This window comes from Dermochelys coriacea, chromosome 7 (assembly GCF_009764565.3).
Source record: "Dermochelys coriacea isolate rDerCor1 chromosome 7, rDerCor1.pri.v4, whole genome shotgun sequence".
Taxonomy (NCBI): Eukaryota; Metazoa; Chordata; order Testudines; family Dermochelyidae; genus Dermochelys; species Dermochelys coriacea.
In genome coordinates this window covers 35,449,518-35,521,606 of record NC_050074.1, presented here as the reverse complement: position 1 = coordinate 35,521,606, position 72,089 = coordinate 35,449,518, and the positions used below count along the sequence as shown (strand labels likewise).

Genomic DNA, 72,089 nt, shown 5'->3' with positions numbered 1-72,089 from the left:
TGGAGACACAGAGCCAGATCATGCCCTACATGGGCAAAACTCATACAAGTGCCAGGAAACATTGGGAGTTGAAATTCAAAGCATTTCCTTGGAATTGTCCTTGTCAGAGGACTGGCATTGCTTCTCTCCCCCGGGCTCTCCTAATAGGCAAGTACCTCAAATTCTGTATGGAGAAAACACAGCTATGAGGGTATTGGGTGAGCGATGTGGGATTTATGCAGAACTTTAGACCCTGATTCTCTACGCTATTATATCACTTTTATGTTAGTGTAACTCCATTGAAATCTCTTCCTTCACACTTTTCCTCAGCCCCTCACTTTCCCATGGCAGCACAGTTGGTGGCCAGTGACAGCTAGTTCCAAACACCCTCTCTCCAAAGGGCATCTAGTTGGAATGATTACTGCTCTTGGGAACAAATCCAGTCCCTAGTGCCTGGCTGGGTTACGATCCCTATCATATACCTTGTAGATTGTATACTACTAATATGATAGTAACATTCTGCAATGTAAAACATGTTTTGGGGATCCAATTAACACATGAAGTGACAACATATAAAATGCAACCCTGTTAATTATAGGCTATGAATGCCATACATTTTTATGCTTCATAAACTAGATTCAAATTGACACATGAAACATACAGTGTACAAATATTGTTTGAGTTTTCAGTTTGAGGAAAGTAGCATACAAATTGTTTGTAAACTAAATTGGAATGTAAAATACATGGGACAAGTCAACAGGGATTGTTGCTAGTGGATAACACCCCCATCTCACTCCAAAACCACCAAAGTCTTGCATGTACTTGGCTTGTGGTGTGGGGGTTGTGGCTGGGTAGAGAGCAGATGGAGCTGGAAATGGTTGTTCTCCATGGCCTACTCCAAAACAGCTACCATTTAATGCTGGCCCTGGATTAGTATGTGACTACAAGGAATATCATAAGAATGGGGTTTCATATAGATATGGAGTCTGGAGTAGCCTTTGTGGAATGCTCTTCTGCTACTAACAGAGGATGGTCCAGCCAGTTCATACAGCTAGAATAGCCCTTTGTATTTTCGAGCAGCTTCAAGATTACTCTAAGTAAAGCAGGGATTAGACCAGCCTCTGTTGGCCCTAGGATCAGAAGATTATTAAGGGCCACCCTTGTTCTTCCTCCCACAGCCATTCTAAAGATATTTCTACCTCAGCTGAGGATCTAGCCCTTTGAGTATTATTGTTCTTAAATAATTTTTATTGATTTTGCAAAAAAAAAAATTAAAATTATTTTATTTTGGTTTCTGTGCCATGCATTGCTTCAGAAAATAATTTTTTAAAAATCAGATATTGATTTATATGTTTAGCTTCTCTTTGTTCTATAGAAGAGCAATAATTTCACTTAGTTATTATGATGGATAAAGCTTCAGAGATAATTAAATACACTAAATCCCTAAGGGAAAGTTTACTTCAGGTCTAAAGTATTCAGACTTTAAAGCCTTTGGAAAGTGTTAAAACCACTATCATTTCAATACTGGAACTTTTAAATATGTATATAATTTAGTGAACAGATGTAGTACATACAACTTTTAAATAAAAAGGGAAAAAAATCACTAGTCCAAGACTATTTTTGACTAATTGTACACATTATGTAAATCTTTTAGTAGAATCATCCTGGTTAAAAAAGATATCTGATTTAAGACACTATATGAAATTACATGTGGCAGTGGCCAGAGGCTAAGAATATTCTTCCTTCATACCGTTTGTGTTGCCAGATCAACACTGTTGCTCTAAGACTAGTTAAGAGATGCTACTTATATAGCACACCTTCTCTCCATTGCCAAAAACATTCTTTCCCTCTTCAAATAGGTGTTTTGTTGCTGTAGGGTTAGTATGGAGAGTTATTTGGACTTATCTCTTATTGGATAGTGAGTAGCTTGTGCTTTCAATATTTGCTGTATATTCACCATTATTCCTATTGATGCAGCAGATTTGAAACATAGGATTAGGAGTAAGGATAAAATTTCCCTCTCTAATCTGCATGGCAGATCCCTCTTGCATATTTTGCATTCATTCCAGGTATGGAACTTAATACTAGTTAATGAAATTATCATCTTTATTTTTCTTTTAAACATCCAATTGTGTTTTAATCATGAGATATTGAACCAAATTCTTCTCACTGATGAAATCCCATTGACTTGAGTACGCTAGTGAAATGAAAGTGGAATTTGGCCCATTGATTGTTGATTAGTGGCTTGTGAGGCATTCTCAATGCAAGGCAAATATGTTCATTGCTTAATTGCTTTTAAAGCAAAAATAGCCATTCCTTCAAATTTTGCTCAAAGCCCACCCAAAAATCCATATACAAAACTTTTCATTAAAAATTCACTTTTGTCCAGATCTACCATAGATACATAGAACTGAAATAAATGTGAGGCAAGATCATGTCCTGGTGTTCTATGTGCAGTGGAAGCCTTCTGTGCATGAATCTCACCTGCCTGGGAAGATCAGCCAGCTCAGTGGCGCCATTCCATACTTCCTGAGGCCAAGTGCTCCCTGTGGGATCAGAATCCAGTGCACACAGGCTAAGGGGGCTGATCAGGCAGTGGTTGGACCCATAGATGCTGTAACTACAGGTGCTGGGGATGCTGCTGCACCCCCTGGCTTGAAGGGGTTTCTATTATATACTGAGCTTACGGTCTGGTTCAGTGGCTCTCAGCACCCCTACTATAAAACTTGTTCCAGCACTCCTGGTTGGACCCAAACTTAGTGGTAGCTAACTAAGGGCTGTAGGTTGGCCACTGGGAAAGCAGGGGTTCAAAGGTAATATACAGCCAAGTCTGTTTATCTTTTCCATAGCCTCCCTCCACAGTGGGGGAACCCCTCTGTCAGGCATACCAGGAACCTCCATGGCCACTGGAAATAGTCAGGGTGGTTCCAGTGGAGCTGCACAACTAGGGAGTGGGTGGAGGGGGACTCAGAATTTAAGGGATCCATGATGCCTGTCTCATGCCTGATTGTGTAGACAGGAACTGCTCCAATGGAATGGATTTAAGACGAATTTTCTGATAGAAAGCTTTAGCTCTCTCCTGTGAGTTTTATTGCATAATAAAAAGGTATAATGAAGGAGTGTTTAGGCTCTGGTTAACACTAAGCCACAAGCACTGGGCTGGTATACTTCATAGCAGATGGCTAGTGGTGCTTGTTGGAAAAAGATTATATTTTATCCCTAGAAATCTAATGAAACACTCAGTCTGAGTCTATCAAGTCTTGATATTCTACTTGTACTTCAGAATGAGTGCAATGATGATTTATATTGCAGTAATACCAGAGACCCCAGTGTGATTGCTGCTGTCCAACCAAATACTAAAGGGAGTTTATAATCCAACTTAAGACACAATGCAACAGGTTGGTGTATCAAAAAATGAGAAGAACCTGTGACAGAAATCGGAATGTGTGGCTATACAGATTGGCATTGTGCACAGAGTCATTTTAAGTTGACTATTTAGTGATATGGCATAAGTAAACAAATATACATATTGGTATCAGCAGTGGACTTAGGAGAATTATTAGGGGGCATTGACAATCACAAACATTCTTATTGCCAGCTGACTCAATGGGGCAGTACATTAGAGTAAACATGCACATCGTTTGCAGACTCAGTCTTCAATGTTTGTAAACAGAGCACCATGTTGCATGTAAGTCAGTGACTGTGCCATTGGGGAGTAAAGGCACCAAAAAAAATATCTATCAGGATGGCCAAATTCTGCCTTCAGATAGAATTGTTCAGCTCCTAGTGCAGTCAGTACAAGTTGCATGTGTATGCGAGGGTAGACATTGGCCTAGAGCCAGGAGACATTGATTACACCAGAGGTAATCATCCTCTATTGTGCCAAGAAATTAGATCATCCTAGTCCAAAACCTAGTTGCATGCAGCAGTCTGGTGATGACACGCAGACTGGTAAGATGAAACAAAGCCGCTGGAGAAAGGTGTATATTAGGTCCCTTCCAGCCCTGGATTTCTATGATTATTGTAGTGCTTCAAAAACAATAGGTAGCAGTGAGAGAGACCATTCTGATTAGGAGAATTTCTTAAAGGAAAGCTGGAACATCCCTATTCCTCTTTTAATATCCAGTCTTTGGATTGGAGTGAATTGCTCATGCCAGTGTATTTGTTTACAGTTGAATATGGAAATAATTCTAAAGTAAGAATCAGGATTCCCCGCTTCCAAAAGCAATTCAAGTCTATATTTATCTTACTCCGTTATTTAAATCCTTTATCTTCTCCACAGTTGCACACTATGCTACATTGCGTACACACTGCAGTATGTACTTGTCTTTCAGTTTCAAGTTGCTTCTATACACCCCTCATACCTGAAATTTACTTTGACTAGAAAAGGGCCAGTCCACGAAGTCCATATTGAAATTTGAGTACAAATGTGAACTTTTCCTAAGTTTAGGGAGCTGTGAAATCCAGGGTTCCAGGTCCCTCTTGCATTTTGTGTTAAAACTAATGGGGGAACTGAGCTTCCAGCATCAAATTTTATCTGATGCAGTGGGAAGAACAAGAGACTGAGAGGATGAAGGGCAGAAGAGCAAAACTGTGCAGAGTTATCATAATAACCTAGCAATATAATAATCATAAAATCTGAAAGTAGAAATCCAAACTCCTCAGCCAGATTCAACAAGGTTTATGAAACTTTTGCCAAACTTGGGTCAAGCTTTAAATAAGCCTAAGGCCACATTTTAAGCAAGCTTGCGTTGACTTAGCATTTCAGATGGTAACCATGCTAAACATAGAGAGCCAAATTCATCCCTGATGTATGTCTGTTGTATTTATTATTGTTTCCATCTGTAAATAGCTCACTGCCTCCTTAGCACCCCCTTGTGATCTGGGGTGGCTCTGTGGAAACCAGTCTCTGTTTTCCCCTTGTCAGGGCTTGTCAATGATACCACAGATAGGCTTCTCTCTGTTCAAACACCCCTTCTTAGGGTTTTGGTTTACTAACATAAAAGTTCAGAACAAAACTAAAAATCTATCTGCAATGTTCAAATCAATTGCCTGCTTTAGCAGACCATTCCTAGCCCTTCCTGCCTGGAAATTCCTCTGGTGTCTCAGGGTCTATCCTGATCTAGCAAGCCACTCCCAGCTCTTCCTAGTTGGAGCAACTCCCTTGGTTTTTCAGACCCTTTGCTTGAGGAGCCTTGTCACTTTCAGCAGTCTTTCCCTGGAACTGCTCCCTCAGGTGACTTCCCAGGCTTCTATTGTGCCTGGCACTCACAGCACTACCTCCCTAATATGCCTAGTCCTGGTCAGGGTTAGTCTTATGACCTCCCCTGTCATGTGACCAAGATCATTTTCCCAGCTGGAATGGTGAGTTGATCTTGTCACATTTAAGGCTGAGGCTCATCACCCTTAAGGGGCCGGTCAACCCATGACACCATCCAAAACCATGAGTCAGCCTGGCCAAGTAAATATCACTCCCGCGCCAACTAATGTTTTATTACAATTGTCAGTGAAAGCACGTTAAAGGACCCTGAGAAAACCATGCATCCTATGAACCTATTGCAGTCCCTAGATGTATAAACATAAATTGTGTGGTATTATTAAATAATATTTGTGTGACATTAATTAGTGTTTCCCTTGTAGAAAAAGGCTGTCTTCTGCCTTTAAGTCAGAACCTGTATTAGGGTGATTGCAGATGGCAAACCCTGAAGACACACCAGAGCAGAAGCTTCAAAACCTTTTGAAAGCACATGCTCTCCCATTCTCCAGCGTTGCTTTGCTAGCCAGTGCAGAAGGAAGGGAAATGTAGGTGGCTTCCCACCACACCAGTTTGCTCCCAGTGAGATGCCACTGGAAAGTCAGTGCTAGAAAACCCCAATCCTCACACTCCAGGAGCTCAAGTGTATGGTTGCTATTTGTGCAGCTGCACAACCAAGGGTTTCTTTCAACCTCTCCCAAATATTTTGCCAAGACATAATAATGAAAGAACACATTCTAAAATAAGAATCTAACTTTGTGCAGTTTTCACATGCAGAGAGCAAATTTACATACTGAACAAATTGATTCAGGAGGGGCAATCCACTTTTGTTTGACAGATAATGTGTCTTTGACAGGAACTGGTCTCAGGCAGCCATTAACCATTTCAAAATGAACCTTCAAATCACTGCTTGCATAGTTTTAGTTATGGTACAGTATGTCATATTATGCCAGCAGCCAAGGCAGTCTTTACAGAGAGGATATCAGCAACCTAAGCCATAAGGGTAAGACATTTATGATTCTGTAAAAGGATCATGAATCAGAAGATTTATTAGCTAAAGACCTAATTCAACCAATGTTAGTGTGGGAGACTTGGCATCTCTGTTTTATCTGCTTCTTGAATAAAATTCTGTATTTGTAAGTATAATGAAAAAAGAAACAATTTTTAAGATAAAAAGGGTTAATTTCTTTGCTCATTTCTCTTTCACAGACATGAAATATTTTCTGTAAGTCATAAATAACACATTTTAATAAACCAAGACTTTGATTACTGTATGTGGTCTGACTTGCATTGTAATTTTGCAGAGACTGTTTGACATTGTTCCAACATTCAGTTTCTGTTGTGCATATTAAAAGATCTACATATTTTAGGCATGTACAGGTCTTCATGGTCTACTAGTGAACAATGTTGTTGCTGAAAATCTATTTGACCTTGTAACAAAATAATTGACTTTTAACGGAAAGTGATTTTTTTAAACTAACTTCATTGTTTACATGATTTACCTTTAATTTATGTTCCCGTACCATACAACCATTTTTCTCAAACTGCACTAGTTTTGTAGTTCAAACAAGGCTTCCATTTTACCCCTGAGCCAGGATCCCTGATTTTCTTTCAGTTAGTGTACAAGCCAAAAGTTTGGAATCAGTTCAAGGTCAAATTCAGTTCCTTGGTGTTTAGTCTTGAATTTGAACTTCTGGAGAGAAACTTTTTATTATAACTCGAATTGACTAAAAACACTATCTGATATGACAGTGGTGATGGCATAAAGAGAGGAAGTTGGCTATCATGCTAATGTTGGCATTTATACCATTATTAGTGCTGGGCAGGGTTTGTTTCATTTTAGCCAGTTTGAACCATTACCATAGAGGCAGACACCAAAGTGTCCCTCTTTGATTTACTTTCTTTGATGCTAATTATTAGACCAGAAAGCTTACAACAAACTTTTTTTAAAGGATGTCACACAATTTGAATTGTATTCATTATTTGTGATTCCCCTTAAAATAATGGGCCAGATCTTCAGCTGCTGAAAATTGGTATGATTCCAGTGACCTCAGCAAATCTATGCCAAATTACACCAGCTGACAGTCTGGCCCAATGTATTTTGAATTGGAAAAATGTGGTTAACTTGAAAGTGAAAAACTAGCTACCTTCTTCTAGCTAGGAGTCCTGGCCAGTGGCCACTACCTATAGATATGTAAACTATTCTACATTGTTAAAAATGTTAGCAATCTAGTAGAGGACATGACTAAGGGAATTGATAAGAGGCTACAGTCTTTCCCCTCTATGCCTGATTGGTAGTGATCAAAAATCATCTGACAGTTGCTTGCTGAAATGAATTAGTGGTTTCAGTCCACTTCCTTACTAACAGGTGTCTACATAACACAAGTCACTATCACAAATGGCGCTAATTGATACCTTTGTCAGCAAAAATCAAAGAGCAGAAAGGTACACTGGACAATAAATTTTCTTTAAGATGTTTTCAGAGAAATTATTTTCTACCCCGTGCTATGAGATGACATGAACAGTTTCATTCACGTTACAGACAATCTTTCTTTAGCTGGCTTGCAAATGCCCTCATAAAAAATTGGAGACTGTTTTGTTTCTATAGTAAGCTGTCCTTTGCACCACAGAATGTGATTGATGTGATCTTGCTTTCTTCCATATTTTCTCAAGTCAGGATAGAGGATTCTAAGGAGCACTACATTTTCCCAGAAAACTTCATATATTTGTTACACCCCCCAAAATTGTGTGATGTTACCTTGGGAGATTGTGGATTCTCCAACACTGGATGTTTTTAAGAACAGGTTAGACCAGGGATCTCGAACTCAAATGACCACGAGGGCCACATGAGAACTAGTACATTGGCCTGAGGGCTGCATCACTGACACCCCACCATCGCTTCTCCTAGCCCCACGCCCACTCCACCCCTTCCATGAGGCCCCGCCCCTGCCCTGCCTCTTCCTACCCCTTCCATGCCCCCATTCCAACCCCTTCCGCAAAGTCCCCACTCCAACTCCACCCCCTCCCTGGCCTTATTTCAACCGCTTCCCCAAATCCCCACCTCTTCTCCGCCTCCTCCCCTGAGTGCATGGCTCCATGCTCCTCCCCGTCCCTCCTGGAAAGCACTAAGCATTGCCAAACAGCTGTTTGGTGGTGGGAAGCGCCTGGAGGTAGGCAGAGAAGTGAGGACATGGTGCGCTGGGGGGAGGGGAGTGGCAGGTGAGGGGAGCTTGGTGGCCACAGGAAATAACTTGGGGGGGTGGGGTGGGGAGGGGAGGGGCACAGGGAGCTTGGTGGGCCACAGCAAATAACTCCGTGGGCCATGTGTTTGAGACCCCTGGGTTAGACAAACACTTGTTAGGAATCGTATAGGTAATACTTAGTCCTGCCTCAGTTCAAGGGATTGGACTACATGCCCTTTTGAGGGCCTTTCCAGTCCTACATTTTATGATTCTGTGTTTCATTTTCAGGACCCCAGACTGGCACTTAGAAAGTCCACATGAGTGCCGTTGACAGTTCCATGCTGAACTGGATAAAGCTCTAACCAGTGACCTGATGTAACCCCATAAAACTTGCATTGCTTTGTTAGGAATGCATATGTGATGGTGCCTCCCATAAGGCTTTATGGAAATATGCTTATGAATGTATATATGACATAACTGGAATATGTTTTCTGCTATTTATGCCATGTAACACACCTCTGTAAAGGATATGATCTACTGAATCTATTCATCCTATTTGTATGTATGCGTCATTATTCTATTCAAAGTTGTGAATATTGGCTGTATACTACTTTGATTTTAAATAACCTTAGTAAGCCATTTGGTCAGCTTCTTTAGAAAGGAATTTGAAAGTTAAGTGCCCAATCAAGAAGCACTTAACGCACAATGGATCTTGGAAGGCTCCAATCCACATAAGGATGAGGATGTTCAAGCTAGCATGTGGACAATTGCTGCTGCCTGTAAAAACTGAGTCATGCGTGCACATGTGTCTTGCCCAGGTGACTCCAGAACTCCATCTTGGAGCTGGACTTTACATAGGAGAGAGGAGGGGGTCTCCACCCACAAGAGAGAGTCTATTTAAGCCCGTGGGAGACCCCTCCATTTTGTCTTCAGCTGGCTAAAGAGAGAGCCTCTCCACCCCCAAGGATACCTGAAAGAAACTGGAACAAAGAACAGTATCTTCAGGGGGCGTGAGTGATTGCTGGACCCAGACTAGAAGGAATCTGGTCTGTAAAAGGAAGCTTACTGGAATTCCTCTGAGGGTGAGGTTTTTATCTGTGTTCAGTTTTCTTACTGTGTTAGACATAGACTTCTGTGTTCTATTTTATTTTGCTTGGTAATTCACTTTGTTCTGTCTGTTACTACTTGGAACCACTTAAATCCTACTCTGTATTTAATAAAATCACTTTTTTCTTATTAATTAACCCAGAGTATGTATTAATGCCTGGGAGGGAGGGGCAAACAGCTGTGCATACCTGTCTATCAGTGTTATAGAGGGTGAACAATTTATGAGTTTACCCGGTATAAGCTTTATACAGGGTAAAACAGATTTATTTGGGGTTTGGATCCCATTGGGAGTTGGGCATCTGAGCGTTAGACAGGAACACTTCTTAAGCTGCTTGCAGTTTAAGCCTACAGCTGCTAGGGGATGTGGTTCAGACCTGGGTCTGGGTTTGCAGCAGGCTAGCGGGTCTGGCTCAAGCCAGGCAGGGCACTGAAGTCCCAAGCTGGGAGGGCAGGGAAAGCAGGAGGAGAAGTAGTCTTGGCACATCAGTTGGCAGCTCCAAGGGGGTTTCTGTGATCCAACCTATCACAGCATTCATAACCACTTTGGAATATATTACACATCTAGTGTTTGCTCCACCAGGAGCTAAGCAGCTGAGCAGGGCAGATGTCTTTATATGGATACCCTAGTAATTTGTATCACACAGTCCTCAGATCCTGTTATAGCTATGACTAAGGCATATGTTATTGTTGAGATTGGAACCATACTTTCCTGTCAGTGGAGTTGCATTGCTTAGATCTGACAGTTCATCTTTAAACTTTAATATTTATGGTTTACTTGATTTTTGGCTGAGCCACTTTTAGGACTGAGTAATTTTCCAAGGACTTTGTACATGGTGAACAATTAACAAAATTTGCTACCCGTTCATTTGATTGATGTTTCACATGAAACAAATTCTTCAAGACAAAGCAACCTCCTGTTTTAGTTTTTACCTTTCTTTGAACTGCTGGTCTATTGGATAGTATATATTTTTATAATAAATAATAGTATTATTGCTCCTTAATAGATGGTTTGCAGTGATGTGGGGCTTTTCTTTTTACTTGATGTATTTCTCTTATTTACTGAGACTAGCAGTGAGCCAAGTGGTGTATAAATGTATAAGGAAAAACAGTGCTTGCTCTGAAGAGATTATTTTCAAAATTGGATAGACAGTTGAGATCAGCTATGCACAATATAGTGGATGAAGGAACATATTTGATCAGGTGCAGCTATTTGGAGTAGATTGTTTTCTGTGCTTCATGGAAGAAGTGTGTTTTATGGATCAATTTGAATGAAGAATCAGAAATAATTTGGAGCATATTCCAAGCATAAATAGTGGCAGGGAAGAAGAGATGAAGACAAGTAGGAAAAGGATACAAAAGGAATATAAAAGTGGATGTCTTGGGAAGATTATGAGTAGTAGGAAGGGAGAGAAGTAGGCAAAGCCACAGTCATGAAAGTGGAGGGCCAAATTCTCAACTGATGTAAAATGGCAATTTACAACATCAGAGAATTTGTCTTGGGAAGCTTGAACTTCATGCAGAAGGCAAGAGGAAGTCAAAGGGATTCAAGGAGAGGAAAAATATGATCAGAGAAGAGAAGGTGATTTTAGCAGCAGCTAAACAGATTGGAGGGGGAAGAGTATTCAGCAGTCTATACCTTCCCTATACTATTCATTATGTTATATACTTTTAGCACGTGCCCTCTTATTCATTCCTTTCTAAGGTAAACTGTCCCAGTCTTCTCAAACTCTCCTCATATGAGAGTTCTATGCCCTTAATCATTTGCATTGCCCTTCACTGAACCCCTTTAATTCTGCAATATCCTTTTTGAGATGGAGTGGCCAATACTGTACACCTCCTTTCAGATAAGGCATCACCATTGATTTTTATAAAGTCATTATGATATGCATTATATTCTCCATCCCATTCCTTGTGCATCCTAACAACTTCTTAGCTTGTTTGAGTGTGGATATAGATTGAGCAGAGGATTTCACTGAGCTGTCTACAGTGTTGCCCAAGTTTCTTACATGATCTTGGACATATTGGGCTGCATTAGTAGGAGCATTGCCAGCAGACTGAGGGAAGTGATTATATTCCCCTCTATTCAGCACTGGTGAAGCCACATCTGGAGTATTGTGTCCAGTTTTGGGCCCCCCACTACAGAAAGGATGTGGACAAATTGGAGAGAGTCCAGCAGAGGGCAATGAAAATGATCAGGGGTCTGAGGCACATGACTTACAAGCAGAAGCGGAGGGAACTGGGCTTGTTTAGTCTGCAGAAGAGAAGAGTGAGGGGGGATTTGATAGCAGCCTTCAACTACCTGAAGGGGGGTTCCAAAGAGGATGGAGCTTGGCTATTCTCAGTGGTGGCAGATGACGGAACAAGAAGCAATGGTCTCAAATTGCAGTTTAGTTGGATATTAGGAAACACTATTTCATTAGTAGGGTTGTGAAGCACTGGAATAGGTTATCTAGGGAGGTGGTGGAATCTCCATCCTTAGAGGTTTTTAAGGCCTGGCTTAACAAAACCCTGGCTGGGATGAATTAGTTGGTGTTGGCCCTGCTTTGAGCAGGGGGTTGGACTAGATGACCCCTTGCGGTCTCTTCCAATCCTAATCTTCTGTGATTCTATGATTTGATACAGTTAATTTAGAACCCTGTAAAATGTATGAGAGGTTTAAATTTTTCCCTACAATGTGCAATGCTTTGCATGTATCAATGTTGAACTTAATTTGCTATTGTGTTTCCCATTCACCTGGCTTGTTTAGGTGTCTCTGAACTGCTTCAGAGCCGTCTGGCCTACCCAAATAATTCTGGACCAAGTACAAAAACTTGAGGCATCTCACTGTTATCCTTTTTCCATGATAAATCATACTACTTGTTTCCTGATTTTTGGTTGCTAGATTTTGATCCATGATAATACTTTTTCTCTCATCCCACGACTTAACTTTTTCATACTTTCTTTTGCAGAACCTTGTCACATCCTTTCAAAAGTCTAAATATTATCAACCACTTCTCCTTTAACCACTATTTTATTGGCACATTCAATGAATTCTAGGAGAGTAGTAAGACATGATTTCCCTTTGTGGATATCATGCTAGTTAGACCCTGTCATATTGCGTTCTTTCAGGTGTTTTGTTCTAGTTTTAATTATTGTTTCAAACAATTTGCTAGATACAGATATAAGGCTTACCAGTCTATAACATTTGCTGCTTTCCAATCCTCTGGAACAGTATCAATTTTTAATGAGAGAGAGAATATTTTTGTCACCAGCCCAGCCATTTCATATTTAAGCTCCTTCAGAACTTTTGGATGTATGTTATCTGGGCTTGGTGATTTTATTTCTATTTAAATTATCCGGTCACTCCAGTATCTCTTTTTGACAACTCAGTCTGTGAAAATACCACATTCTTATTATCAGAAAAGAGCAAGCCCAAGGTGGGTATCAACCTAACATCTTGGTGGTGAAGACTGATCCAAAAAAAATAATCATATAGCTTCTTTATCTTCCTTAATTGCTCCCTTTATCTCCTGGTGATCCAGTGGACTCACTGATTCTTTCACTGGCTTCCTGCTTCTGATATACTTAAATAATCCATTGTTGTTTAATAACTTTACCTATTTCCTATTCAAAATCCATCTTGGTCTTTCCATTTTCCCTTATACATATTGCCTGCTGTAATTTATGCTCCTTGTTTATTGGTTTCACCAGTATCAGATTTGTAAATTTTGAAGGATTTTGAGAGGCTCAAATAGCCTGTCTGGCAGGCACTGTAGCTCTTGATCCCAGGAAGGACCTTACCCTCTGCACCACAAAGCCAGGCAGAGAAACTGCATCTAAAACCTATCAACAGGGCTACACCTGCTGACTTAGTGGGATCAGCTGACTAGCAGCAGTCTGCTGATTGGTCACTCCTTAGCATAAAACTTCCTGTTCCTGCCCCATCCTTGGTCTGAGCAACTAATTGTTAGTCATATTGCTGACCAGTCCTCTGAGAACAGGCTCCTGCCTCTTTGACTGGTTACTCCTCCTTGTTCCTCTTATCTTGCCTCATTCCTACTCCTTCTCCCTAACTCCATTTAATGACTCTGGATGTGACTTTGGTGTGGCTTCTGATTCTGGATGTGACCCTTGGTATGACTTCTGACAATGACCCTGATGCTACTCTGGGCTCTGACCATTAGATCAAACTGCCTACATTTTGGCACTGACACTCTAACCTTGCCATTTAGAATTTTATTAATTTAATCATTGTTTATTTTATTTAAAACAAAGTAAAATTATATAATTACAGTTTTGATTTTATAATTACTTTAAAGTCTACAATGTTTTTAAAAGAACTAATGTCAATATACTAAAACTGCAAAAGAATCTCAATTTTACCACAAGAGTTTGGTGTAATTAATAAAGGCTTTTTAGTCCACTGTCCAACAGAGTTCATTTTAAGATGCTTTCTCTTTATTGGCACAAATTTCAAAACCTGATTTCCATTTGTGTGCATATAGCATAGTGTATGCAAACACATGTGCGTGCGCTTCTCAAAGTAATACAATTTAGAGGCACAAAACTCAGCTGGGCTGGTAATAGTTCTCAAAAAAGTGCATGTGTTTGCACATGCATAGTTGTTTACAAGCAAATAGGGGCAGGTTTCTGGCTCCTTTGAAAATTTGACCCAATATCTCTCTTGGTTTTATAAGCCTATATGAAATAAAAGTAACTAAATTTCTCAGAAAACTGATATTGGAATATAAAACCTTCCACTGGGACATGGTTCAGATGCAAAACAAGGTCCAGAGAAGTTGAAAATGATTTAATCTAATATCTCTTCAATTCACCTGGTTCTCCTGTCCATGCTGAACTAAGCTCTTGCTATAAAGCTGACTGGGAATAGCATGCAGAGGGCACCATTAAAAATTTTTCCTCCAGGACTGGGGCCAAGAATTGTATGAGAACTCATTGATTCATGGGTTTGGCAAACAAGACTGACATAGGCATTCAACCATGGAGTTTATGTACACTCCTTGAAACATGCCAAATGGCCACATACCATGCAACTCAAACTGTACCTGAGCTATTCTTATCAATTTTAATATGCTTTTTTCTAGGAATGTAAAGAAACCCATAACAAATTGCTGTCAGGCAACAAATTTCTACTATTATTGTAGGCAAGTATGAAAGACTAGTGCTCCCAATTTTACTTCATCACAGTGATGAAGAAATACAGATATTTCCTCCCTATATGAACCTATGGTATTACTGTCTTTGCTGTGGACACAAGAACCTTATAGTAGTTTAAAGGTTAACTTTTGATTTCAGTGGTTTTACTCCTGATTTTATTTTGGTGTAAGTGAGAACAGGAACAGGGCCATTGTGTTGATTTATTTATGGTGTCTTCTTTATACAAATGTATCCCTCCAGCAGGGATATTCTAAGAGTTAAGCCTCCAATGTCATTGAACTATGACATCATTAACTGTGAGAGCCAAATATAGACATTGTACAAACTGACCTGAAATGTAAATCTCTGTAATATTCCTCCTCCGTGTGATCTTTTATTTAGAATAAAACTGGCCTAATAAATGTTCACCTCCCCCATTGCAGTCAGTTTTGTGTAATTTGAAAGCAATGATGCACAACTAATTGCTGCTGCATTGTGTTCAGTTATAGCAACAGTGAATGATTTCCAGAAGTTGATTATTCTAGGATGAATGATTTTCTAACATATAATACACACAGGATTGCTGAACTGAACTGTAATTTACTTTTGCTACTACAACAGACAACTAGCCAAATGTTTTATATCTCAATGATGTATTTGACTTTGGTGGTGGATTTCATTTCACACATTCCAGCGGCTACATTCTCTGATGTTCTTGACATTGCAGTCTTCATGCCCTCATGGTACGCACATTCACTAGGCTGCATGATTCCTAAGAACAAAGGCTAAAAATAATTTGTTTAATACCTTTCCTTTAAAATTTGATCTATAATCCTCAAAGGGTCACTGAAAAAGAATTCACACACAATAGCAAGAGAGACAGGTTGGGCTTCTGTAGATGTAAAGTTTGTAGTCCTCTCCGCTGTAGAATTTAAAAGAAATATAAACACCAAATTCATCCCTGGTATAACTCCATGGCAGTAAGGTAAGGTCAGCTGTTTTACACAAGGAATGAAATTGGCTCCCACTGTTCAAACAAATTTAGGCATTACCATGCCAGCACATCCTATTTCAGGTATGTCAATAGGGTTCTCAAGCAGCAAGAGTCTAGAAGATGTTGATTTGTTTAACTGCTTCAAACACTTTTTAAAAAGTTCATAGATTATTTAATGCAAGCTACGGTAATACAAATTATAATATAGCAGGACTGATTTTTTTTTTACAGGTTTCTTTCTACCTGGTTTCCATTTTGTGTGTACAACCAGGTACTTGGACATCTATCTGGTATTATTTGTGATGACAGTTAATTATGGGTCCAAAGCTATGCTCACAAAAATAAAGACTACTTTTCAAGGCCCAGCCCTATATGCTGAAATAAAGAGGAAATTTTTCAAAAGCACTAAAACCTATTTTCAAAACAGATTTAGGGCCAGTTTTCCAAAGGTATTTAGGCACCTATAAATGCAGTTAGGCACCTAGTGGAATTTAATATGTATCTAGGTGAGTTAGGTGCTTAACCCCCATTTCAATGGGAGTTAGGCACCTAACTCACCTAAATGTTTTTGTAAACCCCACTCGGCACTTATCTGCATCTTTAGGTGCCTGCATCTTTGTAAATCTGGCCCTTACACATGAAAGAGTCTTGGTCTCATTGAAAGTCAATGGTACTTAGGCTCCTAAGTGACTTAGATGCTTTTCAAAACTTCACCCAACGCCTATTGTTAACCAGTAGTCCGGTAACCTGCAGGGCCAACTCCCAAAGTCTTTCACGGGAAAACCCACATTGAAGTCATTGGAGTTTTGCCCAAGTAAGGACTGCGGAGTCCAGTTTTATTTCATCAGCAGCCATAATGAGGTTATTTGTTAGTGTTCTGTGCTAAATGGTCTCTTTTTTATAACAAATCTTCACAATCTTTTACAGAAGAAAAAATGTTCTCATGTTAGATCTGTTCTTCAAAATTGTACACAGTGTTTACACCTAGGAAATTGCTTCATCTTTGGCAATTTCCTTTTCTTATTCCATTTCCAATTCCCATTATGAAACTCCCAGGCATGCAGAATGGCCCAGTAAATAGGTGGAGTAGGGCTAGAAAGGAGGAAATACCTGCCCTTTTGTACTTTTTACTCCCATTTAAAGAAAAGAAAAAGAAACATAGAAATAAAAAATGTGGGCAGTTAAAATAATTAGTGTTAAGAATAGTACTTGAGATGCTTTTTATTCATTACTTCCACTTCACAGTTCTTAAGCAGATGTGAGTGGAACCAAGATAATACTGTAATGTACATATACATATCACTTTCAGTGCAAGAACGTCAATACACTTTACAGATACTAGGCCCTGTAACTGCACTGTGAGTGGAGATGAGTAATATTACTCCAATTTTAGAGATAGGAAAACTAAGGTATGGTCTACACTACAGACATAAGTACTGCCTCTTAGGTAGGTGGGTAAACTACGCAGAAGGGAGAGCTTTCTCCTGTTGGCGTGCAGCGTCTTCATTAAAGAGCTACCGTTGTGCATCTGCATTGGTGAAGCTGTGCCAATGTGGTATTTTAAGTGTAGATGTACCCTGCAACACGGAGATTAGTTCCTTCCTTTAGAGCACACACAAAGTTATTCACAGTGCTGTGAATAGAACCCAGGCATCCTGATTCCCAGTCCTTGGTTGTATTCACACACTTCCTGTCTTGGATGTCAGATTAGCTGAGCAGTTTCACAAACTGTGGTAACCAGCCTCAGTAAAACCATGGTGAACAGTATATTGGGCAAAATGTTGATATGTTTCTTAGTCCTAACTTAGGGAAACTTTACTGAAGCCAGTTCTAATACCCATCCTCCTCATTCCAAAAGGTGCTTTCCATCCAGTATTTATGAAATGCTGTTACCATTGTGAATGTGATTTAAGTCAGTGGTAGTTTACCTAAGTAAAAGGAGGATAGTGGATGTCAGGATTTGGCCCTTCATTTACTTAGACACAATGTTGTTAATGTGACTGCCTGCAGCAACTGAGAAGGTGGCAACAAAGAGCATTGCTGCACAGGGAGGAGCAACCCTTTTACCACAGGAGACAGGTAGTGGCATAGCAGTGCAGGAGCCAGAACAAACAATTGGGGGGTGGGGTGGGGGAGGAGAAAGCTGATAGACACTTTTCTTTGATAACAAAACTGACTTAATAGAGGAGAGAATCAGTATGCTATGAATTACATTCATGCAGAAAGCAAGGAGTAGTTGCACTAATTTAATGCCATCACCACCACCTTTCTCATTCTCCCCAGCCTCTAGAAAAATTCACATACCATTCCTATTCCACTAGCTTACTTGTGTAAAAGATTGTTCATTTGCCACTGTCCTTCGGGAATCCTGTTTCTATTGACGTATCTTTTGATACAGTGTTGCTGCAGAGTTTAACACCCATACAGGGCATACAGCTCTTTGGCTTGGTACAAGTAGAATGAGATACGATTGCAAATCCAAATGACCTAAAGAGAATCAGAACCCTTTTCCAATCCATATCATCTTCAATGTGTTTCCTTTTCACTCTGCCCAGCAGCTTCATCTCCCCTCTTCCTGCAATCAGGAGGGTGTTTTCCCTTTGAGATCATTCATCAAATGTTATTAGTATTATGTACATTTTTGGCCAGATCCTTCTCTGTGAAGCTGGTGGAAAGCTGGAGTAATTCTGTTTTGGGCCAATAAATTTGGCTCTATACCTGTGACAAAGAGATTGCTAATGATGTATTTGAAAAAAAATTCAGAGGGCACATTATCTGTGTGAAAGTCCCATAAGAGGAGGATCTGGGACATGGATGAATGGGGGAATACTGCCAGACAGGCAGTGAACACCCCCACCACCAAGTGACCACAGAGAGATCCTTGCTTGAAGAGTTTCATTCATGGTCATAGCATGACTGGGAAACATATGGATGGAGGAATGGCAAATGAAAAAAATCAGGCAACTGAGAGAGCTAACTGAGAAGAGCATAATGGAACCCTAAAGTGGCACTTATGGACAGAATGGAGACTGTTTCAGAAGACACTCCTAGACACAGTTTAAAAGTACAATTATGACAACAGTCATCTCTAATAACCCCCTTGATCAAATATATAATAACTCAGTGGCCAAAAACATATTTAAGATCTTTTGTGATCTCCCACCAGACTCCTCCTAATCACGTATGGTTATGACCTGAATCTGCAAACATTTCCAACCGGGTGTAGTGCTTACTACTATGAGTGATCCCATTGAAGTTGTTATGGACTTCACTCTGGGTGCAGGGGGACCGCTCATGGCAGTAAGCGCTACTGTGAGTAGTAAAAAGAAAAAGGAGTACTTGTGGCACCTTAGAGACTAACAAATTTATTAGAGCATAAGCTTTCGTGAGCTACAGCTCACCGATGAAGTGAGCTGTAGCTCACGAAAGCTTATGCTCTAATAAATTTGTTAGTCTCTAAGGTGCCACAAGTACTCCTTTTTCTTTTTGCGAATACAGACTAACACGGCTGCTACTCTGAAACCTGTGAGTAGTAAGTATTTGCAGGATTGGGATCTTAATCTAATAGTTGAATTGACTTGGGGAAGTGACAGGTCCCATATTTTTCCCCATTGCATAGCCAAGGAGCAGTGGGACTCCTTTAGAATGTCTGATTAAGGAATACATGTTCAGTGAAGTAATGGAGCATTTAACAGGGTTTTTTGAACTATAGATAATATACTAGACATTTTAATGTAAACATTTCCCATGCCTTGGGGGTACAGTTAGATGCCAGAACAATAGCATGATGTTATGGCTCAATTCAGTACCTCCAGATATAATAAATTATGCTTTCGATAAGGGTATGTCTACATAGCAATCAGGAGGCGTGATTACAACATGTGTATGCATACCTGAGCTAGCTCTCTAAAAGTAGCAGCGTAGCCATGGCAGCATGGGTGGTGACACAGGCTAGTTGCCCAAGTACAATCCCAGTTGGGACCTTAGTTATATACACAGACTGCTGGTGTTGCTCCAATGCAGAGTTAAAGTTGGTTGGATGTCTGAACTGTACAGCAATATAATTTTTTGTCTGGGAATCTATACATATGAGAGAGATGGTGAGTTCAGGGCTGACCTAAGGCTGTGCAACTGATTCCCACAAGAACTACCTCAGATCTCACTACTTTTTGGTCTACTTGCAAAGCACACGTTTTCAACTGGTCTTTTGAAATAGCATGCAACAAATCAGCTCTTTAAAACTAAATTTTTAAAAATATGGGGGAATACATACGTGTATAATTTTCTTTCTGAGATGAGAAATGGAATGGAATCACCCATGGTGGATTGTATTCACTTTATCTTAAGAAGGTATGGCTCAGGAGGTTTTTTTTTAACTTACAACAGGCTTGCATAGCTGCCTACGGGTTTACTCAACAGACTAGATTAGCCAGAGCACAATTACTCTGGCTGCCCCTCATTCCTGCACCTGAGTAACTTGCAGTCATCCTCCATCATGTCCTATTCTGGGGACTGTGCAGGAAGGCTGGTCTATGCCTATGCTGAGGGAATTCCACTGCCAAAGTGGCTGGAGTTGTGGAAGGGGGACAAAACCTTCTCTGCTGTGTGGTGTCTGAGTGTTGGCTGCTGTATTATAGGGCACAGAAACATCTTATGTTACTGGGGAACTACCGCTGGGGCTGGAACTTCTCCAGATCCTGGAAGCCCTAGTGGGTGCAGTACATCTGGCTGTCCAGGATGTTGCAACATTCCTTTGGGACTAGAGAGAAATGGACACTACTTAATACAATCATGAGTCTGCTTTCACCTGGGTCAGGGTCGGAAACAGCCTTTAATAGAGGAGACATAAAGCTGTCTTTGTCTTCCCATGGGTCCTGCACTGAACAGAGACTGGGCAAAAGTTCTATTTAAAAATAATTGCATCATTATATATAAATTCTGGTAGTAATTTCCCTTTACCAGAAAGCCAATTCATGCTGATGAGAATTATCCCCTAGTGAAATTTGACCTGAATGTCTTGTCTGAGGTTTGGAGATGTTTTATTGGAGGCATGGCTGTGTCCCCCTTTGGCTTCAACCAGTTTGCAGCCTCTCCCTTTCAATGTTACATGTTTTTATCCTTCCATAACTTTTTGTAAAATTATTTATATATTTATTTAAACCCATTAGTACTGTTTGCTGCTTCAACCTCCTTTGGTCACTGGAAACAAAGGCATATCACCACTGCCCAATCCACGAGGAGATAAGACATGAAAAAGAAGGAAAAATAAAGAAACTAAGTAAACAAAAGTTAGTTTATGAAGCTTTCCCCACCCATCTTGAGGGGAGACTGCAGTACTGCATTCCTCCCCCTGAGTGCTGCTGTGGGCCGCTATAAATCACTAACACTCCTGGAACCAATCACGGGATTCCAAAATGACATCCTCCCGCAGTAAGAAAACACTTCTGTGCTGCTGAATCCAGAGTTGACCCAGGGCACCAAGGAAACTCAAAAAGGAAGCTTACAAGAAGTGGAAATTTGGACAGATGACTAGGGAGGAGTATAAAAATATTGCTAGAGCATGCAGGGGTGGCCAAGGCACTATTGGAGTTGCAGCTAACAAGAGATGTGAAGGGCAACAAGAAGGGTTTCTACAGGTATGTTAGCAACAAGAAGAATGTCAGGGAAAGTGTGGGACCCTTACTGAATGGGGGAGGCAACCTAGTGACAGATGATGTGAAAAAAGCTGAAGTACTCAATGTTTTTTTGCCTTGGTATTCACACACAAGCTCAGTTCCCAGACTGCTGTACTGGGCAGCACATATCAGGAGAAGGTGAGCAGCCCTCAGTGGTGAAAGAACAGGTTAAGGACTATTTAGAAAGGCTGGACATGCACAAATTCCTGGGTCCAGATCTAATGCATCCAAGGGTGCTGAGGGAGTTGGCTGATGTGATTGCAGAGCCATTGGCCATTATCTCTAAAAATTTGTGGTGATCGGGGAGGTCCCGGATTATTGGAAAAAGGCAAATATTGTGCCCATATTCAAAAAAGAGAAGAAGACAACCTGGGGAACTACAGACTGGTCAGCCTCACTTCAGTCCCCCGCAAAATCATGGAGCAGATCCTCAAGGAATCCATTTTGAAGCACTTGGAGGAGAGGAAGGTGATCAGGAACAGTCGACATGGATTCATCAAGGGGAAGTCATGCCTGACCAACCTGGTTGCCTTCTATGATGAGATAACTGGCTCTGTGGATATGGGGAAAGCAATGGATGTGATATATTTTGACTTTAGCAAAGCTTTTGATACGGTCTCCCACAGTATTCTTGCCAGCAAGTTAAAGAAGTATGAACTGGATGAATGGACTATACGGTGGATAGAAAGCTGGCTAGATCGTCAGGCTCAATGGGTAGTGATCAACGCCTCGATGTCTAGTTGGCAGCCAATATCAAGTGGAGTGCCTCAGGGGTCAGTCCTGGGGCCAGTTTTGTTCAACATCTTTATTAATGATCTGGATGATGGAATGATTTGCATCCTCAGCAAGTTTGCAGATGAAACTAAGCTGGAGGGAGCGGTAGATATGCTGGAGAGTAGGGATAGGGTCCAGAGTGATTTAGACAAACTGGAGGATTAGGCCAAAAGAAATCTGATGAGGTTCAGCAAGGACAATTGCAGAGTCCTGCATTTAGGATGGAAGAATCCCATGCACTGCTATAGGCTGGGGACCAACTGGCTAAGCAGAAATTCTGCAGAAAAGGACCTGGGGATTACAGTGGACGAGAAGCTGGATATGAATCAGCAGTGTACCCTCGTCGCCAAGAAGGCCAATGGTATATTGGGCTGTAATAGTAGGAGCATTGCCAGCAGATTGAGGGAAGTGATTATTCCCCTCTATTCGGCAATGGTGAGGCCACACCTGGCATATTGTGTCCAGTTTTGGTCTCCTCAGTACAGAAGGGATGTGGACAAATTGGAGAGATTCCAGTGGAAGGCAATGAAAATGACTTATGAGGAGAGGCTGAGGGAGCTGGGATTATTTAGTCTGCAGAAGAGAAGAGTGAGGGGGGATTTGATAGCAGCCTTCAACTACTTGAAGGGGGGTTCCAAAGAGGATGGAGCTAGGCTGTTCTCAGTAGTGGCAGATGACAGAACAAGAAGCAATGGTCTCAAGTTGCAGTGGGGGAAGTCTAGTTTGGATATTAGGAAATACTATTTCACTAGGAGGGTGGTGAAGCACTGGAATGGGTTACCTAGGGAGGTGGTGGAATCTTCATTCTTGGGGGTTTTTTAAGGCCTGGCTTGATAAAACCCTGCCTGGGATGATTTAGTTGGTGATGGTCCTGCTTTGAGCAGGGGATTGGACTATATGATCTCCTGAGGTCCCTTCCAGCCCTAATATTCTATTATTCTATGAAATATTCCCCTATGGTAAGAGAGTGCCTATTATTTCTATGAAGTGGTAGGAAAGAGAATGCAGAGGAGCAATATATCCTACAGCTGTCTTCTTTTCCCTTTCTGCCTTGGAGCTGTGCCTTGGATTTAAGGAAAGGGGTTTGGCTTCCAAATGTTTTCCTGGAGTTAATCTGTTAGAGGTTTCTCTGAGTCTGTTGATTCCTCAGTGCTTTAACTTTTTCACAGTTCCATTACCCAGTGCAGTTTTTGCCTGCCATAAGGTAAAACCACCTTTTAGTTGAATCTAAATTTCTTGCCCTTTGGGTCTGTGGGGGCTGAGAATACTGTACAATCACAACTCACATTCTTTGTTAAACCACTGCAGGACTGACACCCCCACACATTCAAAATCATGAGTTTCTTCTTCAAAACATGAGGCTTTTACAACTAATGAATGTGGGGTTCTCTTTATTTGCCTTCTGGTTTTGAGCCTGTAGAGGGTCACATTTTCCAGAGTTTCTCTGCACTCATGAGTTCTGGGCAATGTACTGTCTTATTAATGAAATGAAAGTAGAGCCCTGCAATCTGACCCAAACCCAATGGGACCTGAGTACACATGTTGGATTCCAGTCAGAAGACAACCTGACCACTGGCTTGGGTCACTTCAGGTTGCCTCTGATGACTTTCTCCTGCCCATGGGGTTGGCATAGCAGCAGCTGTGTATCCTGCTCCTGCTGACTGCTGCCACCTCACTATGTGTGCTGTGGAGAGTGTGTGCCAAATAGTCACAGTGCCTCTCACCCCACAGCATGCACACAGTGCAGCAGGTGGTGGCAGTTGGCAAGAGTGGGACATGTGTAGCCACTGCCATGCTGACCCCACAGGCAGGAGGCAGCAGCGGCATTGACTAAGGCCTGGGGGGAAGGGTTGGGGTCAGATCAGAAAATAATGGTACCCCGTCATGATGGGTGGGCTTTTGTCTGGTTCAGGATTAAAAATTAGGCCCAAACCAACCTGTAAATTAAAATTCAGATTATTACATAACTCCAGGAGCTGGAGCTTTAAGAAAAACAGCAAATATTGTCAGACTAATGATGAAATAGCTAGCAGCCCTGGCTAAATCTTTTTTATCTTGGCGTACATGAAGAGCGGTGTTGCATCTCCACACTGATCCTGCTTTTCCCTCAGTAATGGTTGTCGGTCTGACACTTCTCCTATGTAGTTCTCAGTGGATATTTTGACAGTTAATAGTGCTCAAGGAATCAGTATGGGCTGTAGTGCTTTGATTTGACCTAATAGCTTTCTTTGACAGGGTAACAAGCTTTGTGGATGGGAGAAGCGGTAGATGTGTGGTATATCTTGACCTTAGTAAGATTTTTGATGATGTCTCGCATGACCTTCTCATTCACAAACTAGGGAAATGTAGCCTAGATGGAATTGCTATAAGGTGGGTGCATAACTGGTTGGAAAACTGTTCCCAGAGAGTAGTTATCAGTGGTTCACAGTCAAGCTGGAAGGGCATAATGGAGTAGGGTCCCACAGGGATCAATCCTGGGTTGTGTTCTGTTCAATATCTTCATCAGTGATTTAGATAATGGCATAGAGAGTACACTTATAAAGTTTTTGGACAATACAAATCTGGGAGGGGTTGCAAGTGCTTTGGAGGATAAGATTAAAACTCAAAAATGATCTGGACAAACTGGAGAAATGGTCAAAGGCAAATAGGATGAAATTCAATAAGGACAAATGCAAAGTACTACACTTAGAAAGGAACAACCCATTGAGCATATACAAAATGGGAAATGACTGCCTAGGAAAGAGTGCTGCAAAAAAGGGGTCTGGGGGTTATAGTGGATCACAAGTTAAATATGAGTCAATAGTGTAACACTATTCCAAAAAACCTAAACATCGTTCTGCAATGTATTTAGCAGGAATCTTGTATGTAAGACATGAGAAGTAATTCTTCCATTCTACTCAGCACTGATAAGGCCTTAACTAGAGTATTGTATTCAGGAAAGATGCAGACAAATTGGAGAAAGTCCAGAGGAGACCAACAAACATGATTAAAGGTCTAGAAAACATGACCTATGTGGAGGGATAGAAAAAATTGGGTTTCTTTGTCTGGAGAAGAGAAAACCAAGGTCAGACATAATAGTTTTCAAGTACATAAATGGTTGTTACAAGGAGGAGTGAAAAATGTTCTTGTTAACCTCTGAAGATAGGACAATAAGCAATTAGCTTAATTGCAACAAGGGAGGTTATGTTGGTGTGACGGGATGTATCAGACCCTTTGAGACCCCCTGCTGGTTGCCTCGTGGCCCTGACACACCCCACACTGGAAAAGGGCAGCGGAGAGGGTCCTCCAAGCTGCCTAGAGTGATTGCGTGGGACCCCACCAATTAGAAAGTGGCTGCAGGGAGCAGCCAATCAGGGCATAAGAAGAGCTGCAGGGCCAGCGTGAGTTCAGTTTCTTATTGGAGCTGGAGGAGCTGGCTGGCTGGCGGAGCTGCAGGACCTCGGACAGGGCAGTGCTGATAGAAGCCAGAGAGAATGATGAGGACCTCTGGGCGAGTTGCTGGGACTCCATCAGGACAAGGCCCTGAGGTAAGGGTGAAGATGGTATGGGGCCATGGGGAAGTGGCTCAGGGGATTAGGGGAGCGGCGTGGCTTAGATAAAGGGACATGGCAGACTGCTGCTATCTACAGGGTGCCTGGGCTGGAGCCAGGAATAGTGAGCGGGCTTGGGCACACCCATCTCCCCCATTAACCACTGTGGGAAGTGACCTGGACTTTGAGGCACCCCAGAAGAGGAACTGAACCCTTTAGTGGCCCCGCAGAAGAGCTAGGGGCCTGAAATGCCCAGAGAGGGCAAGGACATTACCTCCAGGGGGAAGCCCTAGAGTACGGCTCAACACCAGGGCTGAGACCATTGATAGACTATGGGACTATTAAGGACCTAAACTCAATAAGGGGTCCAGACAGAGACCATGCAGGCCTGCACATACTCGACCAGTGAGTGCTTCTGAGAGATAAATGCACCCCACTACAGTTGAACATTAGGGTAGTTAAGCACTGGAATAAATTGCATAGTGAAGTTGTGGAATCTCTGTCACTGAAAGTTTTTAAGAACAGTTTAAACAAACACCTGTCAGAAATGCTTTAGTTATTACTTAGTCCTGCCTTGAGTGCAGGGGACTGGATTAGATGAGCTACTGAACTCCTTCCAGTCCTACACTTCTATGCTTTGTTATATATGCTTATGGAGCACAGTGCTTTGCTTGGTTTTCCAAGAGGTAAAGTCATAAAATGGTTGGTCCTCAACTCTTCCCCATTTTTTTTCTGTGTAATACCCACCTTTTTCCTGCCCTCAGACCTATGCTGCATGACTTTTGAGGAGAGTGGCAATTCTAAGGCCTTGTCTTCACTACTATAAAAAAAATTCTCTACCTCTGGGTAACTAATTGAAATATATGGGGCCAGGAAGGAATTTTACACCAGGTTAGATTGGCAGTGACCTTGTGTGGTGTTCACCATTCTCTGCAGTATGTGGGGGCAGGTCTCTTGCCAGGTTAATCTGAGTATATTTCACCTAATCATTTCCCTGCCATTGCTTCAGGCACTGATGCACCCCATTCCCTCCTATTCTGCCAGTGCCACAGAGTAGTCTAGTATCCTGTGTACTACTTTGGTCTCATTTTGGTTGTTGGGTTAGTGTGCAGGTGCTGGGTGGTATTGGTGGCCTGTGCTATATAGGAGGTGAGACTCAGTGATCTAGCGATCCATTCTGGCCATAAATTCTATGACTCTATAACATGAATCAGCTATCCAGAGGTAAAAACACAGTGAAGACAAGTTGCTTTAGTTTTACTGCAAGCTAAACTAGGTGGGATAGAGTGCTGATCTCATCTAGTTTCTCATGGTAGAGACTGAAGTGCCTCAACTTCACTTTGTTTTTACCTCATGATAGCACATGTGTGGCGTTTACCTCAAGGTAAAAAAGTAACTCTTATACCACAGGAAATAACTCCTGTAGCTTCCTTTACTTACTGCTGACTCTTCCATCCCTGCAGAGCAACCTTTTCCCTAAGATTAAGGGCTCTCTCCTCCCCTCTCCATCCCCAAATAAACATCTCTACCATGTTGCAGTGTTAATGCTAAACAAATCACCACAATGCTGTAAACATTGATTAGAACCATAATCTTTACTTTGAAGTGCCAACACTGCCCATAATAAATTTGCTTTCTCCCCCCACCCCACCCCCAAAGAAACAATATTGGCTCGCATAGATTATGGTGTTAATATCTTGTGAGGCAAGAGTCTCCACGGTACTGGAACCTGGGATTAAGGGGGTTCTGGGCCACTGACACTGCCACATCACCACTGGAAACTTAGACTAGGTATCCCCTGGAGGACTCTCTGAAGCTAGGCTCTGCAGGAAGCACTGCCCAGGAGGGACTGAGTGGCAGCCCATCAGGATCCACTGATTTACTTATGCTGATATATAAACCAGGAAGCCACGTGGGGAGCTGCCTGAGTGACAATGTAGATTGCATGCTTGCTTCTGCTCCAGACCTTGGTTTCCTGTAGACCCTAGACTCTGGCTTCTGACCCTGGTTTGTCCCTGGCACTGCTATTTGCCTGCTGCCTGTAACTTGGTGCCTGACCCCAGCTTCCTGTTATCCTGACCCTGCTACTCATATCCTGGCTGCAATTTAGTAGCTGACCAGTACACACAGGCAGCCTGTGGCCCACTGCTGACAAGGAAGTTCAGCTGTTGTTCTGCATTAGTGATTCATGAGGCAAGTTTATCACACTTTGTATCCATTTTAGGTAGAGATTTCTTAGTCATCCTGACTTCCAATAATTATTTCCAGCATTTCTTTGATGGATTTTCCTGAGTCTGAGAGGCCTGTCAATTTCAGGAGTCGGGTTCTCCATTTTAGCTTTGTTTTTGAACACATTTCTTAGTTGCCAGATTCTTCAACATAAAGGGCCACCAACTTGAGCAAAAAATTACAAAGGGTAGTTATTTTGCAGAGTCTTTAATTAGTCTCATTAGGGGCCTGATCAAAAGCCCATTGAGGTCACTTGCTGGGAGACCAAGTGAGATCTATTCTGGGTGATGGAGACCTACAAAAAGTGTGATTAAAGGGGCAGGAAGTTGGTGTGAAAATATTTTCTGGTGTTTAACAGTCTAATTTTTGAGGGGTGTACAGGATTTACATAATAGTGAATCAAATCAAAATATTATTAGTAACAGATCAGTGAAATGTAATTGTAACTAAAATGCAAGACTGGGAACCAGAGATGGGTTTTGTTCATGGATGTGCCACTGGCCTGATGAATGACCTTGGGCAAGTTATTTCACCTCTTTATGCCTTTGTTTCTCCATAATTATATTGGGGGATGCCTTATAAAGCACTTTGAGATATTCATGAAAAGCGCAAGTTAAGAGTTACGTATGATTATATATGAAAGCAGATGGTGCAAGAATGTAAGCCTGTAGATTTCAGCTAAATCTGTTGAACAAGAGATAGAAGATGGGGGTATACATTTAAGTTAGTGCAGTGCCTATTAAAGATTTTACAAATGTTTGCAACTTCTGATGTGATTTTAATCATTATAAAGATATTTGTATTTGTTGTCAAAGCACATTAAAGTTGATGTATAAAAATGAAAGATCTGGCTTTATCTCGTAGTGTGATCAAAAGACTGGGATGGGAAGAGCAGTTTCAACTCACACTTCTGAAAATGTTTCTTCACTTCTTGACCACTTATATTGATTACAAATGTTGTTTATGTAGTTCTCCTTTGCGTTCCATCTGGGTGGTCTAGTGGTGGTGACAGCATGCTTCCAGTAATGAGCATGCTGATCTGGTTGTATCTTTGTACTGATGCCTCTGATAACTGCTTTGTAGTCCCAATTCAATAAGGTACTTATTTACATTTTTAAAGTTGGGCACATGTTCAAATACCTTGCAGAATTGGGCAATTCTTGTTAGGCTCTTATGTAGCTGTGGTGTAAGATTTCTTCAGTGGTCTTGAGAAAGCTTATTGAAAATGTTCAAGCTTTATTGAGACTTTACAGCTACAAAGAGGATGAGAGTAATATCAAGGCAATAGCTTAGTTTTTTGTTAAGTGTCAACACTGTAATTCCATTGGCATATTCAGAAGAGTTGAACAAAACATCTGCAATGAAGCCATGCACAACTCTGCTTGCTTTGCATTTCATAATGCAAACTGAGTGAGGGTGTCCTGGAGGTGTCCTTGTCAGTTTGGGCGGACGTACATGTTGTGAAGAGTTCCCCCCAGGGTGCCACCTGGAACTGGGGTACCATTGAGCCCTCTGACCCATTGAGCTCCCTCTCACACTGTGCTGCTGTGACAAATTGCAATGCCCTCCAAGCAGTACTCTCCTGCCCAGGTCAAATCTGGCCAGTATATGGGTTTAACACCCAGTCTGCCTCTCTCTCAATGTGAAGAGGCCCATACACGCTTGTGGTAACCAAGCTGAGATTTTCCCCAGACACCTTAGTCAAATGTACACTAGTTTGCATTAAAACCTAAAATAAGTTTAACTACAAAAGGATAGTTTTTTTTAAAAAGATTATAAGTGATAGCAAACAGATCAAAGCAGATTACCTAGTAAATAAACAAAACTGCAAACTGAGCTTAACATACCAGATAGGTAGGATATAAATTAGCAAATTCTCACCCTGAGGGCCTGTCTACACTTAACTCCGGAGCGATCGATTTAGCGGGGGTCAATTTATCACATCTAGTGAAGACACGATAAATCTAGCTGAAGTTGCATAACTTAGACCGACTTAGCTTCCCCTCTCCCCCCCCCCCCACAAGCGTAGACCAGGCCTGAGTGATAAATAGGCTGGCAGATTCATAAGGCACAAGCTGCCTTGGCTTCACAGCTTGGGTTTCCCAGGCTTTCCTAAACCGGCTAGAAATCCCTTTTGGCATGGGACCATCACTTCCTCCCTGTTCAGTCTTTATTCCTCAGATGTTTCCAGGTGTGTTGTTGTAGGGAGAAGGAGGTGTCGTCCCCTCCCCCCCGTTGTTATTTTCCTCCTTTTATATCTTCTTCCCACTTGCTGGAAAGCTCTTGCTGTGATCTGGGTCAAACAGCACTACAGAATTGGAACTATCTCTGAGAGGTTTCTATTGTACACAGTTCCTGGGGTAATCCTTGTGCTTATGTGCATTTCCTCAATGACCCATTAACATTGTTTGGCCTTTTTACTGTTGTATCTGAAAGGCTGCTTGTGGGTGTTTTCAACCTCACATGTTTCAGTAACACATACACAGCCAAACTTTATAACTTCACATACAATCCAATGAGATAGTAATGCCTAGCAGATCAAGACGTTTAGAATGATGCCTCACAAGACCAACTTTGTACAAAACATATCCTAATTACACAACAGTGGTGAATATTGGGGTGCCAGGGTGTCACACACATGGGCTAGCTTTGATAGAGCTAGCATATGTAATCACAGTGGCATGGGTGGCAGGATGGGATAACCACCTGAGTAAGTACTGAGGTTCCCAGATGGGATTGTACTCAGGGGCAGCTTGTTTGTCCCTCTACCTGTACAGCCCTGGCTACACTTCTGATTTTTAGCACTCTAGCTCAGTCACAGTTAGCATGTATACATCTATCTGAGCTAGAAGTTACACCTCCAGCACCACTGTAGACATACTGTACATTTAGAGAGAAGTTGGCTAAAGTTCATAACACATTTAAGCAAATGTGGACTGAGCTATGGAGATTTTTAAGTCAAAATTCAGAAACTTACATCTTTGATATAAAACCAGAGCAGAATGGTAACTTTGAGTGAGTTTTGGTTTGAGATTTTGTTTCTATGGACCCAAAGTGCAAAGCAAAATTTGTGTGGGCACCAGAACACTTAGATTTCAAATGAAGTATTACATATGGACCCATATGAGATCAAATGAGTGAGCTTTACAAAGCTCTAATACTGAGTCAAAGGGCCTGATAGAGAAGACAGTATAGATCCCAGAATAAATAATGACCTTTTTTAAGTAATCTGTGACATTTGGTCATGACTCTTCCTTTGAGTATAGCTTTACCTCCTACAGATTTTACTCATCCGTGATTGAGAGTGGAGTAGAGATTATACAACATACAGATGTCCTGATTGTAGTTTTTTAAAAAAGCTGTGTTGAAGTAAACAGCCCTGCAGGATCAACTTTCCTATATTTCAAAGTATGCTGTATATTCTCTAAGTCTGCTGATGTTGAGAGATGCGTCTCTTCATGTGTCCAGATCTCAGTGCCAAACAATGAAAGAAAATCCTATAAAAGGACTGATGTTACATTTCTTGCAGGATTGGTTCTAACGTATCACCACTCCTTAAACAAAAGCCTCATAATCACTAGTGAAAAGAACTAAATAGTTCATGACTGTTTGCATTCATTTTTATATTTTGCCAGTATGTTGAAGATTATTCATGTACAGAGACAGTTAATATATGGCATACAATGCCATGCAATATGAAAGGGCACAGGGAACATAAGTCAGAAAGGAAGATATTAGTCTCCTTGCTTCTCCACCCCGTATTTTTGAAAAAATAGAAATGGCAATATAGAATATTCACCTGCTTGTCGTCCTCCTCCTCCCCCCCGCATTCCTCCTCAACTAGCATGATCTGTAGTCTTTTTAAGCATACGAGAGGTGACACTGAGTATCTCTCCATGACTAGCTCATGTAACTTGTCAGTGTCTCATTTGGAATTCAATACAAGGTACAATCTGAAACAGATCTCCAATACGAACACCCCAGTCTTCTAGTAAATGGATTCCTGCACCTGTGTAGAGCCCTGTTGACTTCAGTGGAGCTCTTTGCCCTCCTGTGTGGTCCTCAGAGCAGGATCATGGTCTCACTTTGCAGCAGATCTAGAGGAGGCTTGGACCCAGCATAAGATCAATGGAAAGTTTCCTCTTGAATTAACTTTTCTAATGCAAATGCTATTGTCATGGCATCATTTAATATCTTTTAATGTGTGCTTAGGTTTTCTTTAAAACATCTTTCAGTCTGTGGCTTGCTTTGTAAGAGACACCCTCCAATGGCTATTTCCTGGTTAGATACTAAAATCCCTCCCCTGTCTTAAAATGCCTTAGTCTGTGGACCACTGAGTGTTAACAGACTACCTGTTAAGGTGTAACAGCTGCTGTCTGTTAAAACAGCACTGAAATTCTAGAACCATCTGAAGCAAATCTCAAATTAAAACTTGTTAAAATGTAGAGCCCAAAGGTGGAATCTTGGCCTAATTGGAGTCAATGGGAGTTCTGCCATTGACTTCACTGAGATCAAGATTTCACTTTAACGGTCTAATCCAGAAACCCTCATCTAGGGTAAACTTCCACAGATTTGAGTTTTGAGTGGAAGCTGTACTGCCATCTTCACTCAATCCTTCACTGCGAAATGGAAAAGATGACTTAGTAGTTGTCTTCCACTTCTAATTCCTTTTTGAGTTCCAAGAGTTGGTTTCTATAAAACTCAGATTTAAAGATGATCCAAAAAATAGAGGGGGAAATGATGTGCCCTTATTTGCTTTCTTATGTATAGAAAGCCATGAGAGGTTTCAATCCATCCCCTCCCTCCATCTCTTTTACAAATGAAAAAATAAGCTTTTTTTTATGTAAGAAATAGCAGGTCTTTCCTTCCATTTTTGCAGGACAACACTCTGGATTAATTGAGACCTTTTCAATATATGCTATCAAAGTAAGAATGTATAAAACTCTGTCTTAACGCTTATTTCAGCCAAATTCCTTAGAAACACTTAAGAGAAGCTGTCATTAGGTTTCACACTTTTAGGACCTTGAAAGTTCCACACCTCTTAACTGAATGACCTGAGCAACACAGGACCCAGTGTAGCTCATTCTACTTGTGTGTAGGACCACAGACTTCAAGCAAGCTGGGACCACTCCCATAACCTGGCAATCTGGATTTGTAATTCATTTATTTCATGCTATCACTCTTCAAGTATAATTTAACAATTCAAATCTATATCCTGAACCATATACTGTATGTATGTTTCTAAGAAGCCTAATTAAATCAATCTTATTCCAAACAGGCCATCACAGGGTTTGGGAGGGTGATCACTAGATATCATGAAGCCTTGTTTGGTTTGCCCTTACGCTACTTTCCCACTGAATCAAAGCAACATTTTTATAGCAAGCTACATCTGAAATATGATTGTGTGATTTAAATGAAACCAGAGAGAATCTGTGTACATACTATAAAGAAGAAAGCAAGCCTAACAGTTGGTTTGACTGACAAATATTTGACTCTGCTTCACTGCAGGACTGTAATGCTGGCCTTGAGTGACATGGTCAAAATTAGCAACAGCATTAAAAAAAAAAATAAACCTGACAGGATTAATCCACAGACCACACACCTTTGGAATAATGCTCCAGACCATACTTTCTGGTTTCTCAGACACTTCTCTGTTGATGCATTTCCCAACGCTTACACAAAAAGTGCTTCTCATTTGCGTGTCATCTAACCCATGTGATTATCAAAAGATTCTGCCACAAAAGTGCTAGGAGAGCATGGACCAGAAAGCAGCCCTGGGATAAGGATAATTGTTTATTTGCACCTGTATTAAAATGTATTTTTGTATGGCTCTCCTTAATATATTCTGTACATTTAGAAGAATTACAATAGAATGAAGGTTGTGTGCAATTTTAGAGCAGTTCTGTATTCACTCACCTTCTCGGAATGAATAAACCCTCCCTCACAGGCCATACAGGTGATTCTCCCTCTAGCAGCGGAACAGCTGGCCATAGCCCCTGGAGTAAATTAGTTCTATTCCTGAATCAGACAAAGGCTTTCATTCCCCTCTCAGATGCGGAGCTCGCTATCTCAGTAGTGCTTTTCACCTAGCAGGAAGGAATCATGAGAGGCCTGGAACTCTGATCTGTCGTGTTGTGCTGCCACTATACAACTAAGCTAGCTATGAGCCCCACCATATTACAGGTTAGAGAACTAGGAATATTTTCAGTTAATGAACCTTCCTTTGGAATATTTGTTCAGCTATGAGTGCATTTTAAAGCAGAGGTGAAGCTGAGGGGTGAGGAAGCTTCAAAGCTTAGTGTCATGGGTCTCTCTAGGATTCTGCAAAGAATCTAATCACCTGGGGAAATATGTCAAGTGGTAGGTGTTATGCAGTGATTTTTCATTAATTTTAATTACTGTCATTTTATAGGGTAGTTAGCATCCTCAGTCTTCTGTCTCTGAATTGCACTGGGACTTATGCCAAATTTCTTCCCCCTCATTGGTTCCCTCAAGCACTATTTAATAATGGAAGCGCTTTAACATGTTTTAATAAAAATATAAATGCCAAACAGTTTTGAATGGGAAGGAAACCATATTATAAAATGTTTATAATAAAACCCGCTTCTTTATTTATAATTCTATGAAACTAAAAACTTGGACTACATGCTGTTGAACAAAAGGCTTTCTCAGGGTTGAAGAGAGAGAGTACATGGAGCATACCCACCTTAAAAACATACAGACAGACAAAGCAACCCCAGTGTTTAGCAACTTTTAATGTCACTCCATGAGGAAGGAAGAGACTGAAAATAGCATTGATTCCTATCCCTGGTTCATTGCAACTGGATTTGAAACAGTTGCTTTGGTGGCTTACTGTATATTAAAACAAGCCTTATCTGCTCCAGATTTTAAAAGAAATTATCTACCCTAAAAAAAAAATCTATTCCTAATTCCTACAATGGACACCACTCCCCACTGATATTCCCTGACAAGCACTAGAGAAAAGATTTTCTAACTTGAACAAGAAGGTGACAGATGCTCAAGTGCTGGCTACCAGGTATTTATTGACCATTAGAGGTTTATCTGTTATAAACAATAAGGTCGGGTATGCATTTTAGAGGCATTAGTACTGTAACATCAATTAGTTACCCATTACAGAATCAATAGTTAATATCTCATAATTGTTTGGGGAATTAGTGTGGATAGGACACTGGACTTGGAGTCAGGAGACCTGAGGTCTATTCCTGGCTCTACCACCGACCTACTGTGACACCTTGGGGAGATCATTTCTCTCCATGCCCCATCCCTTGTCTGTCCTGTTTATTAAGAGATGAAGGACAGGACAAGGGAAAGGGTGATAGCCTGGGTCTTGGGAGACCTGGGTTCAAGTCTCTGCTTCACCACACACTCCCTCTGTGATCCTGGGTATGTCAGTCTCTGGTGCCGAAATACCTTTGAGGATCTGTGCCTCAAGTTCCTCTCTGTAAAAAGGTGAGAAAATAAATGCATTAAAGATTGTGAAGTGCTCAGATACTAAGTACCTAAGGTAGATAAACTAAGGAAGAGATTTTAAGAATTGTCAAAGTTATTCGGGAGCAAAAGTCCCATTGACTTTTGCTCCTAATTCCCTTAGGCCCTTTTTCCAAACCTCTCCTTAAGCTCTCGGCAGAGACAGTGCCAACTGGAGCCCTCACTCTTAGCTGGGGTCTTAGCTGACATAATAATATTAAGCCAGTTGTTCTTTGTGTATATCTGATTTCGCAAGGATCTGTGGATAGCAAGAAACTTGTTTAACTGACAGTATCTTTCACAAAAAATTAGGCACTGTGTGGGAGGATTCCAATGGGCTGTGGCCCCACACAGGTACAGACTGAAATTTTCAAAGCTTACTAAGGGATTTTGAAGATCTTACCCAAGCTGTTCTCTTTACATTGCATCTTGTCCTAAAACCAGGTACTAGGATTCTGACAAAAATATTTCTCTGCTTTGCATCCCCACCCACCACATGGCATTTTAATTGTTCTGTATGTTTGTTTTCACTGAGTTCCAACTTGTGAAGTGCACTCAACTCCCAGTGAAGTCAATGGGAATTGATGGCATTCAGTCCCTTGAAGGATCAAACCCCCCACCTTGAGCTTGCCTACTCCTCCCCTAAGCCTGTGCAGTCTCCTCTCACTACCAATGCATGGACTCCCAACATGGAGATGTGCCTGCAAGGGTGCAGAAGATGCAGTTGAACGTCCACCCCCCCAATATGCAGACTGAGGGGAAGGGAGGGGAAATATATATTTCCCACCCAATAAATATATCATACACAGTATGCCTACTTCTGAAACCTCCACTAGGGACCCAATCCCACTCCTGCTGAAGCATATGCAAGTTTTGCCATCAGATACCCTACCTGACTGGGTTTTCTGGTCTATGCACAGACATGTAGGCAAATTTCACACTTTAGAGGCTTGTGATTATTTAAATGGGGCACTACTTTTACACAGCACCATACAATGGAAACTTTCACAAGAAGGCTTTTCCCTCACTCTTTAGTAGAAGGTTTAAATTGCAGGTACATGTTCTCGGCCAAATCTTGTGGCTTAGTTTTCTCTCGCAAAAGATTTGGGAAATATTTTAAAATTACAGAGCTGTCCCCTGCACCTCTAGCACCTGAACGGTCAGCCTGAGAGACTACAAAGTGAGGGAATAAAACGAACCTGTGTCTCTAATTATCACCAGAGGTATAAAACACAAAGCAAATGCACAGCCTCTGTACTGGTCTGGCCTTCCCAGAATGCATGTTATTTGAAAAGGAAGCAGCAATTTTCACATAGCCAGTTTAGCAAAAAAATGGTGGCCAAGTTTTATCATCACTATCTTTGGGTGCTCCCATTCTAAAGTTCCTTTTGAATGGGATCTGTAACAAGTTGGTGTTGGGGCATTGAGACAGGACCCAGAATGCCCTACACCCCCCTTCCCACAAGCCACAGCACCAGAATGGGAGGAGGTGCTCTGTGGGATAGCTGCCCATAATGCACCGCTCCCAATGCCACTTCAAGTGCTGCAAATGTGGTCACGCCAGTGCACTTGCAGTTGACAGTGTGAACTCATTGCAGCGCTTTCCCTGCTGCGGTCTCTGAGGCCTGGTTTAACTTACAGCGCTCTACATCTGCAAGCGTAGCCATGCCCTTAGAGAGTAAAGAATTTCTTCTTCTAAGAATTGCTAGGATGGTGGGTAGAGTCATTCCCTTCTCTCTTCCAAGTCAGGCAAATTCCATGGAGCCAGCTATGGTAGAAAAAAGGCAACAAGGAGCACATGGAACAGAAAAGTTATTTTAAAGTTACCCTGAATGGTTTGAAAATGAGAATTTACCTGCTTTAAGAAAGAAGGATTCATGAAAAGAGAAAAAAATTAGTCTGGGAATTAGAATATGGAAACAAAATATGGGAGTTGTCAAATCTCTATTCCAAAGTAAGTTGCAGTCACTTAATACCTTTGTCTGACTACAACAAGGGAATTTCATGTTTTACTTTTACAGGAAAAAGGAATTGAACTGCTACTGAAAGTGGGGCAAGTTGTCCATGAACCTTCATTTGAATTTGAAGCAACCTTTTATTTCAACATGTTGCACCAAGGGTTGTGAACAAGGTCTCGCTTAATTTGGTGTCAGACCCTGCCGCTGCCTCAGTTTCTACACATTGGTCAAACTAATGCACTTCTTATCAATCTTTCTGGCAAAACCATAGAATCCATCCCCCTCTTCCCAAGGGTAAAGAAAAGTCCAACAGAACCATCCAACCAAAGAACCTTATCATAGAACAGGACAAGATTCATCAGAGTGCACCATCACAGGGCCACACCATGTTTTCACCTTCACTGCACTATACTTCCTTTTCCTCCTGTGCTCTGCAGTCCATTTGCCCTGTTGATGCAAGACAACAGAAGTGGGACTTCCTCCCACCTGCACTGAAACTCCCAGCATAGGGTCCTAAGAAAGTATGAGCCCTCTCTCTCTTCTACACTCATCCACCCTATCCTGTTCTGGCTACTTCTGTCTAGGGACACCCTTCCTCAGGACTTCTGAGCTCCCATTGTACCAGGCTCCTTCAACCACCTTTGTATCAAGGCTGTAGGCCCCAGTTCCTTCTAAGCAAGAGAGAACAGCCAGTTCCACTCCAGAACCTGATCCACCTTAGAAAGACTCATCCAGGTCTCTCTCACCTCAGGCCTGAATGTATCCCTGAGAAGGTGCTCTCTTGTAAGCGGCACCACCCTCAGGCTATCATCTGATGACATCTGATCACCTGACCCAACAACTGGCCCAAGCTCAAACCTGGAAGGCTGACAAATGGGCTCAGCTATACTTGTGCCTGAGTCTCCATAAAGGGCCAGTCCACCCTTTTACACTTGGGCATTCACATTAACATTTCAAGCTTCACTAATGCAAATACACATGAAAAGCAAATTTTAGGCACAAATATTTACCAAAGAGGTATTTAGAGTTCTACATTCGATTGAAAAAATTTCAGGTTATGATGAGTTGGTTAGATACACAGGTAGTCTAATCAGGGGATAGAAACATGATTTACAGAATTAATCACAATCACAATCCAGATTGTGACAATTAACTGAACACATTCATTAGGAATTTTTGCTCAGCTCTATGAATTAAGCTATCACCAAATTATTTTATTTGTCCACAGTATTTAGAGTTGGGGTTGTTTCTGTGGTCCCTACAGTATTGATTTTGCCCTTTGGTTTTCTGTGTGACTCAGAAATATCATCAACAACAAAGTCGTGATCACGGTGTTTGCTATAGGAATCTTTGGATTATTAGACATCTTAAGTGGGAGCTTTCTCAGCCTTTAACTTAGAGAGGAAAGTCTGAAACCTAATGACAGCTTCTCTTAAGTGTTTCTAAGGAATTTGGCTGAAATAAGCGTTAAGACAGAGTTTTATACATTCTTACTTTGATAGCATATATTGAAAAGGTCTCAATTAATCCAGAGTGTTGTCCTGCAAAAATGGAAGGAAAGACCTGCTATTTCTTACATAAAAAAAAGCTTATTTTTTCATTTGTAAAAGAGATGGAGGGAGGGGATGGATTGAAACCTCTCATGGCTTTCTATACATAAGAAAGCAAATAAGGGCACATCATTTCCCCCTCTATTTTTTGGATCATCTTTAAATCTGAGTTTTATAGAAACCAACTCTTGGAACTCAAAAAGGAATTAGAAGTGGAAGACAACTACTAAGTCATCTTTTCCATTTCGCAGTGAAGGATTGAGTGAAGATGGCAGTACAGCTTCCACTCAAAACTCAAATCTGTGGAAGTTTACCCTAGATGAGGGTTTCTGGATTAGACCGTTAAAGTGAAATCTTGATCTCAGTGAAGTCAATGGCAGAACTCCCATTGACTCCAATTAGGCCAAGATTCCACCTTTGGGCTCTACATTTTAACAAGTTTTAATTTGAGATTTGCTTCAGATGGTTCTAGAATTTCAGTGCTGTTTTAACAGACAGCAGCTGTTACACCTTAACAGGTAGTCTGTTAACACTCAGTGGTCCACAGACTAAGGCATTTTAAGACAGGGGAGGGATTTTAGTATCTAACCAGGAAATAGCCATTGGAGGGTGTCTCTTACAAAGCAAGCCACAGACTGAAAGATGTTTTAAAGAAAACCTAAGCACACATTAAAAGATATTAAATGATGCCATGACAATAGCATTTGCATTAGAAAAGTTAATTCAAGAGGAAACTTTCCATTGATCTTATGCTGGGTCCAAGCCTCCTCTAGATCTGCTGCAAAGTGAGACCATGATCCTGCTCTGAGGACCACACAGGAGGGCAAAGAGCTCCACTGAAGTCAACAGGGCTCTACACAGGTGCAGGAATCCATTTACTAGAAGACTGGGGTGTTCGTATTGGAGATCTGTTTCAGATTGTACCTTGTATTGAATTCCAAATGAGACACTGACAAGTTACATGAGCTAGTCATGGAGAGATACTCAGTGTCACCTCTCGTATGCTTAAAAAGTGGAAATGAGGGAGTTAGAACTCTTCCATGCAATAAGGGTAGGGAAAATTTCCCTCCCTCAAGATCTTAGTTTCCAGGATTGGAAGAACAATACCTGATACTCCCCTTGTTTGAGGGTCTGTATTACACTCTTGCAGTGGAGATGGACTCAGTGATCTGCTGTGACTTCTCCCTCTTTTCTGTAAGCCTAAAGTCCACAGTCATGGCTATATTTGTACTGGTTCACGGAGCCTAGCAATGAAGGAATTTGCTGTGATCAGTCTTGTCACTTGACTTTGATACCCAGAGCTGAGGTCTGGCAAGTGATGTGAGCAGGAAGTCTTCAGTTCCCAATCTGAAAGAGGGGAACACTGTCATTGGTTATTTAGTTTTGCTTGATAGTTGGTGTTTATAATGTAAAAATGAAAGGCCAACAAGTTATTAAAAATGTTTTTGTGTGAGCCAGCCATGTTTTTATTTTGCATCACAAAGGGCTGGCTAACGTCTTGTGCAGATCTGAAGGAAGAAAATGTTGCTTGAAAATACAATGTGGTCATTGTGTCATCTAGATAATTCCATGAGCACTGGCCTATTAAGGAGCCTTTATTTCTTCAAAGGGTGATCAGGTATCTTCAGTCCACAACCTTCCTGCACCAATTCCCAAGGTTATGAATTCATTACAGGAAGATGGTAGGCAACCTGGTCCTTTTACTCCCTAAAATATAAACACACACACACACACACACACACACACACACACAAAATACCTGGGAGCAAAACCTTGTGGCGAGGGTTTAGCTTCAGTCACTAGGATTGTGTTGGTGTAGCTGAGAACAGAGTTTGACCTTTGTGATGTGTTCCCCCGGGGTGCCACTTGGAACTGGGGTACCATAGAGCCTACCTGACCCACCAGCCTGGGCTCCCTTTCACACTGGAGAATGTGGCAACTTATTACAGCATCACAATCTTGCTCTTTCACCAGCATACACACATGCCCAACTGCAGCTTCACACAGATGCTGAGATCAGCTCTGTATGGGAAGGCTCAGCTAAGGCTTCCCAGCTGCTAAGGCATGCATCTCCCTCTGGAGTGTAAACCCAAAATTATACCGCTTTGCATTGCATAGGGAACTGTACAGTGTATGCTCATAAAATTCACCCTCTCCCTCAATGTAGAGAGAGGGATGCAACAGCTTTCTGCTCAGAGTTATAATTTCCATACACTGGTTTTAGAAAAAACAAAAGCAAATTTATTAACTACAAAAGGATAGATTTTTTTAAAGTGATTTATACATGATGGAAAACAGATCAAAGCGGATTATCTTTAGTAAATAAACAAAACCACAAACTGAGCTTAGCACACTAGATAGGTAGGATATGAGTTAGCAAATTCTCACTCTGAGTGATAAACAGGCTGGCAGATTCTTAAGGCACAAGCTGCCTTGGCTCTGCAGCTTGGGTTTTCCAGGTTTTCATGCTAAGAATCCCTCTATCCTGGGACCATCACTTCCCACAGTTCAGTCCTTGCCTCTCAGGTGTTTCCATGTGTGTTTTTTGTAGGGAGAGTGAGGTACCACCAGGATGTCATTGCCCCTTTTTATATATTCTTTCCACTTGCTGGTAAGCTCTTTCGTTTGTGACCTCGGTCAAACAGTTCCCATTGTGTAGTGCTATCTCTGAGAGATTTCTATTGTACACAGTTCCTGGCGTAATCCTTGTGCTTGTCTGCATTTCCTCGATGAGCCATTAGCATTGTTTGGCCTTTTTACTATTGTACCTGAAAGGCTGCTTGTGGGTGTTTTCAACCTCACAACATGTTTCAGTAATACATGCATAACTTCATATAAAATCCAACGAGATATTAATGTCTAGCAGATCAAGTCCTTTAGAATGATACCTCACATGGCATATTTTGTACAAAACATATCCTGGGGTGCCAGGGTGCATCAACCCTTTCTTAGCACTTTAGTTATTAATTCCTCTTGGATCAACATAACATTTAATATGTCTGTAAGCTCTGTGGGGCAGCAAACATCTTTTTGTTTCCTTTGATTATAGTACTTAGCACAGTAGGCACTACCCAATATAAATAATTTAAAAGCATTATAGAAATGCTAAGTGGTGTTGATATGCTGTGTTCCACCAGTTTTTCCATCTGCAAGATGGGGGGTGGGGGGGAGGGAACGAACTGATAACATGTTTATTGATTCAGAACTGCAAATGTATCTTGCAAATTGAGAGGGTGTGTATCATTTCTCTTATTGTAAAGAGATCCTGGGTTCAGCATTTAGGCTAACACAGGATCTGAGCTGTACGCTACGTGGAGTTTGGAGAGAGAGAAGTATGCATTCTGCCCTTGCTATATCTTATTCTGCATTCTGATGCAGTGTCTCAGATTGCAAACCAGTGACAGTGAAAATTCACCCAGCAAGCAGAAAAAACAGCAAAAAATGTTTATCCTTGGGAAATGTAAACTGGCGAGATTCCCTTATGCTAAATGCATAGACACCATAAGGTTAGTGTCAATGTGGACAAGTTTCACTAGATTCAGAATACAGTCATTCAGCCAATTAAGAAATTATACAATTCAATTTTTTGTTAGAAGTTAAATTCCCTACCTAGCAAGTTAAAAATCTGTCTCTGAAGCTCAAGAACTGGAACTGAAGACTGGAACATCCTGGTATTAAATCTCTGAAGTAAATATTGATAACAAGAAAAGCATATTCCTACAGATTTAATAGTATATGTGTAGAAATGCCCCTGCCCCACTCCCCCCTTAATGAACATATTGCCAGTTTTACTTTCAGCCTGTAATTGCTGTTCCTAAGAAGGGGGTGTGTGTGTGTGTGTGTTTAGTGCCTCTGGGCACCCTAAATATTTTCTTCTTGGCAACAGATTTTCACCATTCTGTCTGCATAACTACTATGTGTTTAATACCTGAACTTTGGACAAGATTCTGATGTCAGTTACATTAAAATAAGTACTGGGTGAAATCCTGGCTCCAGTAAAATCTATGGCAGTTTTGCTGTTGCCTTCAATGAGGCCGAAATTTCATCGTTTTAGTGCCTCAGGTTCCTAGTCTTACACTAGGACCTCACTGCACAAGGTGCTGTGCGAACACAAAACAAAAAGACAATCCATACTCATTTAATGCAGAATGAAAGCCTTTTTATACTATAATGTAAGAAGAATTTAACCAAACATACCCTAAAAGAAGTCAGTTAACGTCTTCAGTACTTAAGTTACATTTTCATACCATTACTTATGATTTAAAATCAGAACTGATTGAATAATTAAAATATACCCTTAACAAACTAATTCACAAATATTTTTGCAAATAGAATCTGAGTTTAATTATGGTGATTTACGGGATCATATGTTATTGAGGAGTACTTGTACAACTGTTGGCTATTCCTGAAAATGTTGATGAGTCTGCAATTTTTAGCATGAATGATTTTTCTGAAAATCTGTACCAAAAAGTGTAGTGTTCAATATTTGCTGTTCTCCACTTAAAATGCTGTTTGTTGAGGCATGGTGCAGGGCTGATGCTATGCGAGTTGGATAATCAACCACACAATATGAATAATGAATTACTTGTTTGTTCATTTAGTTTATAAAAACTGAGCTCACTGACATCATTAGTATCTGTTGTGTAAATTATTTTAATTGATTTAAACCCTTCAAACTGTGTGCATGACTATTCATGTATTCCTGCCACTGTTAACCTTATTTATTTGTGTTACTGAAGTGCCTAGGTGCTGTAGTTCATTGGCCTTGTCTTCCTTCCACTATTCCCTCTGCTTAGGCCAAATTTTTGCATCCTTACTTGCCGTGTTAGCACCTCACTGTGGGGGACTTTTCAGTGGGGCTTTTCAAATAGTATGGTACCGCTTAATGTAATGGTTCCAAAATCTGGTCCTCCTTCAGTTATACTAGTTTTTTGCATCTTGTCATTTTTTTAAGGCCAGATGCTGACAGCTTTAATCATGTCAACCAATATCTTACTCAGTAAGTAATCCCACTGGTTTCAATGGGACTGTTTGAGGAATAAGGTACTGTACAATTTGAGTAAGGGAGACAAAATCTGGCTCTTAGATTGCAAACGCTTAGGGGCAGGAACTCTTTTGTTTGCTGTTTGTACAGCATCCTGCTCAGTGGGACTCTGATATGATTGAGTCCCCCAACTAATACAGGTCGGGAGCGGGGGGAGAGGGAGTTAAAATGATCAAACCATAGGCTGAAAACTATTAATCGACTGGCTAATGCTTCTAGTGAAAATCATGTTTGGTTCATGAGTGATTCAAGTTGCAATGGGGGAGGTTTAGATTGGATATTAGGAAAAACTTTTTCACTAAGAGGGTGGTGAAACACTGGAATGCGTTACCTAGGGAGGTGGTAGAATCTCCTTCCTTAGAGGTTTTTAAGGTCAGGCTTGACAAAGCCCTGGCTAGGATGATTTAACTGGGACTTGGTCCTGCTTTGAGCAGGGGGTTGGACTAGATGACCTTCTGGGGTCCCTTCCAACCCTGATATTCTATGATTCTATGATTCTATGATTCTCTAACCCAACTATACTTTGTTCAGAACAATACTATATAAAGGTTTAGCAGTGATCTCTTCAATTACCTCTGGAGTTTTATTTCTAAACTCTCTTCTTGTTCATTGGATTTTGTTTCTTCATGTCTTCTAGCTTTATTACTATTTATAGGTTTGTTTCTTTGAGGTGGTTAAATTGGTCATTAATTTAGTTTCACTGTGGAAAACTGGTTATACAAGCTAGAGCAGTAAAGAGGCAGGTAGGTGGTATACAGACTTCCTCAGCTCCATTGAAGCACCCCAGCCCTACCTATAGCACCCCTGCTGCTAAAGTATTTTCTCCTAAAAGGGGAGCGCTGAAGAATCTCTCAAGGGAGCTAGCTTATGTGGTGTTTAGATGCATGTCCACTTCAGTATAACCATTCACTGCCAATGCTGGGTCCAAGCATGTGCTCAGACGTTTCATGGGCTGGTGGCGGCCTGAGGGTATGCACATAGAATTTGGGCCTGAGGAAAAATAGGAAAAAACAAGCCCACTAATGGCAGTTGATAATTCTCAAAAGATGTAAACTGGAAAAATCCTTTTCTATGGTTTTTATGTCTGTATTTAAAGGTTTTTCTTTCCATACAAGGGAAGGAAAAGGGGTCTGATAGAAAGCAGAATCTACTATTTCTTACTGGCCAGTTGGGCTATTGCATCTCATGCAGGGTGACAAGTATCTTCCTTGAATTGTTTCATAGACTCTCAAATGTCATTCTTTGAATGGCTAGCAATGCAAGAGGTGGAGCAATGATGTAATGGCTACATGTACCCTGTGCATACGTCTGTCTCCTTTGCAGCATATTTCATTGCTTGCTGCAGGTATTTATTAATACAGATATTGTGCATGTAATATGTTCCTTTCTGTTGAACTCTTTAGTCCAGACGGTCTGAGACCTCTGTCTGCAGTGCTAAGCTTTGTAATATTAGAATAGTGTAAATTTGCATGTTGTTTTGTCTTGAAATTGAAACTTTTTCCCATTCAGTAACTACTTCTGAACAGTAATGAGTTTTATGGGATTGACGTTGGTCATATTTTAGCAAGAGGTGCTGTCAGGATGGCAGCTTCCATCACATACTACCAGACACAGAAAAGATTAAATATTTTTATTTCCTGTTCTATAACTTCTTGTGTAATTAATAATTTATGATTCAGGCTAGGTCCATGACCACTTATATCACTTAAATACTTTCCTTTTCTCCCTAAAAATCTGCATTCCATAAGGTTAGCTTGGTCATTCAAGATGGACCAAAGCAAAAAAACCCTGGTCTGAATATACCTTGACTTTGGGGATGTCTGAACTCAAACCTGATTCTGAGTTTTTGTGGCTTTAGACATCTCTACTTGTATTCCTTGTATGGAATCTATAGACCAAGCATATCAAAAATTGAAATATTACTTCTACTTTCACCTTATAATAAAGGGCTAGCCAGTTGTATGGCAGCATAACAGCTCCTGAACATATGTGAATCCTCAGCTATTAACTGATCATCAAGAAGTCTCAGAGGAATTCTCCTGAACTAGTATAATCATAGTAGATTGAAAGAAGCTCCCAGGTCTTGGATCCAGAAGAACTCGTACAAATGAAGCAGAATGTTTTGTTTGTTTTTGTACATACTTCATGATCAATCAATAGATGGTTTGGGAAGGATATGAAAAGGGGACATATATCATTCCATTGTTGATAAGCTGTTGGACTCAGCTGACATACTCCCAGTTAAAATTTTAGCTGTGGTAATATCTTTTAGATCTATGTTCGAGGAATGGATACTATGCTTCTTTGAGATCTTCAGGTTTTTCTTTGGGTTCTGAATACTTTTTTTGAGAAGCATTTTAACAGAAGTGAAGGTTAAATTTGTTGTAACCAGTGGTGAGCTGGAGCCGGTTCGCTAGAACCAGTTGTTAAATTTAGAAGCCCTTTTAGAACCGGTTGTCCCACGAGGGACAACCGGTTCTAAAAGGGCTTCTAAATTTAACAGGTGGCCAAAAGTGATGCCTTAAGCACCGACTCCATGGGTGCTCCGGGGCTGGAGCACCCACGGGGAAAATTTGATGGGTGCAGAGCACCCACTGGCAGCTCCCCGCCCCACCCCACCCCACCTCCGCTCTGCCTCAGCTTCCTCCCCTGAATGCACCGCCCCACTCTGCTTCTCCGCCCCCTCCCCCGGCTTCCCGCAAATCAGCTGTTCGCGTGGGAAGCCGGGGCAGGCTGAGAAGCAAGCGGTGACTTCGCGCTCAGGCCCAGGGAGGCGGAGCGGAGATGAGCTGGGGTGGGAGGGTGCAAGGAGGGTCGCCCGCACTGCAGCAGGTAACTCTGGGGGAGGGTGGGGAGGGGCGGGGTGCAGGGGAATCGCTCCCCGCCCCAGTTCACCTCCACCTCCCTGGGCCTGAGTGCAAAGCCACCACCTGCTTCTCAGCCCTCCCAGGCTTCCCGCAAGAACAGCTGATTTGGGGCGGAGAAGCAGAGCAGGGCAGCGTGTTCGGGGAGGAGGCGGAGCGGAGGTGAGGTGAGGTGAGATGAGAGGGGCAGGGAGCTGCCAGTGGGTGCTCTGCACCCACCAAATTTTCCCCGTGGGTGCTCCAGCCCCAGAGCACCCAGGGAGTCAGCACCTAAGGCGCCACTTTTGATGTGACCAGTGTGGGGAGTGGCCGCTCCCCCGCTACTAGGAGCCAGAGGGACCTGCCGGATGCTTCCTGGGAGCTGCCCCAGGTAAGCACCTCTGGGATTCCCCATCTCGCCCCCCGGCAGGTCCCTCTGGCTCTTAGTGGGTGCCCACCCTGCCCTTTTGGTGGCCCACGAGACCCTCCTTCCCAGTTCTGGTGGCAGTCAGGGGACAGGGGAGGGGGGTGGATGGGGCAGGGGTCGGGGGGCATCAAGGAACGTGAGGCGTTGGATGGGGCAGGAGTCCCTGGGGTTCGGGGGTGGGCCACGACCCCCTCGTAGGGCGAGGAGGGAACTGGTTGTTAAGATTTTGGCAGCTCATCAATGGTGGTAACTAATAGGTACCCACCCCTACATTCATGAACAAAATAAGAGCTCTGTCCTGCAGTCCTTGGGCAGCCAAACTTACCAAAGACTTCAGTGGGAGGTATGGCTGCACAAAATATGCAGCATTTTCTTAGGATCATTACTGTGCAATGTTCTTGCAGGATATGCACAATAATATATATATATATATATATATATATATATATATATATAATATTCTGATAATCTAAGAATATAGAATAAATATTGCCTAGTTTAGCTTAAAAGAGACATAGAACCTAAGTAGTATTAACTCATATTTTTGTTCTTATCAAATGTCAGGCATTCTTGAGGATTTGGCAGGAGGCCCTAATCCCTGAAGCTGGAGATGATTTATCGCTCCTCTTTATATACACTGAAGTAATGATATGCCAGCTGTATTGCATGTTACCTGGTGGCAGTCTTACTCCAAATCTGTATGAGCACAGACAGGAGGCATGCCAGTAGCCTCATAATTTCACCTAACTATGGTAGGTTTTATCATTGTAAAAACTGTCTTTTTAGCAGGACACACAGATCTGCAGTTGCTAAGCCAGCAAACTCTGTCTTACACCATGAATAACTGGTCTCCTCATTGTGCTCCTGCATTGTCTCTCTTCTGAGTGGCTTTTCAAATCATAATATGATTGCTATTATCCTGTACTTGCATGGCTGCAGGTGCTCATAGTTATGCAGCTGACTGGTAAAACACAAGTTGGTACCAGAGTAGCAGCTGTGTTAGTCTGTATTTGCAAAAAGAAAAGGAGTACTTGTGGAACCTTAGAGACTAACAAATTTATTTGAGCATAAGCTTAGAATGAGCTGTACCTCACGAAAGCTTATGCTCAAATAAATTAGTTAGTCTCTAAGGTGCCACAAGTACTCCTTTTCTTTTTACAGTTTGGTACATAATTCATTACATACAGGGCCGACATTACTTAAATACCATTTCTCAAAAGTTGTCTAAATATCCACATCTCTGTTTTTTGCTCAGTCATCAGTGGTTCTCAACCTCCTCTCTACATCACCCCCATATTATAACAGAAAAAAAGTTGGGACTCTCCCTCCCATCTAGCTGTAATAGTCATGAGCTTCTGGTCTTGTCTGATTTTTCCCACCCTCAGGTTGAAAAATGATTGAGTGGATTCCACTCCTAGACTAGGTTGCACAGGAGAGAAGGAATACATAGCTACTTGGCTCTCTTAAGCAAATGAGATTGCCATTGTTTGCGCTTCCAGTTCCCTGAACCACCATTTCTATTCCATTACCTTATATTCCTGTATCCTTTACACTAGAACAGAATTGTAGATGGTAAAATCCCCAACAGTGTGTGCCAGATCTACACCTTGCAGTACTTGTTACCTTTTGGAGGCATTTATTTTATAGTCTTGCAGTTGGCAGCTATCCAGCTTACTCGCTGTGCTAAATACTCTCTGCCTAGCCAAGGTGATGACTTCCTGGTGGTGCCTCTGCCTAGTAACAGTGCTCCATGTTCTTTCTAAAAACAAATTAACCCCTGTGTATCCAGGAATGTATTCCTCCAGACGTTGATAGCAAGCCTATGTCTAAGGGCCTTTCAGACTTGTATGCACAGGGGTTGCCAAACATGTCTACAGATAAAATTAGGATCAAAGTGTAAAGGCTAAGAGACTTGCTGGTAGACACAGGAGCGAAGAGACAATACAAACTCTTGTGCCAGGAAGGGTCTGTGTCCCCCTCTTGCAGGGAGGTTTCAACTAAAATGAGAGTAAGTGCAGCCCAATGTACCTGAGACGAGAACAGTGTTCCACCCACTTTGGAGACTTCACTCTTAAGAACCTTGAACAATGGAATTTATAGCCCAGTCTGCTATCCAGACAAGGAAGGGGTGAAATCTGTACCTTTTACGTTCCCTAAGAGTCTGGCCTCTGCTACAAACTTCAGCAACAAACTTCAACACGCTCCTGACCCCAGGTTAGGAGAAAGTTCATTCTTTCACTAAAAGAAAAGGAGTACTTGTGGCACCTTAGAGACTAACAAATTTATTAGAGCATAAGCTTTCGTGAGCTACAGCTCACTTCATCGGATGCATCCGATGAAGTGAGCTGTAGCTCACGAAAGCTTATGCTCTAATAAATTTTAGTCTCTAAGGTGCCACAAGTACTCCTTTTCTTTTTGCGAATACAGACTAACATGGCTGCTACTCTGAAATCTTTCACTAAAGACATTGTACTACAAATGAAAATATTAAAATCCTCTTTTATGCTGCTTTATCAGCCAATCCTTCACAGTGAATATGAATGAATAAATATGCCATCCCACATGAGCCAAGCATTCCTACCCTTCATTGGTTTATCCATGTCAATGGATGAATCTGTTGATAGGTATTTGAGTTGGTCTTAAAGTTAGTAACAAAGCACCTCAATGTCTCAATCTGTCAAGCAGACTGCATTCTGTTTTTCTCTTGGATAGATTTTCCTACTGCTGAATAGGACAAGATACTCCTCAGCTTCACCACCTCATAGCTGTCTCAGGGCTGACCTGTTTCTGCTTCAGAAGTATCTGCATGTACTGTTAATTTCTCTTTATTGTTAAATTCTGGCAATATACTTGGCTCTGTGTAAGACAAGTATAAACCATTGAATTAGTGAGAGAAAGATAATGTTATAACCTCCAAAGGGGTTATTTCCACACAGGAATTTTTTTAAAAATAAAATGTGTAAAGTTGCCTTGAGTTTTATCAAGTGGAAGGATCTTTCACTCTGTACTGGCACTGTGACGAGGCATTGAAAGTTTAATGACCCAAGTAGCCTGAATTGTAATGCATTTTCTTGCTGCTGTTAAAAACATTGCAAAACCAGAAAACATTCTAACATTTTACACTGTATAAGTTGTCAAAATGCAGTACCTTAATAAACCTTCACTCTCCAGGAATCTTTCTGGCTTCCCGCAGGGATCTGTATTATCTCCAGTGTTGTTCAATTCATATTAGAATAATCTACCATATACTAGGTCTTGCACATTTGTTTATGCAGACAACATATGCCTCATCACTCAGTCACACTCCTTTGACATACTTGAGAGTGTTCTGAATACAGATATGGTGGCTCTCGCCAATTGTCATTGGTGGCACCTGATACCAAGCGGAAATAAGACTGTGTTGAGTGACTTCCACTTACATCATGCACAAGTGAGCAGAGAGCTGAACATAGTCTCAATGGTCAGCAAAGTATGATTCACACTTGGTCTATCTAGGTGTCACATTGGATAGAACTCTTCACATATTGTGACCATCTTACAAAGACAGCCACTGTGGTCAAAACGTTCAACAACCTGCTCGGGAAACTGGCAGGAACGACATGTGGTGCTAACGCTCAACAGTTATGCACTTCAGCCTTGGCACTCTTTTTTGCTCAGCATCTGAGTATTGTGCTCCAGTATGGGCTCACTCATCACACACAAAAATGATTGACATACAACTTGATTCCATCCTGCGTATTATTTCAGGCACACTTAAATCTACTCATCTACCATGGGTACAGGTTCTGTGCAATATTGCTCTGCCCAGTGTTCACAGAGAGGAAAGCATGGCAAAGCTCGTGATGAAATTGTGTGATATGCCACATCTACCGTTAATTAAAGATCTGTTTAATCCACCACATGGTCACCTACCCTCACCTCATCCATTGTGGATAAGTTTAACAGGTGAGGGATTTACAATAGAGGATGCGTGGTGAGCTTCATGGGCCTCAGAGAATGTGAGAAATAATTATCTTGTCTTGGACCCCATTGAATGTCAACCTGTGTTTGATTTATGCAAAGGCAATGAAGCCTTCTGAACCTGTTTCATAGTGGACATGAAATTTGTGCTACAGCAGAATTTCGATGATATTTTAGACACAGTCCACTATGTCAATGTGGGCAGCCACAAACCATGAAACACATTGTTGAGAACTGCGAAATAACTCAACTTCCTGAAGGTCTTTGTGCCTTGAACATCATTGATAAGAACATTGTAGCTTGGCTTGACTAGATTGCATATGCCAGATAGATAAATCTCCAGGATTGCATGGTGGTGTAAAGGAAACATGTATGCTGCTCACAGAAAGCTTGTAAGAGATCCTACAGCTGATGGCATTAGAATTACTGTCAGATGTGTATTCACTTGCTGCTTCTAGGTAACTCATATTAACTTCTGTGCCTTATATTGTTTCATCTGTTTGATGGATATCATAAACATCACTACAACTTTGAAGTAAAATTCTATCTCAAAATGTTGTCCCTTTTTATATGCTACTGCTTTACATATAAAATAGTTGATTATTCTGTTGTTGAAATTGCAATCTAAATAAGGTGGCATGATGAATTTATGCTTGTAATACTGCATTTGTATTGATTCAGTTTTTTGGTGCATTATTTCCAACATGTACATACCTATGAAAGGTTTCAGAGTAAATTATGGTCAAAACACTTATTTGAACGAGGTGGATCTAGTCGGATCAAGACTAGCTATGTTGGTGCCTGTCATCCTAGAGAATGAGTCTCACCATCTATGGGACTATTGACAAAGGCTATATACCAAAAATATAGTTATGGTTAGTGCAGAGTGCTGGAAGAAAAGGATTCTTGGTTCAGTTTCCAGTTCTTTCAGTTACTGGCTTTGTGACTTTGGATAAAACATCTCATTATACCTTGGTTCACCCATTTTAAAAACAGATAAAATATGTACTTCCACCCAGGGATATTGTGACACTTCATGTACATGTTTTAAAATCACTGTGTGAAAGGTGTCAGAGTAGCAGCCGTGTTAGTCTGTATTCGCAAAAAGAACAGGAGTACTTGTGGCACCTTAGAGACTAACAAATTTATTAGAGCATAAGCTTTCATGAGCTACAGCTCACTTCATCGGATGCATTTGGTGGGAAAGGTGCTGTAGCTTAAGCTCTCTGGGGCCAGGACTGTGACCTAACTTGTCTTGTAAAGTGCTGTATGTATTTATGGCCTTGTAAAAGTGTTTAGTATAAAGAAGTGCAGGATATTGGAAGGAAATAGGCTAGAGCTAATGGGGCACACTATCTGATTTTAGGAGATGTTTGGCCAATCCTTCTATTGTTGACTACATCTTTGAGCAAGTGAGTGCACAATAACTTTTGAACACGTTGGGTCTGATTCTGATGTCAGAATGGTGTACATTTCTGGCTTTCGAGGAAAAAAGACTGATTATACGTCTAAAAAACTAGTCATTCATGCCAACAGAAGGTTTCAGAAAACTCTTGTGAGAACCAAGGGCCAAATTCTGTTCCTGAGGACTCTAGATTTACAATAATGTAACCAAACCCTGAACTTGGACCCTGAGTTTTTACTTATGTAAAGACTCCATGACTTAGTCAATAGTGACTTAAATAAAATAAAGATGATCCAATAAAAGATATTACCTTACCCATCTTGTATCTTAAATATTGAGGCAAGTTACATGTTGGTGTAAGTGGGTCAGAAAACTGATATAAAATGATAAAATAATTAAACTAGTACTCATTTGGCATTCTTTGGGTATGCAAAACCAGTATATTTGAAGCAATGATTGGGGTGCATGTGGTTCTGATAACACCGACTTGTTAATGAGGATAATGATATAGTACTGACTTTCTTTCCATAGTGCTTTGAGTCTTACTGATGAAAAGTGCTATATAAGAGCCTGCTGATGGTGGTGGTGGTGGTGGTATTGTTAGATGCTTTTCCTGCTATATGCATGCCCTTGTACCCATTAATTGTTTTGTTAACCCTCTTGATCTTTACATGAGAGTCAAATTTACAATGGCATAGCTGAGACTGGAATCTGTTCCAGTTTGTTTGTAAAATTCAGTCTGGAGTGGAAAAATAAGGTATTTTAATGTATATGGTAAATAAATTGAATTTTTCCTCCATCAGTGTGTGGTGCATAACTTTAAGCAGCATGGATATTAAAAGATCAGGGTCTTTTTTAACCAAATGTTAAATATCGATACTCATCTGACAGGAAACAATAGGAAAAAAAATCCTGAGAGTATAGAATTGGTCGTGGGGTGGTGAAGAACTGCTTAAATCAGTTATCACCATCACGTGGAGTTGTCACAGTTTCGATAAGGATGACCTACAGCTACTCTTTAGGGTCCGAATCAAAAAAGGTTGTTTCTGTCTATTTCCTTGAATGTAATAAAAAAATGCTAACTAACTTATATTTTACTAACTTATATTTTTGCCACTGTTGTACTTAAAATAAAAGTGGTGGATGTATATCTGCTAAGGCTTTTAAATTACTGCATAGTAAACACTTCATTTTTATGCAGAAACATCAAAAGCTTGCCTAGTTGTCTCTATAAAGTGACTATTGTACTTCTGTATAGTATGTCATAACTTGATGAGATCAGTACTTGTAATTGTTTGATGCTCTGCTGTTTTAAAACCAAGATCAATAAAGCATCCTAGATATCCATGTACAATCCCCACTGAATTCAGTGGGAGTTATGAGCACACGTCTAAATAAGGACCATGTTCCACATCACTTTTACTTTTTTGTAGGAAACGTAAAATGCTATGGGCTGTTTTTTTCTTAGTTACACAGATGTAAACCCAGAGTAGCTCTGTAGACTGTAATAACATCACTCGAGTCATACTGGTGTCACAGATTAGACTGGTTTCAGAGGGGTAGCCGTGTTAGTCTGTATCATTAAAAACAACGGTGAGTCCTTTTGGATAGACTCACCCCTTCTTGTCAACTGTCGGGAATGGGCCACATCCACTGTAATTGAATTGGCATTGTTAGCACCCCCCCCAACTTGTATTTTTTGTTCCCATCTTTTCATGTTCTGTATATTTATACCTGCTTACTATATTTTCCACTCCATGCATCTGATGAACTAGGTTATAGCCCACGAAAGGTTATACCCAAATAAATTTGTTAACCTCTAAGGTGCCACAAGGACTCCTCGTTGTTTTTACAGATTAGACATAGGCCCAAGGTTTCCCTGGCATACTATCGCTGCAGAAAATGAGAAGTGATCCAGTATGCTGTGTTGGATAATAGTAGATGTCTCAATACAAACGTTTTTCAACACTAAAAATGGTGTTCTGCTTTCATTACAAATCAGGACGTTCCTAAATCAAATAAACAATATGAAACAAGCAGTCAATGCATGCCTACCTTTGGGATGTGTCCCTGTCCAAGGAAAGGTTTTTAAATAATAATAATAATAATAATAATCCATTTTTAAATAAATTTGACAGTTTTCTGTCAGAACAGCCAAAGTTGCAGATCCAGCCTGGATTTCCCTGCAATTCTGTTCTAGGATAATGGGAATAAAAATCAGAGCGGGGAGAAGCTTTGCATTTTGTTTCCCCTGCTGTATTTGTTGCTGATGCTCTAAACCGGCATATGTAGAGCGATGACATTGCATTGTGCTCCCATCATCTGACATGAACAGACAGGCTTTCAACAAATTAGTCTTGCTTCAGGAATATTAATTTTTCTAAATCTGCAGATTCAGGTGGTTGTCTGTTTTGTTGAAGGTGATTTCTAGAACAGCTTGCCTTATTTGGCAGCGTTGTAAACACTGCAAAAGCTGTGTCAGGAAATAACACTTTATTTTTTTTAATTCCATAAATGTTTTTTGGTTTGTTTTTGACAAGTGCAGCAATTTGTGTCTATACTCACTAACTTCATCAGTATATGAATTTGTGCTCATGAAATTCATAAAATGTGTTAAAGATGAAGCAAGTTGGGAGAGAATTCAAGATTCACAGTGATGAGGGACTAATTCTAGTTAACTTTTGGGGAAGAATTTTTTTCATTAATATCTAGAAGGATAGCCCTGTTAGGGCACCAGCCTGGGACTTTGGGGAGACAGGTTCAATTCCCTGCTTCCAGTATGGTGCATGTGGTTTTGTTTTGGGGGGTAGGGAATAAACTCACTTAAGGTTGTTTATACTGCTCCACAGCTGAGACTACAGGAGTGTAATAGCATGTGCACCAAACTACTGCACTGAAACTCCCCCATATTGACACTGTGGGCACAAGCTAAAAGGTGCACTGGATTACACTTATGCAAACTAGGAACCCTTTCCATTTGCCTCCTTAATGCCCACATGGGGGAGTTACAGCGAAACATTGGTGTGCATTGCTATTTGCACCTGTGTAGTTCAAGCTGTGGAGCAGTGTCTCTTAGTCTCTTTGTGTCTCAGGTTCCCATCTGTAAAATGTTTCTCTATCTCACAAGGCAGTGGTGCCGGCACAACTTTTATCAGAGGGGTGCTGAAGGCAGAAACCATGTATTTGGGTTATTACTATTCCAAGACGAGGGGTGTGGCAGCACCCCTATTTCCAGCACCTTTGTCACAGGGTGTTGTGAAGATTAATCCTCACAAGATTGGAAGGTACTCAAGTGCTATAGTAATGGGGTCCATATAAATGTCTAATATCTGCTGTATACAGGGCCAAATTTGCTGAGAAAATGAAGATATCATGAGGACACTGAAGGGTGGAATTTTTTTGTTCTATTGTTCACACTCGATCTGAGATCACATGCAAGACTCTAGTAAATGGTGGGAACATAGGAAAATAAAAGCAGAAGAAATACTATTCTAAGGCTTTATTTCTGAGACAGGGTTGAGTATGCTATTACAACAATTATTTTGTAAGTAAAATGAACGTGGTAGGTCATCAAAATGGCAGATATAAAAATTGCAGGCACAAGGGAAAATGTCAACCCCATGTTAAGATGTGATTGAATAAGAGAAGCAAGTGGGTGGTGGGGAGAGGAGGAGAGAAGGGGTTGGCATTAAAATGATCAATTTTGAGAGAGGTTTTGGTAGCTTGCTTAGCTTCCGTCCCAAATATATAAACTAACCGTGAGAATCTCAGGGAGAAGAAAGAGAAGAATTGTCTTTTTGTCCCTTTATCTAATTGGATGCTAGTTTGATACAAGTGTGAGTAGCACATCTGGTTTTGCAGCTCATTCAAATAGTTAGTTTTTTGTTCTCCCTTTTTGTGTAAGAGGGAAACTGAATATGTGAAGTTTCAGATTAGCAGCCGTGTTAGTCTGTATTCGCAAAAAGAAAAGGAGTACTTGTGGCACCTTAGAGACTAACAAATTTATTAGAGCATAAGGTTTCGTGAGCTACAGCTCACTTCATCGGATGCATTTGGTGGAAAAAACAGAGGAGAGATTTATATACACACATATATATATGTATATAAATCTCTCCTCTGTTTTTTCCACCAAATGCATCCGATGAAGTGAGCTGTAGCTCACGAAAGCTTATGCTCTAATAAATTTGTTAGTCTCTAAGGTGCCACAAGTACTCCTTTTCTGAATATGTGAAGACTTCCAAAATCTGCACTGTGATGCAAATCTGGAATAATTTAATTGAGGGCATTTGGAATTACTCTAGATTCACACCCAAGCAGCAAAGATTAGAATCTGTGTTTGCTAAGTCTTGCCCTATTTGTAAGGGAGGGGGTACAGGAAACTCCTTTATAATAGACCGAATAGTTTGAAGTGCAACTTCCTGGAAATATTCACTTAGCGTTATCTATTTAGAATATCTTGAATCATTGGAATGTATATTCAACTTTCAGGCATACAAATGTCCAATTTTTCACTTACACCACCTTGTGCTAAATCATGTAGTCTTAGCACTGGCCTGGATTTAGGGTCCAGTCCTGCTTCCATTGAGCTAAATAGGAAAAATCCTATTGGCTCTAAAGGAGTAGAACTGAGTTCAAGCCTTTTTACATGCCATTTTTTAAAAGTATAGTTTCATCCTATTCCATATCTCCCAGGTAATGTTGAGAAAAACATAAGATCTAAAAATGAAGTTTAATTTATGGACTGTTTATGAAAGAAGACGTTGCTGGAATAAATATCCCTTAGAATAGGCTGTATTCTAATCCCACTTCCTCTGGGGTGACTCCACTGAAATCAATGAAGTTTCACTGGTGTAAAACTACTGTAAGATCAGGCTCAGGCAACAAGTATTTTGGCTGCCCATTCTGATTTTATCAATGACTGGCAAATATTGCTATTGAGCCATCATTTTCAGTTCTGATGTCACCCCTGGAATTTTCTTCTAGTCCTTTCTTTGTCTTCAAGGGCCTGGTTGTACTGTAAAGCAGCTCCATGCCAAGTTCCTTTGTTTCAAATGAAGGATTTAAATCATCTAACATTTCGAAAACATGTCTAGAAATCAATACAGGGGATTAGCAAATCAAATCTATTTGTATTCAATGCAATAACCATAGCACTGAAAAGTAATGTACCAAACTAGCCTATCAGTCAAAAGTGGCAAAGAGAACTAAGGAAAACAAACATTAATAGAAGCAGAAACTATGGGTCATGACTTCAGCTGGTGTCAATCTGTGTAGCTCTAATGAAGTCACTGCAATGTTGCTGATTTACACAACCTGAGAATCTGGTCCACTGGTGTGGCCTTTCAAAATGAGAGAGGTGCCCAAACCTTTAGATTGTAGAGCCAAAAAACTCACAAAATGTGTGCCTCTGTTTCTATAATAAACTACATCTAAATCCTCCAGCTACATATAAAACTTTGGGGAAGCCTAGATCTGAACTCTGTAGTTTGTCTATTCCTATTTGTTGCCTTTAAATGTCAATGCCTCCCACTGGAGAAAGTGAAGCATCTGAAAAGGCTGGGAGAAAATCAGTGGTTTTTGGAAAAACAAAGAAAGCTATCTGATCAGAAAGTGTCACTATCAGAGAGGGAGTTTAGAAACCTGTGCAAACCATTGAAGGAAATAAGGTTGAACAAGCGTAACTGAGGGCAGAACTTGGCATTTTAGAATCTCTTATTATTGAGGGTGATGCTCAAAGGGGAAGGAAGCCAGCTAGACCTTTATATTCCAGGCTCAATTTCCAGGGCTGGACTGGAGGTTAGGAAACATGTTTTACTTGTATGCTGTCCAGATTTGATATGGATTCATTGAAATACAAGAAAACTGGACCATCACAATGTTACTTAGAGACATTTTCAGAATACCATTTCAGGTGTTTCTTAGTTTAAAGATAACAGGGTCTGCAATTGCATGAGGAGAAGTCTTTCTGCATAAGTCAGTTATAGTATGTTGTCAACCTTCCAGGCTTCTAGCACATTAACAATATTTGTGAGCTATAGAGACCATTTTTCTAATGGCTATGTGATGTAATTAAAGTCACAGTTTCCTATTAGCCAGTCCCTGTGATCACCACAGCCCCAACATGTGCATGCAGTTAATGTGTTGCATTATTCATACACAAACAAGGATCTATTTTCATGAACCTCTAAAACAACCCAAAACAGATAATTGCATGAGGTGTGTTAGCCGTATTCATGGTGATAAATTGCAAACACTCTTCTTTTGTTCTGTTAGCTTGAAGCAATTGATTAGTATTAAATTTATTAAAAAAAAAAAGTCCCTCTGTTTTCATTGTTCTGATGTGGCATTAAGTGACCAGAAACATAAAGAAAAAGCAGGAAAAGACTTTAGGACTTTAAGAGCAGGCCCTTTAACCCACATTTTCAACACCTAGCTAAGGAAGGCTTTCGTGTAACAAAGGTTGATGACTGATCTTTATGCTGCTGCTCTGTGTGGTGCTGATCTCCCTACCTGTCAGCAAGCTACTACTTTTATATAAGCAGAAAAGCTTTACAACTTGCCTGTTTCTGAAACTAGAAACATACCCTTTTGAACCTAAATTTACAAACTGCAGCTCAGTATTAGTCACCAAGTTTAAGGAAGTACATAGTGCCCTTGACATTACAAATAGAAAGTAAGAACTAGAAGCTTTGATTCTATTTCGAATCATCATACTGTGTTTTCCTTGTCTGAACTCATGGAACTTTATGCACAGCAACACACTGGGAGTCTGATTTACATGCTTAGCTTTTTGGGGGTGTTTTTAATGGCATTTCATGACCTGTTCAGTGTTTGACCCACGAAGTTCAGAGAAGTTCAAAATTATATCTAAAGTCCAGAGCTTTGGTTCATTCCTATCTCAAGTTCTGGGCCAACTTGCAGTCCAGAACTCTTCCCTCTTGTATAAAATGTTGACAGAATGAATAAATGTTTAGAAAGAAAGAAAACCAGCCAGACTCCAATGTAAAAATGGGCCTTTGCCCTAAGGAAACATGTCAAACTTTCATTTGGACGATCTTCACTCTCAAATAAGACACTTTGAGTAAACGCACGTGCACACAAACAACCACCAAAGTGAGTGCCCGTCACCATCCTCATGCTGAATTCAGTGCCAAAGCTCAATAGGACTAGAGTTGGTTTTGAGTGGAATGTGGTACATAGTCTTCATGGCAAATTGCTATGCCCACTCTTCATAGAACAACTCAGCAGGTTCCATGATTTATAAACTCCTCCTGAGGCCCAATCCTTCAGTCCTACTGCTCAGCTAAGTCTCATTAAGATCATTGGGACTTCTCCTTTGTAGAAGAGATGTAGAGGATCCCCGCCTTAAATTTTATTATATTAATTTATATGTTTAATAACATTTGGTATTTTTCAATATTCAGGTCCTTGTATACATGGAAAAGGTACCCTGAATAAATATTAACAGCCGGATTGTTCAGTGAGTGCACTCAGAACTGTGACTGTGTTCAGTGGCCACTTTGTATGTGCAGTGCTTGCAAGTTAAAATCCAATGTAAACATATATTTTGTGCAAATCTAAAAATGAATGAAAGTAAAGAGGAAATTAAGGAATATGCTATAAAGGCAGACATATTAAATTTATAGGAAGGCTGTAAATGTGCAATTATGTGCGATAATTAGACTTACTGGTCTGACACAGTTCAATGCAATACATTTTAAAATGTTGACCTGCAGTGGCACTTCAGAAATCAAAGGAACACTATAATTTTCCATTAATGGGAGCTAATAAATATAAAGCAGGATATGGCTACTGACACTGATATCTTCCTAGTACAAAACAGAGTTTTCTTAAATAATATTCAGAATAAAGTGAAGAGAAAGCAAGGAAATTTTTCAGCTTTCATTTTAATATTATATCATGTCATTGTAATAAGAAATCTCAAAGAACCAAAAATATCCTGAGATTTGTTTGTCATGATGAAAGACACTATAAATCAAAGCACATAGGTAACATTTATATTTTGGCTTTCTCTATTTGTTCATTGAACTTCAAAGGATGATATTCAGTCTGATGTCACAAATGTGTATTATCCCCCAATAATGGTAACCTTTGTGATACCTCAGTTATATTTCTGAGCTCCATTTAGTCCATTCCGCCTTCTGAAGTCTGAGAGGATGGAAAGAGGGGCTTGCAAGGACAAAAATAGCAAACTATCTATCAAATCCTTGTCTCTGGCCCCTTCTTGGAATCTTCTATTGCCCTGAAAAGAACTATGGAACTAGACATTTTACAAAGTACAATGGGTTTTGAAAACTCTTTTCACAGGGCTTTTGGCATAACTTTCTGACTTGTATGGCTTTATTTTGAATTTAGCAATTTTCATGTCTGTTAGTGACTACTGCTGTGAGGTCTGGCGTGCCCTTTGCTCACAAAAAGTGCTGCTTTAGAACAGCTGAGTATTTGTGTAGATGTCCACAGGTACCCTCAGTGGCCTCCTGATCTGGAAGAGGCATAACAATGATCATTTATTTTATATAGCTCCTATCATCTAAAATGTTCTAGGTGCTTTTACAATAAGATAAATACTAATTAAGAAACAGGTTCTGCAAAATGCTGAACTCACTATAGTAACTTTTGTAGATAGAACATATATAAATGTTTTGTTGACAAACACAATAAAAATCTTCTTCCAAATGGGAGAAACACTGCAAGCTCTTGGGAGAATCCACTTGAATGTGTTGTTGCTCTAATCAGCTCATTTCATTGTAACCAATTAGAAAACTTTTATTTATTTAAACTTTGACATAATGACTATATAGTATTAAAAAATTAATATTAGGGATTGTTTTCCCTATAACATTTATGGTTAATTACATAACAAGGTTGGTAGACTGCCTGAGCCTAAACTGATTTTTTTAAATGGAATTCTATTTAAACCTACCTCCAATAAGTTGTCTTGTTTATGCTCTTCCTCGTGTACAGTATAATGGATTCTTTAAACTTTGAAAGTGAGTTGTTGTGGCCTAAAGTAACAAATCAGTTTTGGAATGCATGCTGTCTGTTGTAAATGATTTGGAGGTAATAAATTTTGTGTTACAAAGCAATAGGCAGAGTTTTCATAATGTTGAACAGTTTAGACTTGTCTTGAAGGGAACAATGTCACTAAAGTAATGCACTGGTTCCAACTGTTTGTTATTACAAAAGGTGATTTTCTTTTTCCTTAAGGTAGAATCCTCATCAAATTTCATGCTTTGCTGTAACTTGTTTTATTTCATGTGTTACACAAACAAATATTTGAGTAGAGTTGGGGAATTTATTCCCTTCTTCAATGTAAATCAGCTTAGGCTACTTTGGAAAATTCATAAATATTTATCATAAAAAGAACCTATTTAAAGTGGCTATGCTGAGCTCCTCAGAATTTTATTACTTTTAGCACCTCTGTTTGAAACTGAAAGGTTAAAACTACAGTAACTTATATGGGTTTGCTTAGTTACCTTGCATTTAATTTTTCACAACTGAAATAGGTTCTGATTCTGAAATATAAAAAGGTGGTATTTTATAGAATTATCTCTGCAACAAATAGATGTTGAACTAATTCTGAGTGTTCCTAAGAATTCTAGATTTTAAACTTTGATATGATAGTTCCATTTTTATGGACCTGTTTTAATGTCAATATCCATTTCTCTGACTGTGAGGTAACACACATGATGCAGTCTGTCTGAACATCTAGTTTTAAAGAATACTAAAATTGAGAGATACAGGAAAGGAAAATTTCTTAATAACCTACAACCATCTGAACAAGTAACATTCCTTTACTGACATTTGTTTCCCTGCAGGCTGTTATACTGCAGGGCAAGTAAGCCTAGAGAAACCGAATGAGTATACCTCTTAATTATAAAGAAGACAGAATGTCGTCTTTACGTTTTTCTTTTGTTTGGATACTTCTATACTGGTTCTCAGGGTTATTCTTGATCAGTTAGGAAGGTGAGTCTTAGATATGATTTTCTTTAACTTGTATCACAAGCAACTTTTCATTAAGGCCTGTAATCAAGTTAGTAACCTAGTTAGTCCTCTATTGGTTGGGGAAACAGTTATTCTCCACCTAGTATATTTAACTGGAATTTTCTAATCCAAAGAACATAACTGATGTATTGAAAACTGGGTTAAAATTCTGATCATTTTAAATTCTCAAGGGTTTTCATGGCCCTTCTTCCCCAAAAGGGACCATTGTGATAATCTAATCTGACCTCCTGTACAACACAAGCCATAGATCTTCTCCCCAAAAATTCCTTGAGCATTTTTTGGAAAAACATCCAATTTTAATTTTAAAATAGTCAGTGATAAAGGATCCACCACAACCCTTAGTAAACTGTTCCAATGATTATTCTCACCATTACAAATGTATGCCTTATCTCCAGTCTGAATTTGTCTTGCTTCACCTTCCAGCCATTGGATCATGTTCTACCTTTCTCTGCTAGACTGAAGAGCACATTACCAAATATTTATTCCCACGTGTAGGTACTCAGACTGAAATCAAGTCACCCCTTCACCTTCTCTTTGCTAAGCTAAGTCAATTTAAGGTCCTCGAGTCTATCACTACTCCTTTATTCATTCTCATGCCTCTTCTCTGAGCCCTCTCCAATTTATCAATATCCTTCTTGAACTGTGGGCACCACAACTGGACACAGTATTCCAGCAGCAGCTGCACCACTGCCAAATACAGAGATAAAATTAACTTTTCTGCTCCTATTCACAATTCTCATTTTATGTATCCAAGGATTGTATTAGCTGTTCTGGCCACAATGTCACACTGGGAGTTCATGCTCAGCTGATTATCCACTCCCAACTGATTATCCAAATCTTTTTCAGAGTCCGTGCTTCTCAGGATAGAGGCCCCTGTCCTGTAACTATAGTCTATATTCTTTTTTCTCAGATGTATACATTTACATTTAGCCTTTTTAAAACAGAAATAGTTTGCTTGTGCCCAGTCTACCAAGCAATCTAGATTGCTCTGAATTAGTGAATTATTTTTGTGGTCTGCAAACTTTATCAGTGATTTTTTTTCCCAGGTCATGGATAAAGATATTAAATAGACCCAAAAAACAATCCTTGCAGGACTCCACTGGAAACATCCGCTTAGTGGCAATTCCCCATTCAGTTACGTTTTTGAGACCTAGCAATTAGCCAGTTTTTAATCCATTTAATGTGTGCCATGTTAATTTTATATTCTATTTTTTAATCAAAATACTATGTGCACAAAGTAAAATGCCTTACAGAAGTATAAGTATATTATGTCAACACTATTATCTTTATCAACCAAACTTGCAATCTCATAAAAAAATCCAGTTAATTTGACAGGTTACATTTTCCATAAACCCACATTGATTTTCATTAATTGCATCACCTTCCTTTAGTACATTATTAATTGAGTCCCCTATCAGCTGCTTCATTATGTTTCCCAGGATCCGTGTCAGGCTGACAAGTCTATAATTACGTGGGTCATCCTGTTTTACTCTTTTTAAAAAAAAATTGGCACCCCATTAGCTGTCTTCCAGTCCTCTGGAACTTCCTCAGTGCTCCAAGGTTTATTGAAAATCAACATTAATGATCCAGCAAGCTCCTCAGCCAGCTCTTCTAAAATTCTTGGATGCAAGTTATCCACACCTTAAATGTCTAGCTTTAGTAGCTTCTATTTAACATCTTCCAGAGATAACAGTGGAATCAAAAGTGTGTTATCTCCATATGATGAGACTGCATCATCTGCTTTCCCCACAAAATACAGAACAGAAATATTTATTGAACACCTGTTTTTTCTGCATTAGTATTCATAATTCTACAATTTCCATTTAGCAATGGATCAATAACATTTTCAGGATTCTTTTTGTTCCTAACATATTTTAAAGTTCATTCTTATTGTCCTTAACTCTGCTGGCTATAGATTGTTCCATGTCTGTGTGTTTCCCTTACCAGTTTTCTACAATTCCTGACTCTTGATTCATTTTCATTACTATTGACATCCTCTTTCTTCCATTTGTAATATATACACAGCTGCCATTGCTACCCCTCTAACCTAGGTTGGATTTTTTTTAAAAACAGCACAGCCTCTTTCCTCATTTGTGGCTTTGGGGGCATTTAGTAAGGTTCTTAAATGAAAAAAACTCACACAGATACAGACAGACATCATCTTCCTCTCCAAATGCAAACACATGGACATCATACCAAAAGGACTGAAGATAAAAAATCCATTACAATCCAAATACCAAACAGACTATGCTGACAGCTTGTGCCACACACTCTCAAAGAAACTGTGGAACCACCTGCTCAATATCCTCTACAGCAAACAGGGAAAGATTAAGAATGAGCTCTCAAAACTGGATACTCTCATAAAGAACCAATCTTCCACACAAACTTCCTCGTGGCTGGACTTTACAAAAACTAGACAAACCATCTACAACACACACTTTGCTTCTCTACAAAAGAAAAAAGACACTAAACTCTTGAAACTACTACATGCCACAAGGAGCCACAACAGTGGTTCCCTTAACCCACCCAGCAATATTGTTAATCTGTCCAACTATACCCTTAGCCCAGCAGAAGAATCTGTCCTATCTCGGGGCCTCTCCTTTTGCCCCTCCATCCCCACGAACATGATACAGTTATGTGGTGACCTAGAATCCTATTTTCGACGTCTCCGACTCAAGGAATATTTCCAACACACCTCTAACCAACATATTAACCCACAGGGACCTTCCTACCAACACTACAAAAAGAAGGATTCTGGGTGGACTCCTCCTGAAGGTCAAAATAACAGACTGGACTTCTACACAGAATGCTTCCGCCGACGTGCACGGGCTGAAATTGTGGAAAAGCAGCATCATTTGCCCCATAACCTCAGCCGTGCAGAGCACAATGCCATCCACAGCCTCAGAAACAACTCTGACATCATAATCAAAAAGGCTGACAAAGGAGGTGCTGTGGTCATCATGAATAGGTCGGAATATGAACAAGAGTCTACTAGGCAGCTCTCCAACACCACTTTCTACAAGCCATTACCCTCTGATCCCACTGAGGGTTACCAAAAGAAACTACAGCATTTGCTCAAGAAACTCCCTGAAAAAGCACAAGAACAAATCTGCACAGACACACCCCTGGAACCCCGACCTGGGGTATTCTATCTGCTACCCAAGATCCATAAACCTGGAAATCCTGGACGCCCCATCATCTCAGGCATTGGCACCCTGACAGCAGGATTGTCTGGCTATGTAGACTCCCTCCTCAGGCCCTTCGTTACCAGCACTCCCACCTATCTTCGAGACACCACTGACTTCCTGAAGAAACTACAATCCATTGGTGATCTTCCTAAAAACACCATCCTAGCCACTATGGATGTAGAAGCCCTCTACACCAACATTCCACACAAAGATGGACTACAAGCCATCAGGAACAGTATCCCCGATAATGTCACGGCTAACCTGGTGGCTGAAATTTGTGACTTTGTCCTCACCCATAACTATTTCACATTTGGGGACAATGTATACCTTCAAATCAGCAGCACTGGCTACCCGCATGGCCCCACAATATGCCAACATTTTTATGGCTGACATAGAACAACGCTTCCTCAGCTCTCGTCCCCTAATGCCCCTACTCTACTTGCGCTACATTGAAGACATCTTCATCATCTGGACTCATGGAAAAGAAGCCCTTGAGGAATTCCACCATGATTTCAACAATTTCCATCCCACCATCAACCTCAGCCTGGACCAGTCCACACAAGAGATCCACTTCCTGGACACTACGGTGCTAATAAGCGATGGCCACATAAACACCACCCTATATCGGAAACCCACTGACCGCTATTCCTACCTACATGCCTCTAGTTTTCATTGAGATCACACCACACGATCCATTGTCTACAGCCAAGCTCTACGATATAACTGCATTGGCTCCAACCCCTCAGACAGAGACAAACACCTACAAGATCTCTATCATGCATTCTTACAACTAAAATACCCACCTGCTGAAGTGAAGAAACAGATTGACAGAGCCAGAAGAGTACCCAGAATCACCTACTACAGGACTGGCCCAACAAAGAAAATAACAGAACTCCACTAGCCATCACCTTCAGCCCCCAACTAAAATCTCTCCAACGCATCATCAAGGATCTACAACCTATCCTAACCTATCCTAACCTACGACCCATCACTCTCACAGATCTTGGGAGACAGGCCAGTCCTTGCTTACAGACAGCCCCCCAACCTGAAGCAAATACTCACCAGCAACCACACACCACACAACAGAACCACTAACCCAAGAACCTATCCTTGCAACAAAGCCTGTTGCCAACTCTGTCCACATATCTATTCAGGGGACACCATCAGAGGGCCTAATCACATCAGCCACACTATCAGAGGCTCGTTCACCTGCGCATCTACCAATGTGATATATGCCATCATGTGCCAGCAATGCCCCTCTGTCATGTACATTGGTCAAACTGGACAGTCTCTACATAAAAGAATAAATGGACACAAATCAGATGTCAAGAATTATAACATTCAAAAAACCAGTCGGAGAACACTTCAGTCTCTCTGGTCACACGATTACAGACCTGAGAGTGGCTATCCTTCAACAAAAAAACTTCAAAAACAGACTCCAACGAGAGACTGCTGAATTGGAATCAATTTGCAAACTGGATACAATTAATTTAGGCTTGAATAGAGACTGGGAGTGGATGGGTCATTACACAAAGTAAAACTATTTCCCCATGTTATTTCTCCCCCGACCCCACCTGCTACTGTTCCTCAGACATTCTTGTTAACTGCTGGAAATGGCCTACCTTGATTATTACCAGAAAAAGTTTTCCTCCTTTTCCCCCCTCCTTCCTGCTGGCAATAGCTCATCTTAAGTGATCACTCTCCTTACAGTGTGTATGATAAAATCCATTGTTTCATGTTCTCTCTGTGTGTGTGTGTGTGTGTGTGTGTGTGTATATAAATCTCCCCACTGTATTTTCCACCAAATGCATCTGATGAAGTGAGCTGTAGCTCACGAAAGCTTATGCTCAAATAAATTTGTTAGTCTCTAAGGTGCAACCAGTCCTCCTTTTTCTTTTTTGAGAAATGATTCCCAGTTATTCACACTTTTCTGGTAAAATTCTTCCTCCCCACTGATTTGGCTCATAATTGCTGTCCAATTTTTGAAATTGACCCGATTAAGAGTGAGTGTGTGTGTGTGTGTGTGTGTGTATAATACATATAGAACATTACTGATCTGGACTTTATTCTGTTTGTACATTGTAAATACTATCAAGTCATGATCAGTTCCTCTTTATCTGTAAAGACAAGCTCTAATATAGAATTCCTCTGTGTTCGCTACAATACTTTTTTGAGTTAGGAAATTGTGATTTATAATGTTTAGAAATTCCAAGGATGTCTTAGTACTGGCAGCATGAGACTGCCAGCATATGTCACTCAGATTGTAGTCCCCCAGAATCACAGCATCTTTTTCTCTCGGACATTGTAGGTAGGTGCATAAGGAAGTGATCATCCTGTTCACTAGTATGCATTGGTGGTCTCTGGCAGACATCAACTAGTACCCCATCTTGTGTTTTATCTGTTAGGACATTGATTCATAAGCACTCAAGATCACTTTCTTCCAAGTGATCAGTGACTTGGAAATAGATAATGTCATGTGTTCCATAGTGTCCCTCCCCCATCCCCCTTTGCCCCTAAATCCTTCCTAGATAGGTTATAACTATTGATTTTAACATTCTGAGAGAGTGAATTATTCCACCAAGTTTCAGTAATACAAACTAGGTCAAATTTATGCTCCTAAATGAGCACTTCCAGTTCCTCTTGTTTGTTACTCAGGCTCCTAGCATTAGGTTATAGTCAATTCAAGAATTTCTTCTCTTTATGCCCTTTGGTTGTAGGGAGCAGCCTGCTTATGGGTTTTTGTGCGCGCTCCTGAAGTCTAAGAAATAATATTACATTACAACTTCCACCAACAACAGTATTGTATGTATTTTTTAATCAATGTCTGTTTCTATGCTATGAAATATAACACTAACAGTTTCTCATTAGTGAGTATTCTATAAAACGATAGCGCTATTCAGACATTTGTCTATCTTGGGCATTTTTAAGGAACCTATAATGCTGCTGTCCAAACACCAAACAAAATGAAACCGCATAAGTGCTTTTCTACACTAGAAAGTCACACAACTTGAACTAAACTGGTACAGGAAAAAGTGGTACAACTGCCCTAGTGGGGACACAGGTATCTTGGTATACAGGGTATTTATACTGGTATAACTATTCTCATACAGGAAGGGGAATAACTATACCAGTACAAGGTGAGTTAAACTGACACACGGGCTTTTACTCGTATAACTACTTCGGTAAAAAAACACACCCCTGACCAACATAGTTATAACTGTAAGCCCTGCTTGCTCGGAGTGCCACCCTGTCTCCCTCTAGTGGTGCCTAGGTAGCTAGAGATTGAGCCTGCTATAGCCTTGGCTACGAGAGGTGTCTTTTTACCTCAGGCAGTAAAGGCTTATGCATTCAGCTCAAGAGATTTCAAGTTTGATCCCTGCAGCCAACACCCTAGTGTGGGTTGGCATTAGATAACAGAATAACTTTAAGTGTAGGCTAGGCCTAAGAGTCCAGAGCAACTGGTGTTTTCTATCTCTGAGGTGGACTTTTAATTCTCAGTGTTCAGTGTTGATTACTGTTGTAGCAGTAAGGTGCCTTGAAAAGTTATAAACAAAGTTGAAGGAGGAGTGGTGAGCTGAAGAGCATGTTATGCATTTCAGTGTAAAGATGTCACATGGGAAATAATATAATGAAGACACTTTAACAGTGTGGGCTGCACTGGGATGTATTGTTCTCAGGACCACTGCTACCTTCTGATGCTTGCAGCATGAAGTGCTAACCCTGAGTGTTGGGAGGGTATCCACACACTTCCTGGATTCTACAATTTCTTTAACAGACTTCACAAAAGTCTTGCTAAACTTCATTATCAAATGGCTACATTTTTACTGGTAACTGAAATGATGGCCCCAAATAAGTCTATGTTTAGACGTACATGCTAAATTTTGTGATTAGGATAATCAGTCATACCACAGGACATAAGATGGTTACCTTCATGGGGTAAGTTGGCTACATGTATTAAAGCTGTTCAAAAATTTCCAAATGTCAATTTTTGACTAAATAGCATACATTTGTTGTAAACATCAAGAACAATTAAGCCTGTTTTTCATCCAGCTGTAGAGATGGTGGAAAATTTTCAAAATTACAGTGAAAAGGGGGATTCACTTTTCATTAAAATTCCCCTCCCCCCCCCTTTTACCAGCTTAGTTATGTATCATTAAGAAGCAGGGGTTGTCTTCCTGTAGTGCACCAGATATTAGCTACTCTTAAAAGTCAAAAACAGTCAAGATAGATTGATTCATGGACATATCCAATTTTTAGTTATGGTTGTTTCTTCAAAGTATCAAATTTCTGATCCAAATATCTGTGTAAATCATGCATGATTATCACATATACAATATTTTAAAGTGAGACTGTCCTATGAAGGAGTTATCCAAGTAGAATCTAACAGTAGGCATATACTAAAGACAGAATGTTAAGGAAATATTGGTTGTATATTAAAGAATGAATAAAGTGCCGTGTTTCTAACTAGGGATATCGTGACTGCTCTTTTGGATTAGTCACAGAGCTCAATCATGTAGTGGTTAAGCAAGACTTGAGTGAAGTCTGTGGAGTGATTTGCTTATTTAATAACTGCAGGATGGGGGAGAAGGCATAAGCTTTAAATTTAGATGTTTGGGGATTTTTATTTTTATGGGGGCTGTAAAGTTTGAGAATGTCTTGGTTTTAAAAAAATTACATCACTTCCTCCTCCCCCTTCCCTCTCAGCACACATGCTCATTAATCAGCCCAGATAATCTGTGAAAGGCAACCATCTTGCCTGTGATACAGTGTGGGATACTCTGGGGTATTTCTGCTGGCCCTCCTCTGCTACTCTGCAGTATGCTCTGTCTTGTTCATTACAGGCCAGTTTTACTCCTAGTGCTAAAAGGACATGCTAGAAATGTGCATTAGTATTATTTGTGTAAGATAGGACTTCAGTAAATGTTACATTGGGTTGGGGGAAAGCTCTTCACTTGTAGTTGTCATCCTTTAATCTTCGTCCATTTTAATAACTTCCCTGCAACTCGTGGATTTCTAGAGAGGGAAAAGAAAGTGTGCATGTTGACATTTATAAATATTTGGTGCATAATTCCTCCAACTGCAAGATAGCTGCTGTTTTTACCATAGCAGTTTTCAGAAAAAGTCTCAGGATAGTCACAACAAAGAGCAAGGGATATAAAAACAATTAAAAAACCCACATGTAAAAAATCCTATTTTAGTGTAAATAAAACAGTGAATGTGCACTGCTAATAAAAGGCAGATTTTTAAAACCTAGTGTAGTGGGTGCAGAGCACCAAAGCTGAACTTTGTAAACTTGGTCAACTCTCCCAAATCTTTCTTATTTTTCTTTGTAGGGAGGAGACATCCAAATTTACTTGTGTGGTCCTTTGTGTTCCTGCAGTGTTTTGGACCTCCTGTTCTTTATTAGTTTTCCATGTAGCCCAAGATGGCAGCTCTCAAGGTTCTCAGTGAAATTACTTAAGGTGTTATATCATATCCACCCTACAGTAATTCCCAAACATAAAAAATTTGATATTTTTAAAAAAGACCAAAAAATGGAATGTATGATTGACAACCTTGACAAAAATGTGACCCTATTTATATTAACTACATAAAATAGTTAAGATATTAGATTAATTGAACTAAGAAATGTCAAGATAACAATGGTGTGGAACACTGAAACATTAGATATGATTTATGCTCTAAATTTTATGAAGTTTCTGATATCCTAAAGTAAGAACTTCAAATATTTGCATTCATTTGTGCCCAATGCCATTTCATTTGATTGTATGAAAAGAAAGTGTACATATAAGTAGAATATTTGGACACGTGTGGCTATTATACTAAAAACTACATTTATGTAACTGACCAGCGAAGTTGCCTATTGAGGAGCTGGTAGAGCAAACAAATTTAAAAATGGGTGAACTACTGGGGGGACAGGAATGTGAATGCATTTTGCCCAGAGCTTTTGTTGACTCCTACAGCTAACCTTTAACTGAGAAATGTTTTGTTGAAATTTTGGAAAATTTCAACCTACTCTGATTTGGTTCTCTCTCTACTTCTTCCTGTGTCCAGGACTGACAGTTTGAGATTGTTGCAAATACTTTTCCCCCCATTTTTCAACTGTTTTTTTTTTTAAATTGTCCCTTTTTGTTGAAATTTTAAAATGTTACATCAAAACTCAGAAAATTTTTGACCAGCTTTACTAAAAATGAAAGAGACAAAACCCTGCGAGTGGTTATAGTTATGTTACTTAATCTTATTTGTTGTCTCTACATTAAGTCCCAGAATACTGCACTTTACTGCAAAAAGGTGCAGGATTCCTCCCTTTATAATGTTTGTTATAATTTAAAACTGTTAG

At 40.5% G+C, this 72,089-nt stretch overlaps 1 long non-coding RNA gene across 1 annotated transcript; it reads left to right on the top strand.

Moving 5' to 3' along the window:
- Positions 1 to 46,668: 46,668 nt before the first annotated feature.
- Positions 46,669 to 50,602, top strand: LOC119859406. The gene is made up of 3 exons (XR_005294198.2): positions 46,669 to 46,732; positions 47,735 to 47,922; positions 49,883 to 50,602. It is a non-coding gene; the product is annotated as an uncharacterized LOC119859406 (long non-coding RNA).
- The last annotated feature ends 21,487 nt before the right edge of the window (positions 50,603 to 72,089 follow it).